This window comes from Chenopodium album, chromosome 7 (genome assembly GCF_948465745.1).
Source record: "Chenopodium album chromosome 7, dcCheAlbu1.1, whole genome shotgun sequence".
NCBI lineage: Eukaryota > Viridiplantae > Streptophyta > Magnoliopsida > Caryophyllales > Amaranthaceae > Chenopodium > Chenopodium album.
The window spans coordinates 67353835-67425335 of record NC_137840.1 but is presented as its reverse complement, the minus strand read 5'-3'; the positions used below and the strand labels follow the sequence as shown (position 1 = coordinate 67425335).

General features: G+C 33.0%; 7 protein-coding genes and 1 non-coding gene across 8 annotated transcripts; 1 reads left to right on the top strand and 7 right to left on the bottom strand.

Annotated features, from left to right (window-relative positions):
- Positions 1–12567: 12567 nt before the first annotated feature.
- Positions 12568–15346, bottom strand: LOC145639249 (uncharacterized). The gene is made up of 4 exons (XM_081690432.1): positions 14901–15346; positions 14557–14630; positions 13695–13830; positions 12568–13287 (listed from the first exon to the last, which is right to left on the bottom strand). Exons 1-4 carry the CDS (start codon positions 15027–15029, stop codon positions 12790–12792), a joined length of 837 nt encoding a protein of 278 aa, XP_081546558.1. The 5' UTR covers positions 15030–15346; the 3' UTR covers positions 12568–12789.
- A 10564-nt stretch (positions 15347–25910) lies between these two features.
- On the bottom strand, positions 25911–25983 carry TRNAK-CUU (transfer RNA lysine (anticodon CUU)). Its single transcript has one exon. It is a non-coding gene; the product is annotated as a tRNA-Lys (tRNA).
- A 9079-nt stretch (positions 25984–35062) lies between these two features.
- LOC145639247 (putative methyltransferase At1g78140, chloroplastic) lies at positions 35063–40162 on the top strand. Its single transcript, XM_081690430.1, has 8 exons — positions 35063–35325; positions 37227–37330; positions 37514–37654; positions 37755–37836; positions 38075–38268; positions 38374–38485; positions 39402–39509; positions 39719–40162. The coding sequence occupies exons 1-8, from the start codon at positions 35155–35157 to the stop codon at positions 39857–39859; spliced, it is 1053 nt and encodes a 350-aa protein (XP_081546556.1). The 5' UTR covers positions 35063–35154; the 3' UTR covers positions 39860–40162.
- Positions 40163–40476: 314 nt separating this feature from the next.
- LOC145639248 (putative xyloglucan endotransglucosylase/hydrolase protein 23) lies at positions 40477–42795 on the bottom strand. The gene is made up of 3 exons (XM_081690431.1): positions 41805–42795; positions 41235–41428; positions 40477–41066 (listed from the first exon to the last, which is right to left on the bottom strand). The coding sequence occupies exons 1-3, from the start codon at positions 42078–42080 to the stop codon at positions 40676–40678; spliced, it is 861 nt and encodes a 286-aa protein (XP_081546557.1). The 5' UTR covers positions 42081–42795; the 3' UTR covers positions 40477–40675.
- Positions 42796–48057: 5262 nt separating this feature from the next.
- On the bottom strand, positions 48058–49378 carry LOC145638154 (putative xyloglucan endotransglucosylase/hydrolase protein 23). The gene is made up of 3 exons (XM_081689115.1): positions 49046–49378; positions 48739–48932; positions 48058–48619 (listed from the first exon to the last, which is right to left on the bottom strand). The coding sequence occupies exons 1-3, from the start codon at positions 49310–49312 to the stop codon at positions 48223–48225; spliced, it is 858 nt and encodes a 285-aa protein (XP_081545241.1). The 5' UTR covers positions 49313–49378; the 3' UTR covers positions 48058–48222.
- Positions 49379–52376: 2998 nt separating this feature from the next.
- LOC145639246 (putative xyloglucan endotransglucosylase/hydrolase protein 23) lies at positions 52377–53807 on the bottom strand. The gene is made up of 3 exons (XM_081690429.1): positions 53435–53807; positions 53116–53309; positions 52377–52970 (listed from the first exon to the last, which is right to left on the bottom strand). Exons 1-3 carry the CDS (start codon positions 53699–53701, stop codon positions 52586–52588), a joined length of 846 nt encoding a protein of 281 aa, XP_081546555.1. The 5' UTR covers positions 53702–53807; the 3' UTR covers positions 52377–52585.
- A 5284-nt stretch (positions 53808–59091) lies between these two features.
- LOC145638153 (putative xyloglucan endotransglucosylase/hydrolase protein 25) lies at positions 59092–61741 on the bottom strand. Its single transcript, XM_081689114.1, has 3 exons — positions 61334–61741; positions 60857–61050; positions 59092–59723 (listed from the first exon to the last, which is right to left on the bottom strand). The coding sequence occupies exons 1-3, from the start codon at positions 61589–61591 to the stop codon at positions 59339–59341; spliced, it is 837 nt and encodes a 278-aa protein (XP_081545240.1). The 5' UTR covers positions 61592–61741; the 3' UTR covers positions 59092–59338.
- Positions 61742–65636: 3895 nt separating this feature from the next.
- Positions 65637–70685, bottom strand: LOC145638152 (uncharacterized). Its single transcript, XM_081689113.1, has 3 exons — positions 70079–70685; positions 67042–67784; positions 65637–66423 (listed from the first exon to the last, which is right to left on the bottom strand). Exons 1-3 carry the CDS (start codon positions 70370–70372, stop codon positions 65943–65945), a joined length of 1518 nt encoding a protein of 505 aa, XP_081545239.1. The 5' UTR covers positions 70373–70685; the 3' UTR covers positions 65637–65942.
- Positions 70686–71501: the final 816 nt, after the last annotated feature.

Sequence of the window (71501 nt, the reverse complement as noted above, 5' to 3'; positions counted from 1 at the left end):
ATCGAAACATTACCTCGAAAATCACCACTTCCATACACAGGCAATGGATCACAATACTTATTTCCTCCAAGAAATGGCACACCACCATTCCCATAACACTCATCTCCTATCTGACTCATCCCATCCAAAGGAAGATTAATCAAATAGTTATGATGACCATGCATAGCAGCATAACCCGAATTCGACCCGAACGAATCGGCTAGATTACCCCCTCCCTTAATCCCCCCCAATCTAAAATCCTTAACACCCTGCTCATCTCTATACACAGATGATTGAAACCCTACCCCATTACCAGAAAACCCATTACTGTTATATAAACCCTCTAAAACCCCAAAATTCTCAGTCACATTATATTCACTCCCCCTAAAAACATCTGAATCTCTATGAAATTGTCCAACAACATCAGAATTTCCAACACTCAACTTCTGAAAATCTGCTGCTAAACCAAGCTCATCCACCATTACCCCACCACCAACAACACCATCATTGTTAACCCTTCTATAGTAAGAATCTGGTAAATTAGGAGCCACATAAAATTGATCTACAAAATGGGTTTTAGGCGTTGAAAAACGTGAATGATCAAAAGGGTTTACTGATGAAGAAGATGATGATGCTGTTGATGAACCAACAACAAAATCAGGAAAACAAAACCCAGAATTTGCAGAAGGTTGAACAACACCCTCGTACATTTTTGGATGATAATAATTAGATGCTTCACCAGAATAATTATAATCAAATTCTCTTTCACTTTTCTTCATATTAAATTAACAAACACCCCCCAAAATTACGCTAATATTCAACAACAGAGTAGGAACAAAAAAAGGGAAAAATATAACAAACCCAAATAAAAAAAATTCAAAAAAAAACACACACACACACAAAAACAACAAAACCCCAGATCAAAATTTCAAACAAAAGAGACAAAGTTTATAGAAAAATACATGAACATGAAGGAAGATTGATGGAGATTTTTTTCGACGCTTTTTTTTTTCATTCTGTCAAGAAATTTTGATTGAAATTAAAAAAAAAATAAAAAAAAATAGCAATTTGAGGAAATGGGTTTTTAATTTTTGTTTTTTTTTCACGAATTTAGCCTAGAGTAGTAGTACGGTCTGTTACTTCTGTGCACGCTCACGCCATTAAAATGAAGAGTTGAGAGCGATATTTATATGTGTGTAAAATATGTGTATAATTTTTATATTATAAAGTATTTTACAAACGCTCACACACATTGAGAGAGATCACTCAGAGAAGGGTGTAGAGAGAGAGAGAGAGAGAGTGTGTGTGTGTGAAGAGGAGAGAGAAAGAAGGGTTTTAGAAGAATTTTTATAACTATTGATTTTCATTATTAAATGGGGTTTTAATTGTATTTAAGGAATTAAAATGGGTTTTATTTTATTTATAGATTTCAATTTAGGTTTTTTGTTGACCATTTTCCTATGATTTCGGTTACATATTGTACCTAAATGTGAAATAGTATTGTTTTGAATACAACAACTTTTCCTTAGTTTACTCACTTTTGATTTATCTTTTTATTTGTCCAATTTACCCTTCCTTTTTTATGTTATTTTTACCATTTTAAATGTATATATTTGGTCGCTTTGTACTTCGTATTATTTAATGATACGGAGTAATTTTTTATCCCGCAAACAAGGTATATTAATAGTCACTTTGTACTTGTATTAACTCGACTCGTGCATTAGTTCATTCAATTTCATATACTGCTAAGAATTATTGCTAAAAGGCCAAAACTACGTGCAAACTCATGTGTTATAAATATTAAAGAACTTATATTATTTTAATTAAATAAATACTCGTAATAGGTCGTGAGGGAAGCTCTAACCAATTGAGCTATCCATCGCTCTCTGAATAAGTACTAATATGGGATTGAAAGGTTTTATAATCCCATTTTATTTTCCAATCCCCATATTCCTTTTTGGGTATCTTTTATAGATGTTTGATGTCATATAAATATATAATTGTTTATTCAAGTATTAGTGTTACCATTCAAAGAAAAAATAAACTACAAGAGAAAGGAAGTGAAAACTGGAAAGTGACCTGTTCTTTTCAGCTTAAGTTCAGTTCAATACAATTACTAATCTCCATCTCTCATAAACTACTCAGTTCGGTTTAGTTCTATTCAGTAAATCAGAACAGACCCTTAATGTCTAACTTTTGAACTATCCAAATTGCCCTTAAACAAAAAGCCTTGAAAGTAAATCACAATTAGTATTATGTGCACCATGGTGCACCTAGAAATAGGTGCACCACGATTATACTTTTGAACATTTAGTAAAAAAATTTGAACATTTTACAAAAAATGAACATTTAGTAAAAATAATATGAACACGTTACAAAAATTGAACATAAACATGCAATTTTTATGTTCATATTTTATCAAGAAATGTTCATTTTGTATACATTAAATGTTCAGTTTATATTACAAAACTATTGAATTATTACGAATCAGTTCAAAATTTGTTTGACTCGTAATAATTCAAAATTTGCGATTGTTCAAATTTTTTTACTATATGTTCAAAAAATTTTATTGTTCATATTTTTTACTAAAAGTTCAAAATTATAGGCGTGGTGCATTGCGATTGTTCAGTTTTTTTACTAAATGTTCAAAATTGTGATGTTCAGATTTTTTAACTAAATGTTCAAAATTCTTGATTGTTCAGATTTCTTCTACTAAATGTTCAAAAGTATAGGCATAATGCATTGCAATTGTTCAGATTTTTTAACTAAATGTTCAAAATTTGCGATGTTCAGATGTTTTTACTACATGTTCAAAATTTGCGATTGTTCAGATTTTTTTACTGAATGTTTAAAAGTATAGGCGTGGTGCACCTAGAAATAGGTGCACCATGGTGCATCTTAAAATTTGCCGGTAAATCAAATATGAAAATAGAATTATAACCAATATGAGTATCATATTTACATTCTTCCAAAAATAAAAACCCATAGTAGAATAAAATCAAATCAAATAAAATAAAATACTAATGATATCATTACTATATAAGAATAATATATAACTCATATGCAATCAAAGATTCCATAGAATATCGTACAAAACCTGAAAAAAAATCTATTTCTATCATACTACTTTCTCTTTTTTTTTAATTGCACAAGTTGTGATTTTACGTCTCTCAATGCTTTACTTTGATGATCGATATCTATAATTATAGATTAGTCAAAACTTAAAATGCTGAAAAATAAAAATTAGAAATCAAGATAAATCTAATTAGATCCATCCCAAGTATGTTTTTCCTTACCAATAAATCGCAAAAGATGGTCCAAGAATATTGTGTGAAAAGTGCAAAAGTTCATTTTTCATTCAATTTTTCTGCATATAAAAAATAGTTCTCAAATTGTAAATTTAACCTATACATGTGTGACAAAAAAATAGTTTTTTTTTTTTTTGGTAAAGAATATGATCAGCTAACTCACAAAAACAAGAGAGCTTGTTCCGTACACCCAGGTAATTTGCTCATTATTTTTTTACTCATTTAACAAATGAGCAAATAAAATTTACTCATTTTTTAAATGAGCAAAAATTAAAGAGCAAATAATCCGGGTGTACGGTACACCCGAGTGTATATAACAAATATTACATAAACGATATCTTTCGCTACTGTCTCACAATTCAATATTTTATCTACAATCTTACTTTTGATCCTTTTGGCATCTCTCATTGCTATGGTTGTTGCTAGGGTTGTTCATTGGTCCAAGACCGGACCGAAAATTAGAATTCTAAGAACCGAAAATCGGACAGATTAAGCTTAGGACCAAACCCAAGCCTGACAGAAAAAATCGATTCAAACCCCGGACCGAACCGCTTTGGACAGATTTAAGAATTTTTTAAAAAAGAATTTTAATTTTTTAATAATTTTATGGAAAACTCGAAAAAAGTAAAGGAAAATCTACACTTTTTTTTTTTTTTTTTTGTATATTTAGTACAAAAAAGCTCATAAATTTAAAGTTTTCTAAACTTATTAAGGATAATCTTAACCATTATTTAAGGTTTCAAGCGTATTTTTAATAAAAAAAATCAGTCCGGTCCAAGACCGGTTTTTATAGGGGTTTGGATTGGACCGGAGACCGGGAAAATAAATTTCTAGACCCGAAGATCGGACTGATTAATTTGGTCCGGTCCGAGGTGGTTTGGTCCATTTTTTCGGCCTGGACCGATTTATGAACACTCCTAGTTGTTGCAGCATGAAATCGCTCTTCGTCCCTCAATCTCTTTCTATTTTATTAGATAATCAAAATCAGATTTAATAAGTTAGGTTTTTTACAAACATATATCTTTCTCATTTATTAAGTTAAGTATAAGAATAGGATAACTTTATTGTAATATTTATTAGATATAAAAAATTTCAAAATTACATATAATACAAATTGAAGGTAGTATTCTATTCCGTACTAATGTACTATGGCCTTTCAACGTACTTGTTCAAACCTAAATCAATAAAAGTGGAATTTTTTTACTACCTCCGGTCCAAATTACTCGCAACTTTAGAATATTTTATATCTCACAAATAATACCCCAAAGTTGCGAGTAATTTGTATCGGATGTAGTATTTTTTTGACAAAGAAAAGAGGTAAGAGATATATTTGGGGAATTCAAGCTGATATCATATAATCATATAACTTAACTAATATATAAAGCTAAACTTTTAGCCAGGTCACGATGTTGCGACACTTGGCGTTTCAACTTTTTGCCAAGTGTCTTCGCCGAGTTGCGCGTCACGTTGGATAAATTTAAATAGAATTCATAAGATTAAAAAAAAGGTTAATTTAGAATTCTATTTGGATAGAATTTTAGGATAAAATTTTAAGTTTAGAATTTTATTTTTGATAAAATATCAATATTTTAGAGATACAAGTTGGATTATAATGTTATTCAAAAAAATATATTAGATTATAATTCTAAAAAATTATCATATAAATTTATTTTTTATGTCATAATATTTTTTTTGGAGCGAAAGAACTAGTTTAAAGCGTAAAACATTTATTTATAATATTTACTAATCGGTTTTAAATAATATACTTCACAATTAATAGAATTTTATTACTACATAGACCTGTCAATTAGGGTCGAGTCATGAGTCATTTCGGATTGGGTCACTTTATGTTACGAGTCAAAAAATGTTCAACCCTTGCCCAAAGTTTTGGGTTCGGGTCAACCCAATGGGCTTTGAACATTTATCTTATTTAATTTATTATTTGCTTTTTTTTAATGTATTAAATCGAACATTTTCACCAACATTATGTCTACTAAATAACAAATCGTCACAAAAGCACATTAATAAACGTATTAATAGTATATTTTAAATTCAATAAACAACCCGGATATTGTACGGGCACAAAACTAGTAATATAAATAAAATTGTAAAATAGCATAATAATCAATATACGAGTATAAAGTTGTGAGAGGGGATAAACGGAAATGTGAATCTCATGTGAGCTCCTTTGTACATTTGCCGAGTAAAAGATCCCTAGTTTTACGACTGAAAAAAAGATATGGTGATACACTGGTACATCTGTACATGGGTCTACACTCTACAATACATTCCCCACAAATAGGACTTGGAAACGAACAATAACATCGCCTAGTCGCCACTTGCCACACTCCAAGCAGGCCAAGTGGCCCCACACCCACATTTTATCGTTCCGTTGTCTTGCTCACCAAGCTACTTAGTGAGACTCCACCATTGACTTTTGTGAAATTGACCATCCTTTTCATTGTTCATTTGCAAGCCAACATCCGAATGGGCTATACACCTATGGCGATACGTCGGTCTATATGATTTATTTATGTAGGTACATTGGTACATTTGACAATCGGTTGAATTATCACATTAGTATGTACTATGTAGTAAGAGTGAGGCTAAGCGTTGAACGGACAGAGGTGAGGTGATTCGCATACAAGTCAATTAAGGGTGTGTTTGGCACTAAACTGCGGAGTACTATTTATGAGAGTCTGTTATTGTTGAAACTTATTGTAGCCCACTTGTGAGTGTTCCATATTAGAAAAAGAGGAGAATTAGTTCTACTTTATAAGATAGAGGAGTTACTCCTATTATTGTCGATTGGTTTTAGTATGAAAGTTCTTAACCCTTGTTCAATAAGTTGTGAAGATGGATAATTAAAGTATGAGAATTTTGGGAGTAGTTGTTGACTAACGGTTCGTTACATACTACTTCCGTTTAATAATTGTTGTAACATTTTCTTTTTACACGTTTCATAATTGTTGTAACATTTTCTTTGGTATGTTTCATAATAATTGCAACTCTACCATATTTGAAAAGAACCTACTGTCATTTTATAATTTCTCTCTCACACTAATTCCACTTTTTTAAATATTTTATTACTAGCTTATGGTCCCGTGCAATGCACGGATTTACCAAAATTTATAAATATTTTTATTTCAACAACTTTTGTATGATTTTTTTTTGGAAAACTTTTGTATACACCCGGTTTTCAGTAATTAACTGTACATCGAGTACACTTTTGTCAGATTTAGTGTCACTTTTGTCAAATTTAGTGTCACTTTTGTCAAATTTATCAATGAAGCATAAAAAACTTTTATATATGTCAGGGTAACTTTTGTGCGTTTTAGTGTAACTTTTGCACATTTTATTGTCAATTTATAACGGATGTTCAATAATTTACTGAACATCCGTTTTATTTAAAAGTTTGTGTTTTTTTTTAATAATAAGTATGAAAAAAATTGATATTCTGCTAATTATATTTAAAATTATGCATATCTTTTTAAATAATATTATTTTGCCTAAATTTTTTATAAGTTGTTACAAAAATATTTTATTGAATTTGGGACGGAAAGATTGTGTTTAAGCAGGAAAGAAAATATTATAGTGTATTAAAATTGCCTAAGATAATCTGACAAAAAAAGTAAAAAAAAAAAAAAAAGTGGAGGAAAATTATTTAACCAGATTTTGCCACGTGTCATTTTTTATTCGCCTTTAGTATATAGTTATTGATGATTGATTGATTGATATAGTTATTGATTTCTCATTCCAACCAACTCTAGTTGCATTTATTTATTTTTTTTAATTTTATTTCTCTTTCCTATCAACAATACTTTATTATATTAAAAAATAAAAAAATTAAATAAAAAATAAAAATCTCTTTTGGCCTTCACCTTATGATTTTCCTAAAATTACGACATACTTTAGACCATCATCACTCATGGTATAAAAAGTTATACCACCCCTTCTCTCTACCACTTTCTCACTCCTCCACATCATCTATACCACAATACAATACTTCATCCGTTCTATTAATATTGCAACAATGGACTTTTTGCACTATTCATCACTCTTGTTTGACCATATAATATGATCTATTTATTAAGCAAAATATGATCAAGTGGGATCTTGTTGGATTCGTCTCATAAAATACTTTCACAATATCAACTTATTATAATTTTTACTCTTACACAATTATAGATATTTAGCATATAAAATGTGTTTTGGAATGCGTAATTTCCTCCTTGTTACAATATTAACAGAACGGAGGAAGTATACTTTCTCCAAAAATCACCCCACCATGGTATAAAAAAAGTTTACCAACACACTTTCTCTCTCCTATATGCATAAATTATACACTTAATTAAATTATAATTATATTTTGTTTTATGTTGAAAATAACTAATTACTATTTATAAAGTTAATTAAATAAAAATAAGCAATTTAGGTAGAAAAAAGAGAATTTCAAAAATATATAAAACTATATCAATATGGGTGGCTATGTGTATGTCTTGAAAAATTATGAACAATGGTAATTTTTTCATAATTTTTGACTTTATAATTTTTTCTTAAAATGCAATCGAAAAAATAAATAAATAAAAGATGTATGACAATCAGGCCACGTGACGTGACTTGGTTGGTTCATGTTTCACGTAGAACGAAGCAAAAGTTTACCATGGGATGGTATATACCATTTGATGGTATAGTTTTATGCCACCAAGGTAGTAAAAATTTGCAACTTTTGGATGAATATTTACACCGTGGTATATAATTATACCACGAGTGTTGATGCTCTTAGTGTTGCGATTATTACGAAACAGGGAGAATATGAAGTATTTATTTTATCAAGTACTCGTATTATTTTGACAAATCAAAAGCTATTCATAGCTACCTAAAAACTATTCAAAAGCTAATGTCGAACACAAACACGTATTTGACATTACGAGTTACTATCATAATTATCACTAGTCCATTTTTGGAAATATGTTGTTAACATGTACTCGTACTTGTACTCCTACTTTTATTTGGTGTTGAAGTCTTAGGTGATTTAACAATGAAGTCTACACAAGACCGCAAACACACACGTTACTATGACTCTATGATTATGACTTCCTTAATTACCTAGAAATTTCTCAAAAGTTTCCATTCACCGGTTTTAAATTACAAGTAACTTGTTTTAATTCTGAGCACCCGTAATTTTCTGTTCAAAGTCCGGTACATGGCGAACTTACATTAATTATACTACGTATTAAAAGACAACTAGTCTAAAAGTAACCTTGACATTTTTTAGAGTAACTTTAATTCTTTAAGGATAATTTTTAATTTATAATGAGTTTAATTTATTTTAATGTGTATTTTTAATAAATAAGGAGTATATGTTATCAAAGCTAATATTATTAAGCTAATACTTCACTATTGCTTTTCTAAGAGAAATTTATGTCAGGAAAATGGTAAATTTTAGTGTATAAGGATAACTTTATACGTAGTATAATTTTTAGATTAAAACTTAATGAAAGTCTGTCATAATGAAGAATTTGTGTTTTATTTTTGCTTACATTCACTACTTTGTTTAAAAGTGTTTGATTTATATATATATTTTTTTAAATTAACTTATTGAATTTGCTATACTTGTTTAAACCACAAGTTTTCATAAGTGGTTAGCCACACTGTGTGACAAACTGACAATTACGCCATTTTGGGGATATTTCGTGAGTATTATAGGGGTTATTCGGTTAGTGTTACAAAGATAACCGGTCAGTTTTATAAGGATTACTATGTTCTATTACAAGCCGACACATGGTGTGGTCAACTGTATACACTTTGTGAAAGTTTCCCCCCCCCCCCAAAAGGCTACTTATTCATAGTAAAGGGATCAAAAATCCAACATAGGAACAATACAACCAGGAAAATCCGACAACCAAACTCTACTACCCGACACCCACGGAATTACGGAAAGCAATGATCTAACTCGTGCGTGACTTTATTCCCCTCCCTACAAGTAAAACTCCACAAAACAAGCTCAAAAGACTGAACTACATGATAAATATCATCAAAAATTAAATGAATGTACTCCGCACTACGTAATTATGTATATATTGAAAATAAAAAACATTTTACATTTTTTTTTTCTTTAGAAAACTACATAAATAAAGAGCAAATTACAACCTAAGCTAAAAGAAAGAAAATAAATACAACACACAACGTAAAACCCTATTACAAACTTTGATTATACAACCTCTACACGTAAAATCCTGAAAGACGAACCCCGTTTAAAATCCTAAGAGTTTAAACAGGGTTCTGTCTCAAAATTTTACGTGTTTTTATTTCAATAGGATTGTACAATCATGAATTTAAGGTGCTAGTTGTCCTTTTATTTTCGATTAGTTTAAAGATTATTTCAATAGGATTGTACAATCATGAATTTAAGTACTTCTTTCTTGATCAAAACGTATCTAAATTAAACGTGTTGAATGATATATTTTTTTTTTTCTTTTCCTTTTTGGCAGGAGAAATTCTTAGATTATTATATTAGATCAAAGACTAGTTGATGACCATGATGCATGTAGATTAATCACAAGATTAACAACAGTCAAATATCAACACAAACACATTCCCCTAACAAATTAAACTCTGTGTGCATAGAGCCGATAGAGGGGGTATAAATGTATAATATTATTGTACTGATCAGTTTTAAGGGATCACCTTTGCGTATTAAAATGATCTAATGTAAAATAATAAGTTCCAATAACATGCATGTAAATTGGGCATCCTTCTTCTTTAGTGCTTCATGAAATCATCAAAGATGTATGATTTATATTTAACATTAATCTTAAAGCTTAAGAGTTAAACCAACAAACCAAGTTTGTATGGTAGAGATGGTGGATGACTCACTTTATGACTTTGAGGTTAATTAATGTATTTAAGTTCTACCATCTACGTATGCTTGAAAGTATAGGATTTTATAACACCCTTCCCCTCCACTCTCAAATGATGATCTAGCTAGTTGAGCTAGCTGACGTGTGAGGGGAATAGTGCTGGTTCCATAGGGTGCATAGTAGCTTAAAGCTTTTGATAGTGATAGGTGACATTCTTTGTGCCATCAACGCTATATATTAAACAACAATGGTAGATCCCTTGACCTAATTATAACATTGTTGTTGATATTAGTTCCTAGTTCGAAGTATGAGCATTAACATATTGTATTAAGTATAGTTTGCATGCCTTTATAGTAATTATGTTTGGTGAATGATTAAACAGCTACACTAACATGAAATAAATGTGAACTTTTTATACTATAAAATTCTGATAGGCTAAGTAATTAAGTGTGAATTAGATGCATAACTAGCCCATGTAAATATGTGCTTTGTAATAGATTAGATTAGTGGGTACTAAAGAACATAACCCTTGTCCTCTTATAGGCCCAATTGGCCACTGTTAATGATGGGCCCAAATGGCAGACTGCTAAGCAATACAGATGTTAGCCCATTTAGTGATATTGTGGTTTCTAATGACCATGTAAATACTGCAGTACGAGCAATGTGAAAAAAGAAAAAAAAAAAGAAAGGCAAAATACATTGCTCGTACTGCAGTATTTACCTGGTCATATTTAGAAACCACAATGTATTTTGCCTTTCTAAGGTAATTAATTATCAATGTCGGATTTTCATGTACTAGTATTAAATAAAGAAATCATGGATGATCAACTAGCTTCGTTGGTTAAAGTATTGATAAGCGCTACATCATTTGCCTTTAACTACGATATTATTAGGGTCTGTTCTATTCAGATTATTTTCACTTCAATTCAGCTCCAATAAATTCAATTCAGTTCATTCTGCTCAGTTCAGTCAATCAGAACAGGTCCTAAGGTAAACTGGTTGAAAGGGAATGATATACAACATGTGCAGTAATAATGTATAATGTATTTTTCATTTAGGTCCCCTATTCTTGTAAAAATTTTAAGAAAAAAAAAGGAGTTCCCTATTAGAAGGGTAAGTGCAAAATATCCCATGATTTGTGTAAAATAGCTGATAAGTTATATCATAAATAATCAATTTGCAGAATTAAACATGCCATTAAAATTATATTGAGTGTATGATCTACGATTTCCATAAATTTAATCGGTGAATGATCTACACGGTCCAATAAATATAATCGGTGTATGATCTACAATATCTAAAAAGTCCAATAAATAATGCACATTGCATTTATTAATTCTAATGTATTGATTAATCCAACTTGATACTATACTTAATGAATGACCAGTCCTTACTATAGAGTACAACTACTACTCTTTTGGGTCAAGCACATTGCACATTGCTATGGAGTTTGAAGTGGTTTGCTTCCCAACATCTGAATATTGAGTTAATATTGTCATAATTAAAAGACATAAAATAATGAGTACGCGTAGACATAACCGTTCATTTATCACAGCCAAAACTCCTAAAGTACCATAACTATCCATTAAGGATTTAAGATTAGATGTTACATGTTAGGAATAAAAGTAGATGACAACTGATACACACAACTCAAAATCAAATCTCATATATATCACTACCCTAGTACCCTTGTGGCTCTCTTTACAAAAAAAAAAAAAAAAAAAAAAAATAAAAAATAAAAAATTTTGAAACAAAAAAGAAACTAGAAAGAAATTTCGAGAACATATATTAGGGAACGAAAAGGATTTACCTGTATAAAAAATTTGGAATTGATGGACTTAGGGAACAAAAGGGTTAACACTAGGTAACGAAATTTCAAGATGGATTTACACTAGGTGACGAAAGGGATACCTTTGAACGAAATTTTAAGAACAACTGGTATTATGGAGCGAAAGGAGTAACTCCAAAGAAAAAATGTCCCTTGTAATGTCATTTGCTGTGATTGTTTGAGCAGTGTAACAATTCTATTAAAGTGCCAGAATTTTCAGGTTTATATACTTCGTAAAAAAAAAAAAAAAAAAAAAAAAAAAAAAAAAAATCTACTTTGCTGCAATAAAAATAAAAATAAACAGATAGGCTAGAAATAGTAGAGAACTATTTAATGGAGATGTGAAATTTAAGCAGAAACAAGTTTGCTTTAGAAGTGGGTCGGTCAGGTCAATTTTCATCACTTGTAACACAAGCTTAGCATCAACTATTACAATTTCAATTTGAGTAGGTTTTTTTTTTCTTTAATTATTGCAACCTACTTTAGCTAGTAACATGGAAAAAATTGTACGAAATTTTCGGTCTATAATTTAAATAAACTTAACAGCCCCAACCACTTCATTGAAATATGACAACGACAATTTAGAAGAAAAAAATAAACCAAAGTTTTTATAAACATTACAACCCAATTAGCAAAATATCTTTAGCTTTCTGATCAACAAGTTAAGCCTAAGAGAAATATGCGACCAAACCCGAACAGTAGCAAGGTCATGTTATACGCGAACCCTTACCCACAACGAAGAATGAGACACGCGGAATCAATAATGTGAATAAGAAGATGATGAAAAAACAATGTTAGATCTCAGGCATGATTAAACCAAGGCGATGCTGCTTTCACCGCCTGGAGGCTTTCGGACCCCTGTGTAGTAGTCTCGGGATTCTGCCTTCCCGTCTGAAAAGATGTTGTTTCCACTTATCTCTCTCAGCTTGGCATGACTCAAGGGTTTTTCTGTTGAGCTAGGAGGTGCATCTTCTGTGAATATGTTGTTTCCTGACAAGTGAGCAAATTTCTGGTCGGAAATCTTCTTTGCTGTTTTCACTACAGGTTCACTGTCAGTTTCCTGGAATGCAGGAGATCTTACAGTCGATCGTGGCTTAATTTCAGGTGGTGGGGCAAATATGTCATGTCCGCTTAGCTCCTTGCACTTGGCATCGGAGAGTTGTTTCTTCAACTTTGCTTCTGCCGCGCTATCCAGATTTCCACTCAGTTCTCGCTGTTTTGCCACTTCTGGTAAGGAGGCAGGTTTCTTTGGAGAAAGGCTCTCATCATCAGCACCAAATGAGATTTGACTCATTCCAGTAAGAGCTTGCTGGTACACCAAATCACCATAAAATATTGCAAGATTATCAGTACGTCGTTATATATAAACCAAACATGGAAGAATCTATTAATTATCAATTACCATAAAAGATAAACAAACTTTCAACAAGGCAAAGCAAAACAAGAAGCTTCTCTAAGACATTTGACCAAACATATCATGACAAAGTGGCACTTTCCTAGGAAGTACAAACACCTAAGTTTGTTTGTAATCTGGGAGCAGACTAGTAGCTCCATTTTTCATTTTCCAACAGTCAATAATTTCCAGTAATGTCATGACAAGGGAGTACTTGACCGGGGAATGGACCTCGTTTTTTTGTTGATAACTTGTTGATCATGATAGCGTTCACTCGTATTACCAATCAATACACAACTACAAGGGGATGATTCATAGTATACCTGGTACATACGTACGCCAGTTTTGTTACCCGGGGTTTGGTTGGCACCTTCAGCTTCTTGGTCATCGATTTCCTCTTCACCAGCAAATATGCCACTACCAATCATCTCTTTAGACTTGTAAGCAGAGCACGGTTTCCTGAGATTAGGCACATTACATACGCTTGTTATATACACATCCCTTTCGAAGTTGCAACAACAGTCCAACCAATCCACAAAAACATACAAGTATACAACCCCGTCTTGGAGAAGATGATCAATATTCAATCAATTATACTTCGCTCCAATTAGAAACAAACCACTCATATCAACATTGAACATCAATTAAAACAAACAAAAAAATTGACATATACATAGTATCATTAAAAAGAAGAAATTGATCATGACATCAATCTTTCGCCATCAATCCAACAGAACACCGTAAACCATCAATCCAATCAATCAAAAAGCCGAAAAATCGGAGTTCACTTAGATTGCAAACAACCATTATATCCTTACAAACACAAATTACACTTACCTATATAACACTATAACCAAATTATAAGCAAATTTATACCTTAATCCCTAAGCAATAACAATAGCATAGAACAATTCACACAAATTAATAATGACAACCCTTATTCAACACAATGAACAGACAATTGATCATACAACCAAATTTCCTTTTTTGCATCATTGCACATTATAAACAGTTTTTCTAGTCCATTCTACATGTGAAGAATGAAGATCCAATGAATTCAACTTAATTTCACAAACAAAGAATTACCAAATTAATTTTTTAAAAAGGGTACAAACAAGAAAAACGTGAGAAAAAAATTATGTTTGGTAAAAATTGAACTACAAAAAAATAAAAATCAGATCTTACCTTTTTACCAAGGATTCAAACTCTTCATCTGTAACTTGACCTCCAAACACCACCTTACTGATCCCATCCGATGGCTGCTCATTTCCCAGCAGAAATTAAAATCAATTAAAAAAAACACTCTTTTTTATTAATAATACCCAATATAGTATTTTATTAATAATTCAAAAAAATCCCAGAAAAATCCAAATTAAAATTAAAAAAATACCCAGATATTTTCTCAGTAAAAGGAATAAAACCCATAAATTAAAATTAAATAAAAACCCAGAAAATTTCTGTTACAATGAAAATCCCAAATAAAAATGAACCCATTTTTTGAATTTAAATAAAAAAAAATTAGAAATTACCTGGACGTTGCGAATAGGGCGATTAGAGGAGGAGAGAGAAGGCGAATCGGCGGGAGGATTTTCCGACCAAGTTAGCAGATCTGCTGTTGAAGTGTGAGGTTTTCTCACCGGAGTTCCTCGGTGCTCCATTTCCTTCTTTAACTCTTCAATTTCCCAAAATGTACAATTCCAAAATTATCAAAGTAAAACTCACTATCTTAAATTATAATTAATATGTATACTTATTTGTTTTACTCTACAAAAATAATTCTAAGAAATCCGAATAAAATTGTTAATGTTATTATGATAATATAGCACGCAAAGAATAATTAAATTTGAAAATTTAAAATAAAAATTAGAGGGGTTGTTTTTTTCTGACACTGAGTTTGTTTAGCTTGTGGTACTACTTGAAGTGGTATGAAATTTAGAGAGAGAATGAAATGAGAAATTAATTTTCTTCTTCAAATTCTCTCTCTTCTCGAAGGAAAAAAAGGAAGGTTGAGCGGTGAAATGACGAAATTGCCCTTTTGTGCCGTTTAAGTTTTACTATTCCAGCTTAGCTTATACGGATGCTTTAAGCTACACTCTTTTCTGACCCCACCGTATTAAACCGTAATTTAAATTTTAAAATAATTATAAATAAAAATGTATAATTCCACGTTTCACTCTTTTATTTGTCAATGTATATTTTTAAGGGGATAATAATACGAAGAATAATAAATTGGTAATTAGGTATTTTAGATTTGAATGTAAATTTGTTATTGGTGAGTGGATATGGCAAGGCAAATTGGAAAGTATTTTTGAAATTCAGTTGGTGGCAGCCTGAGCTACAGTGATGCTGCGTATATAACGGTTATTTATGATCTTATCTTGACGATTTTTTAATTTTACTTTGGGATTGAATTTTTATTTTAAATGTTTTGAAATTGGAGGAGGATTGACAAATACAATTAAATGAGTAATATCTTGATTAGTTGATTGTAATCTAAAATTTGAATTTTATTTTGGAGTTACATTTTGGCTTATTAACAACATTAATTAAGATTGACATGGTATTAAAATCAAACTGAATTAAATTATTTTATTAAAAAAAAAAAAAAAAACACTTACTACCTCCTTTTCATATTATTTGCAACGATTCTAAGTAGAGAGGAAAAATGTCTAATCGTTGCAAATAATATGGAACGGAGGTAGTATTTGTGAAGGAAAAAAAGTTTTATAGAAAATTAGGAGTTTTAAGCCTCTCATCTCCTCTTCTCTTCTAGGGTAAAAATTAGGAGTTTTAAACTAAAAAAAGTTTAAATAAAAAAAAAAAGATTAAATAAGTTTTACAGAGTAACAAAATCTAGATTTTATTCATTTCACCTTATTTTTTGTTGAACTACTGAAATAAATATTACTAAACTGAAATTATTTTTCACTAATTCTCAATGATTTCTTAGTTAAAATTTATTGATTTTGGCTGAACTAAATTAAACAAAACTTATTTACACTAAATTTAACTTATTTATACTAAAGTGAACTTATTTGTACTAATGAATAATATTTTTCTTAAGGTGAAGTTAACAGGAGCTTTAAAATTAGGTAAATATAACATATTCTTAATTAAATATTTACGGAGGATAGGAAATTAAATTATAATTAACTTATTGTCATATTGCATATTATTGGGCTTTGTATATTTAGGAAACAAGCCCCTCAAAAAAAATATATTTAGGAAACAAGATTATTGTGAATACTGTGAAAATATATCCTAGAGAATATTGTGAGCTATTTTAGGTTATTTGGTCTTGCCCTCCAAGTATATTTTGTCATGGTATCAAGAGCTTAGGTTTGATCCAATTTTTTTTTTTCCCGACGACTTGATTACACGTAATATTATTCATTATATTTTGTCACATATGTATTAATATTGATTTCTTAATGAGTGAAATTGGCATGTTTAAAAAATTGTCTTTGAATTGTGATAATTGACAAATATTACATATGTTGCCATGTTGGTGTAATCCAAGATTTGAATTAATTTTGATGTCACTTTTTGGCTTATAATGAGCAATTATTAAATTGATATGCTTTTCCTTTTTCTTTTTTTCAATAATTGGCATTTACATATGGAGTAATTATCACTGTATATTGGCATATCGCACAAGCATTAAAATTGATTTAATTTTTTTAAATAAGTTGGCATTTATTATAGTGTTTAATAAACATTCTTCAATGCAAAAAAAATAAATTTAATTACTCCGAGTTCGTTTGACATTGATGTGGTTTTCTTTTTTGGTATTTTATTTGTCAAGATTATAAAATATATGTCATATAAGGAATCAACAACTATTCAAACTTAGGGCATGTTCTCATTTATTGAACTCAGCTGAACTGAACTGAATTGAGCTGAACTGAACTGAGCTGAGCTGAACTGAACTGAACTGAACTGAAATGAATATTTTATAAGAGAAGGAAATTAGGAGCTGAACTGAACTAAACTGAATTTCAACGTAAGAGAACAGACCCTTATTAAATCTATTAACTATTACTAAAACAGAAGTTGCTAACATCACCACTAATTTTCCCGCCTAAATGAATGATGATGTCATTTTTTTTTTGGAAAACTATCATAATTAACATTTTTGAAATTTAAATATTGGAAGCTTCTACATCACAACTAAAATCTATCAATTTATCGTAAGAAATTGAAACAATTTTAAATAGTACATTAATAAATGACCTCTTACATTGAACTATGAATTGGACAACATTAAACATATACTATATCATGGAGTAATTATGATTAAAATAAAAAATTTTATAATTACAAAATATATGTAATTCTTATTTATATTCATGTATAATAGCGATTTATTTTATAATGTACAAATAAAAAATAATTAAAAATAAGTTTTATACAAACCGTGCATCGCACGGGTTCTAACCTAGTTTTTAATAATTTTAAAAACTGACAACAAAAAAGTGAAAATATTTTTTTCTTGTTTTTGTTTTTTTTTTTAATTTTATTTTTTTTATATATTGAAAACTGAAAACAAAAAACAATGTCAAATACATTGTTTAACTTTTAGTCATACGGAGTATATACATAAATAAAAATTAAACAATACCTGAAACTTTTGATTTTTGGCACTATTTAAGAATTTCACATTATTTATAATCTGTAATCAAACATATAGAAAGATTTGACTAGTTGGTTGCATTAATGGTTTTGACTAACTTGTTTGTAATATTTTTTTTATAGGTGATACGAATCTATCCCAAGATCCTCTAAGATCGAAAGGAAAGCTCTTATCACCCAAGTTATCTCTTACTCTTAGCTTACTATAAATAATTGATTATATATACAAAAAATTGTTAAGTAACAAAAAATTGTTAGTTGTTTCAATGTATATAATACCTAAAACACTAAATATTCAATAGTAATTAAAAAGTCTAAATTTCAATAAGCTATTTACCAAGTACATGAATTAACTTTTTCATATGGCTGAACATCACATAGGTATCAGTACGCTAAAAACTATTCAAAAAACTCATTACCAAATAAGTCGTAAATATCATTTGAATAGAATAAAGAGAATAAATGTCTATTCTCTTCATCTTAATTTTAGTTCAATTCAGTTCAGTTCCTAATTTCCTTCTCTCATAAAATATTCTGTTTAGTTTTAGCTCCAATCAGTTCAGTTCAGTTCAATTCCTAATTTCTATCTCTCATTAAATATTCAGTTCAGTTCAGCTTCAATCAGTTCATTTCGATTCCTAATTTCTTTCTCTCATAAAATATTCAGTTCAACTCCAATCAGCTCAGCTCAGTTTGTTCAGTAAATCAGAACATGCCATAAGTACAAACATTACTAGGTTTCCCAATGAAAATTTTCCAAGAAATAATTAATGCCATATACTTTTAGGTTCGTTTCAATCACTCCTTAGTTCGACTCAGGATTATATAATTACTAAAAATAGTCAAGAATCATCTAAGGGGTTGTTCGGTTGACAAAGTAGAATGGGGGAAGTGAAAATTCATGGGATTTTATAATTTGGGGTGTTGTTTGGTTGACATAAAAAAGTAAAAATGGGGAAAGTTGGAATACATGGGAATTTCCACTTCCCACAAAATGTAGGAAGTGAATTACCTAGCCCCCCATGGTCATTCAAAGTTAATGGGATTTTCAACTTCCCATTGCACAACCAAACAACTTAAGGAAATTCCTAGGAATTTCATTTGGGAAATGATTTCCCATGAAATACAACTTCCTACGGGAATTTATTTCCTGCGTCAACCAAACCGAGGCATTCTAAGTTTCTTATGAAATGACTCTCTTCAGATTTGGATTATAATTAGATTAAACATACGTAGTAAGTTAATTTTTTTTTTTTTTTAAAAAAAGAAGTTAATTAATTAATTTAATGACAATGTTAGTTGGCATTTGCAACATTTGTGTTGTTGTCCATTGCAGAACTTTCATAAGAATTTTTGCATATGTTTCTGACACACCATTATAAGTAGCTGTCTTAGTTGATTAGTGGATGCGTGTCACGTGCGAGAGAGACAATAAGGAATTAGACTTTTCAATCAAATCTTAATTAGGTTTAATTGAATAATCACCCAATTAGACAATTAGTTAATTGAATTTTATTTCTTAATTCTTAATCACGAAAGATGTAGACACAAAACAAGTCTAACAAACTCTTAATTCCATAATTAGTGTGTGGTGGTAAAAATGGTACTCTCAAGGAAACTCTCTAATCTCTCAAGGAATAAGTCCAAACCATTTGATTATAATTTCTAAATATGTAGAAGCAATAACTCTCAAGGAAACTCTCTAATCTCTATATTTAATTTTGCGAAGTATATGCTGCCAAGGAAAAAAGACTACAAATTAATACTAAAGCAAATATAATTAACCGTCGCTTCTCCAGCAATTTGATGAACATGATAACTTTTTAAAGTAGATCAACATTGATTTAGGTACAAAGTATTACAAATGAAAAATGATCATTAATCACTAAATTAAAAGAAAAACATTGTTATAATAAACCATAATAAGCATAAATAACTTGAGATGTTTCTTTAAAAAAAAAAAAAAATCGAGATTATATATTCTACAAGTATTATGTTAAAAGTAGGTTCAAACAATAGAAGTACATAAACCAAACTGTTAGTAAAGTTTTAACCAAATGAGTATACGTAATATTATTCTCGTGCGAATAAAGATTACCCAATAATTTAGTTAATTACTGTTGCGCGTTATAAATTTTTTCTACCAATTTTACCATAAGTTTTTATTCGAACTATTGTGAGACCGTCAAGTACAAGACTTGGCACGTTAGATTGTTTTCACATATGAACAGTATTATAAGTTGGGTATGTGTTGACCCTCCCGTAAAGAAAGGCTTTATATTGGGGTGGTGGGGAGGATGAGAAAGAGATGGTGTTGCTCTGAAGCAAAGAAGGGATGAAGGAATTCTATTCATTCACTCTACATCATGAACTAACTTGGTCATCATCATAATTGCTACGAGTAGTATTTTACATACAGCATTGCATTGCCAGCCTGCCTACACATATGATGTATCATGCACTGATTCAAGCGATCTACGAGTAATTAATTTGGTTGACATGCATTATTGCTTAACAATTGCTTCTTTTGACTAGATTTTTTTTTTTTTGAATGATTTTAATAATTAATTGTAAGTTATTTTGATTTTTGAATACGTTAGAGATGCCATATACATCTAAGTAATGATCAATTCGCTTGGCTACGTGATATTAGTAATAGACAATGAGTCAATGCTAGTAATACTTCTTCTGGTTCTAGAATAACGATAACCTATCTCGCTTAGACCTGGCAAACAGGTCATTCGGGTCGGGTTCGGGTCGGGTCAAGTTCGGGTCAACAAATGTTCGGGTCGGGTTCGGGTCGAGTCGGGTCAACTCGGGTTTCGGGTCAAATTCAGGTCAGCACTTCGGGTCAAGTTCGGGTCAGGTCAAGTTCGGGTCGGGTTAAGTTCGGGTCGGGTCAATTCGGGTCGAGTCTTTTCGGGTCGGGTCAATATTTAGGATCAATTTTCGGGTCAATTTCGGTCGAGTCAACTCGGGTCGGGTCTATTCGGGTCAAGTTTGTGTTGGGTCACCAATATAAATTCACTTTAAAAAAAATAGTTGGAAAATAAAGTAAAATCGTTAAAAAAAAAAAATCGTGAGTACCTATTACTTAGAAAATAAAGAAGTCTTAAAACAAGTAATTAACCATTTCATCCTATTCTCTTATTATTCGGGTCAATTCGGGTCGGGTTGATTGGGGTCAATCAATTCGGATTAAAATTGGGTCGGGCCACTTCGGGTTTCGGGTCATTTCGGGTCGGGTCAAGTTCGGGTTTCGGGTCAATTTCGGGTCAGGTCATTCGAGTCGGGTCACTTCGGGTCATCGGGTCATGTTCGGGTCAACTCCATTTCGGGTCGGGTTCAGGTCGGGTCGGGTTAGTTCGAGTTCGGGTCATTTTCGGGTCAATGATTTCGGGTCAACTTCAGGTTACAGGTCGGGTTATTCGGGTCGGGTCAATCGGGTCGGGTCAGGATTGCCAGGTCTAAATTCTCGCTCCACAGTTTGATTTTTTAACTATTTACAAATATTATTTTTTTTATCTATATTGTTGTAATAATGTATTATTAACACAAAAATTTTTGTACACCCAGTTTACAATAATTTAACGTACATTATCAAGCAGTGTTCAACTTTTATATTTTTTTTTACTTATGGAGAATTAAAGTTATTGATCGTTAAAGTTTTGCATTGGCAAACGTGATATAAGAAACATGTCGTTAACAACGTCAAGTGAAAAAGAATAGAAGAAGTATTAAGGTTTCCATTACATAGCCTTGAGTCTTGAGATTGTGGAATCACCGGATCAAACACCTAACTAAAGACAATTTGGGGTGGGAATTCCCTTACCCTTTCCCCCACTCCCAAAATACCTAGCCCGCTAATTCGGGACGAGAGGACCTGTTCTCCTTACCAACAAAAAAAAAAAAAGTTTACATTTACGGAGTTGTATAATTTAGTTGATGGTATAATAATGTAGTAGAAGTAATATAAGTAAAATTCCAAGTAGGTAAGTGCCTAGTTAAATGGTTGTCCTTTAGCAAGTAGGAAGGTTTTGTAGGCTCATTATTAGTGAGTACGGTACTCTATATTATTTGCATTGTTGAATCTGTAGGCATTATTAGAGGCCATTTAATTAACCTGGATCACGTACTTACTAAAGAATAGAATGAGCGATTCTCTTTTCTCTACTAGCAAGTCATCATTCTTGTTTTAAAGGAAGAATATTCGTGTTAATGTACTGAATTTATAAATATTTTAATTGTACTTAAAACAATTTTAGAAGTTATTATGAGAATTAATTATTTTTGTACCATGCAACAAGGTAGCTTTGAGCTGCTGGGACCGAAATTTTGTTAATTATTAGGTGTCAAATATAGGTAAATAAGAAGATAATATATATATATATATATATATATATATATATATATATATATATATATATATATATATATATATATATAAAATACTATTATAAGATATTTATTTTCAAAATCTTGCAGATTATATGATAATATCTTCTATATATACTACTCTACGATACTCCATACAAAGTTTAAGAAGGTTCAGATGGAATATGTCACAAGAAGGTTTTGTGTGAGATCGTTCACGTGAGTCCGATTTATAATGCACATAACCACTGCCACTACCACTACTTAGTCACGTACTTGTCGGCGACCACCCTCCCCCTTCCATCCTCCGGCGCCGGATACCCACCCCCACCCATTCCCCTACATAAACGCAGGCAGGCTTTAAAAATAAATTATAATTAGCTTCAAATTCCTCCTTTGTTATGGAGGACGACAAACTTTTGAAAATACTGATGGTTAGCTACGATGAGTTTGAGAATAATTTAAAGCTCTGTGTTGCTTTTTGTTCCTTGATTACAAAGGAATTTCATTATAGTACAGAACAAATGGTGCGTATGTGGATGGCTTTGGGATTTGTTGAGCTCGGAGATGACAAAAGCTTAGAAGATGTCGATGAAGAATATGTTCGTGAATTGCATGCTACGGCTATACTTCTTTGAGTTCCCCTATTTCAAATATTCTGATCAATATTGTCTAACTGATACTTATAAACCAAAATTTGACTATAATAATCTAATTTCTGACACTTTTAATCTAATATCTGACAATTATAATCTAATATCTGACTATTATAATCTAATTTGTGACAATTAAAACCTAATATCTGATACTTATAATCTAATATCTGACTATTATTATCTGATTCACACTTTTAATCTAGGAAAAATTGCTCCCATTAATCTGAACTTTGCCTCATCCGCCAAAAATAATCCCAACTTTCGTTTGTTATTTATCACTCCCAACTTTAATGGGTATTAATTTCTATTGCACCCAAATGACTTGCAACCGGTTAATCAGGTAAATATTGCTGACTTGTGATTAATTGCACACGTGTCGCATCATGATAGGCTTAAAAAAACAAATAAAAAAAAAAACTCCATTCACAGCCACCTCCACCACCACCACCACCCTCAATCGCCGAAACCCTAACCCCAGCCCTCAATTTCACCGGGAAACGATCGGACAACCCTCAGCTTCCACTAAAAACCACCGGCCTTCCTCCAACACCCATCCCAGACCCTGGAAACAACCTTAGCATAGTTGTTTTCGTGGCTAATTGACGGGGAAGGGGGTGAAATTGAGGGTGAGGGAAGGGAAAGGGATGGATTTCGAGGGTGAGGGAGGGATGGGCGCCGTTTTCCGGCAACGGGGGAGGGGTTTTCGGGGTGGGGGGAGGAAAGGGGTGAATTTCGAGGGAAGGGGGAGTGTTGAGCGGCGAATCTGGGGTTTTTGGGGTGGTGTTCGATGCAAGGGAGGGGTTTTTGGGGGTGGGGGAGGGGTTTTCGGGGGTGGGGGAAGGGGTGGGGTGGCTGGGCGGCAGTTTCCGATGGCGGGGGAGGGGTTTTCGGGGAGGGGGCCGAAATTTCGGCGGGGTGGGGGTGGGGGTGGGGGTGTGGTGTTTTCCGAGAAAGGGTAGGGGCTGGGTTTGGTAGTTTTTTTTTTAATTTTTTTTCCTTTTTTTTAAAATTTTTTTTGAACCTATCACGTGTTGACACGTGTCTAGGTAACCTGCTACATCAGGTTGACTGACCTGTTGGGTGCAATAGAAATTAATACCCCCTAAAGTTGGGAGTGATAGATAATAAACGAAAGTTTGGATTAATTTCGGCGGATGAGGCAAAGTTCAGATTAATGGGAGCAATTTTTGCTTTAATCTAATATTTGATATTTATAACCTAATATTTGACAATTAAGATTTTTTTTTTCTGCTTCTATGACCGGACCCACGTAAGTCCGTTCTACACAATACTAAAAATCCATCTCCTCTCTACTACCAAACATTGTAGGTAAATAATATGAATTTAAGCCGACAAGACCCAAACGTATCAAAACCCACCCTAAGAGTTCCTCTCGTGAATAACATACATTTTGTTGGATCCTCTTTTGATTACCTAAAAGAGAAAACAAAACAAGTCGTATACATGACAATGTGAGCTGTGATGATGAATACTCCAATGCAAAGAGATAAAAAGAAAGTAAGGAATGGAGAAAAGAAAGTAAGGGAATGGGGTTAAAAGGGAGGAATTGAAGTAGAAGACGAAGAAGATGGATATGATGGGCTCTGACAAATTAGCATTTGGGGCACACGTTTTTTACATAAGAGGTTAATCATTACACTAAGTAAGTGGGATTCTAATGCACATGTAAGTAGCAATTAAAGGCATGTTCTTTTACTCTAGGGCGTACAAAAAAGTCATTTTAACGATAACTTCAACTGCTGTTTTGATCTGTCCCACATTGCTTTGCATCATCCTATTCTCTCTCGAACATTCACGATAATTCTTATTTTCGGTCATGCATGTTACAAATCTACAATTGCATAACTAAAGGTCTGTTCTGATTGACTGAACTGAACTGAACTGAAATAAATATTTTATAAGAGAAGGAAATTAGAAGCTGAACTAAATTGAAATGAAAATAAACGTAAGAGTCTGTTTACATTTACTTAATTTCAGTTCAGTTCAGCTCTAATTAGTCCAGATAAGTTCAGTCAGTTAAGTTCAGCTCTTAATTTCCCTCTCTCATAAAATATTCATTTCAGCTCAGCTCAGCTCAGTTTAGTTCAGTTCAGCTCCAATCAGTTCAATTCAGTAAATGTGAACATGCCCTAAGGCCTAAGCACATAATCTTTAATTAGCTTCTAATTATTATTAGTTGTTAATTTAGGGCATGTTCTCATTGACTGAGCTGAGCTGAATTGAACTGAGCTGAATTGAACTGAGCTGAGCTGAACTGAATATTTTATAAGAGAAGGAAATTAGGAGCTGAACTGAACTGAACAGAGCTGAACTGAACTGAACTGAACTGAGCTGAACTGAACTGAACAATCGCGTATAAGAGAATATTTTATAAGAGAATATTTTATAGGAGCTGAACTGAACTGAACTGAGCTGAATATTTTATAAGAGAATCGCGTATTCAATCCCACACAAAAACAATCGGGAAGAAACTGGTCTGAATTAGTCCAAAGGATAAATCGGGTGGAATAAAAAAAACTAAAAAAAAATAATTCTTAGCTTCAATAGTTTCTTTGGATTAGTATTATATGAAGTATTCATTTGAAGATGAAAATGGACTGTTTTGTGTTGAATAAGGCAAATAAAGTGCGTGATATGTCTATTTAGAAATAGGTTCAAATGATCTGTTTTCATTTAATTATCTCTATTGTACAAAGTACTTGTATAAGTTTAGGGGTAGTGCTAAAAATGATCTTGATTTTATATACTCATTTCAAATGGTTGGTGTATATAACGCATTAGAAAAGAAAAAAAAAAGTAAAGAACATCGACCAAAAAATAAAGAATAATATTAGAAAAAAAAAAAGTGAAGAACAACGCCCACCGTGGGGCTCGAACCCACGACCACAAGGTTAAGAGCCTTGCGCTCTACCAACTGAGCTAGACGGGCTTGCTTGTTAATGTGACATGTATTTTATATTTATATTTATCTATTGTACTATTACGAAGTTATTCCACTAGATTTTATATCTTCTAAACCAGAAATCCGTTAAAAATGTTTTGTAGATTACCTTTGGAGGATGAGGGTTTGAAACCCCATATCCTTAGCCTTTAACTATATATATATATATATATATATATATATATATATATATATATATATATATATATATTTGATTCAAATGAAGATGCGTACATCCAAAATAAGAAAAAACACAAAGGAAGAAAAAATAACACACGCACACAACAAAGCAAAAAACAAACCAACTACCTACGGAGGGATTAGGCGTGGCAAAGCCACTCCTCGAATGTCCTCCTCTAAAATACGACTAAGTTCCATTGGAACATTATTATGAAAATATTCTAATTGAGAGTCAAGAATGACACCGCGGTTGGCCAACCAATCCGCCGCCCTATTGCCTTCTCTAAAAATATGTACCACTTTTACTTGCCATCGACCATCATTGAGTAGCTCGAAGCATTGCCTTATGTCATGTATATTCTCTCCAAAGGCAACCTTCTGGGTATGTAACGCGTGGACACAAGCTTGATTATCAAGTTGAACTTCGATCTTCTCAATCCGCAAATTTCGAGCTATCTCCAACCCTCTCATAAGAGCTAAGACTTCAGCTCTAAAAGCCGTACTATGACCAAAGTTAGCAGCAAAGGAAGCGATTTGGTTACCTGCATAATCTCGAATGATACCACCAGCTGGCCCAGGACATCCCTTTGCTGCACCATCGCAGTTCAAAACGTACCAGCCATGCGGAGGAGCATGCCAAGTGATGTTGGCTGGGATTTTGTAGTGCTTCTTTTTGCTCGTGTCATCTAAAATATCCCAGATTGCACGACGAGCCTCATCATAGCGCACTTGAAGGAACGCCCCAACATCTATTGGTAACTCATCTCGTCTATTATAAACCCAGCAGTTCCTCCATCTCCATATCCACCACACCGCAATACCAAAGAAAGTTGGCCATGACTCCTTGCCTTCAAAGTTATCATCCCTTGCATTTTCAGTTATCCACTCTTTAATATTCCCTTGGAAAAATATGTTCATAATAGACTCATCCACTACTTTTCTCTACACTAATTTTGCAGCGGGACAATCCCTTATTATATGCAGTGTACTCTCTTCAGCCGCACCACAAATAAAACACTTAGGGTCATCAGTCATCTTTCGTTTGAAAAGATTTAAATTGCCCAACACTCGATCATGGCAAGCTAGCCACAAGAAGGCCCTAACCCTATGGTGAACTGGAGCGTGCCAGACAGTATCCCAACAGTCTTCATCGAGGACATCTGTTTGATGCTTCAAAATTTGAACCGCTGACTTGATAGTAAATCTGCCTTTTTCCCCATTATTCCAATAAACAAGATCTCCAATCGAAGGGTCCGGTCTAACCTCATAATTATGTATCTTTTTCAAAATGCTTTGATCTAGGAATGGAGCAAAGATATTCCAACGCCAACCATGCCCTTCCTCCCACATTTCCCCTACTGTTGAACCCGCAAGTTCAATAGGGAGAGATTGAATGACCAAGTTGCTAAGTGGCTCATCTGTTGCCCACTTATGATCCCAAAAGAGGGTTTTCTCACCATTGTCGACTGCCACTCGTAATCCTTCACTAAGGGTTTTAGCATTTTCCGTAATCCCACTCCATACATTCAAGCTACCAACTTTTGGTTCAAACATATCCATATCACAACGGCCTTTACAGTATTTGGCACGCAAAACTCTCGACCATAAAGCATTAGGTTCCGAGAGCATTCTCCACCCAAGCTTTGTAAGGAAGGCCGCATTAGCTTGTTTTGCCGAGAAAATACCTATCCCACCTTTCTCGAAAGGGCGTTGTAAAACTTCCCAAGAAATCAAGTGAATTTTTTGCTTGTCTTCATTACCTCCCCAAATAAACCTTCGGGTTTTCCTGTCAATCTCTTCACATATCGACTTTGGAATTTTAGCCGATTGCATAGAGTAAAGTGCCATAGTCGAGAGGGAAGACTTGGCAAGGGTGATGCGTCCGGCTAAAGAAAGGTATTTTGTCTTCCATCCCGATAGTCTCCTATCGATTTTCTCACAAAGATGACTGAAAGTTTCTTTGGTAACACGACTCGTAAGGGTCGGCATACCCAAGTACATCCCGAGGTCCGGGGTTGCTTCCATTTTTAAAGTTTCACTGATTAATTGCTGCTGCCCTTCCTCTACATTAGCAGAGAAGTACACCCTTGATTTAGGAAGGCTTATTTTTTGACCTGATGCTTTACAAAATCTACTTAAGCACGCATGTATATTTTCTGCTTGATCGACAGTGGCCTCAACAAAGAGTATTATGTCGTCTGCAAAAAACAAATTTGAGAGAGCAGGACCATCACGGCTTGCATGAATAGGCTTCCATTTTTTCAAAATAATCGACTATTCAATTATTTGGCAAAAACGTTCCATGCACATCACAAATAGATATGGAGATAGCGGATCCCCTTGGCGAATTCCTCTACTTGGTTTAAAACTTTTAGAGGGTTCACCATTCCAAAGAACTTGCAAAGAGGCCGTTGAGATGCACTCCATAATTACTTCAATCATGAAAATCGGGAGATTCATTTGTACCATTGTATCTCTAATGAATGACCATCTCAATCTGTCGTAAGCCTTTTCAAAATCAATTTTGATTGCCATGTATCCTTTTTTTCCTTGTTTCCTTCTCATGGTATGAATCACCTCTTGGACTATCACTATATTATCCGTGATTTGTCGGCCAGGAACAATACTAGCTTGGGTATTGGAGATTAGATGGGGGAGCACCGGCTTTAACCTGTTGACAATGACCTTTGTAACTGCTTTGTAAGCAACGTTACAAAGCCCTATTGGACGAAAGTGGGATGCTAGTTCAGGATTTTCAATTTTCGGAAGCAAAGCAATGAAAGTCTCATTAAACCCTTCTGGAATTCCTTTTCCCTCGAGAATAGGCATTATGGTATCATACACAGTCGATGCCACTACCTCCCAATTCTTCTGATAGAAAAGAGCTTGGAATCCGTCCGGCCCTGGAGCTTTCAATGAACCCATCTCTTTGAAGACTTCATCAATTTCTAACTTCGAATAGGGTCTGAGCAGACTACTCTAATCAGAAGTAGATAGCTCTGGAAAGATATCTTGCGGCATATCGAAAGCAGTAGGTTCATTCTCTTCCGTGAATAACTTGGAGAAATATTGAACGATGTGGTTTTGGATTTCCAGTTTATCAACTAACCATTCATCATTATCATTTTTAATTGCTCCCACTTTATTTTTCCATCTTTTTATTATGGTACTAAGATGGAAAAACGTGGTATTTCTATCTCCATTTTTTATCCAGTCTACACGGGACTTTTGATACCAGATTATTTCTTCACGATCTAGCACTTCATCCAATTCTTTACGCAGCCTTGCCTCTAATTTGATTAGACCTCTGTCTGTTTTTTCAACAAGTTTCTTTTGTACTCCTGCTATCCGTGCTAGTAATGTTCTTTTTTGTTTAAAAACATTACCGAACACATCTCGATTCCAATTTTGGAGTTCAGTTGAAAGCTTCGAAAGAGAGGACATGAGAGCATCATTCGAATCCCATTTCTCAGCAACAAAGGTTTTAAAATTTTCATGTGTCAACCAAGTGGCTTGGAAGCGGAATGGTCTATGCAAACTTTGGAGAGGAACAAAGCCATTGGGTGAGATGATAATTGGACAATGATCCGAATGCACTGCTGGCAGATGTTTTACTTTTGCCTTGTCAAATCTTAGAGCCCAGTGATCGTTACATAGAGCTCTATCTAGACGGCCACTTCTCCTAGTTTCTTCACTTTTACCTCTACTCCAAGTGTGAGCCGCTCCCATGAATTTGATTTCGATTAGATCCATCTCTTCAACCCAATCATTGAAAATTTTAGATCTTCTAGTAGTTTCGCGGCAAGAAGAATTCCTCTCCGAGGGAAACCTTGTATCATTGAAATCGCCGGCTATGAGCCATGGTCTATCGTGCGTTAGAGCAAAATTCTTGAGTTCTTGCCATAGCTCTAAACGCTGAGAAGGATCCGGGCTAGCATAAACCGCCGTAAAATACCATGGAATAGCTCCAACTCGAGAGATATCCATTGTGATGAATTGTTTGTGTTGATTGATAGGGTTTACAGTAACATCATCAGGGCGCCAATACACCCAAATTCCCCCACTAAACCCCACATCATCAATCCTTGTGTGGCCAGAATAGCCCACGACATTAGCAATTTTCATGGCTTGCTCACCTCCCATATGTGTCTCCACCAGAACAAAGACATTGGGTTTATTATCACGAATTAAATCCTTTAGAACAGTGATGAAGTTGCGGTTTCCCGCGCCTTGAACATTCCACACCAAACATGAGATTGGTAAGGTATCCGGAGCTAAATTAGGCAAAGTATCATCCATAGAAACCGGGATGGAAGGAAGAGTAGTCAAATAAGCTTGGCTTATTAATCGCAGCACACGCTGAACTTCAATGGGAATTCCCATCATCATCACCAACTCTGGTGGATTCGACACCGGCGGCATCCAAGACTCGATCCTGATTTCCAATATATGGATCAGGGGGTTTCCCACTACTATGTAAGGCTGTTCCATTATTTGCCCTACACATATAGTTTTGTCCGGAGGAATCCTCAATAGGATCGGGGAAAGTTGTTGAGACATGAGTGTCGAGAGTATTAAGGCTTAAGTTAGCTTCAACTTGCTCCTTAGTGGCTTCGATGGACACAAAGTTGGCTTTTGAAGGTCCTGTTGAAATAGCTTGAGGGGCAAGATTGAGATTTTCTTTTTCTGGAAGCACATTTTTTTTAGTCGTTGAAAAAGATTTGGGAATATTGGGATCAATATCCGAAAGAGGAGTAGAAAAATCTTGGGAAAATTTTTTATCTTTTCTTTGGTTTTCCTTTGAGACTATCTTTTGAACATTGGTTTTTTTTTTATTTGATTTGATCACTTTAGCCTTATTGTTTCCAACTTGTTCCCTTTTGTTAAGAGATAATTGATTTGCACAGCCAATTTCAAAAGTTACCTCTTTATTCCCTTGTTTTACTTGTGAAGAATCACCTAAATCAACAACTTCCTTATTCACTTCCTTATTTTGCTCAACTTCCATATCTTCTTGGATGTCAAGAATAGAAAATCTCGAACTAACTCCTTTATTCCCACTGGATTCTTTAATTCTTTCCCCATCACTGACTGCCTTCTGACCTCCACGCGCCACTCCATTCAAGCCTGTAGAGGTTTTTTCTGTGGTTGCAACACCTTTCCCCTGGCGTGGAGCATACTTTCGTACAGGTTTCTTGACTAACATCCAAGACCCAAAATCTTCCGCTTCCTCTGGTTTTTCCTTTTGGTTGAACAGGGGATTGTCTTCTACCTGCATCGCAATGTTCTCCTCCATTGCTTCTTGTGGCTTACAATCATCTGCAACATGGCCAAGGGTTCCACATTTAAAACAAACCATTCGAATCCCTTCATATTGGACTCTCCAGATCTTTCCCTTCAACCAAAATTTCGACAGAAGAGGCTTGGACAAATCAATTTCAACACTAATCCGTGTAAATTGACCTCTCTATGCTTGAGCCGTGGTTTTATCCACCCTCAAAACCTTACCAATTTTCGAACTAATCTTATTAAGAAAATTGATATCGAAATATTCCACTGGAAGATTGGGAATTCTCACCCAAACTGTCAGCACCTTGATGGGTTCATCATCCGGGACAAAATTTGGAATCCATTTCCTGATCGTGAGGTAATTATCATCCAACAACCACGGCCCTTGAGTAAGCACATAATTGTAGTCCGCTTGATTAGTGAATCTTGCAATATAGTAATTGCAACCAATGTCTGTCAGCGTTAAATCACCTCGAATGTTCCATTTCTTTTTCAGTCTCCTCATTAATCCCATGTAGCCTAACTTTCCACTAAACATCTTAATAATTAAGGATGTTTTCCATGGCATTCGTAACCTTCTTTTTTCCTCTTTTGATAGACTAATTATCGGGCATCTATCATCATCCAGGATTTCATCAGGAGGAGCTTCATCATCCGATATCTCTTCATCATCCAAGTCCTCCAAATTAACTATCGAATGATGAATAGCTTGTGAATTTCCATCTCCTTTCAGAAAGTCTCGAAAGGATGTCTGACTCTTTGGAAATTCTTGAGCCTTAGGTGCCCTAGAAGGGTTTTCAATCCCAGCATGAACAGGTCCATTTCGAATGGAAGGGTCAACCTCCATCATTTCCTCCCCAGATCCTTGATTACGCCCAAGCATCTGATCAGTACTCTTTCTTTTATGTGCATTTTCATTTAACTATATATGATTGCATTTTCATGCATACTTAAAAATGTTAAACGCAATTTTTATCTTTTGGGAATAAGATTTATGGGACTTAATTTATCAACCTCCTAACAAAAAGTGGCTTCGTGTAGGAAAAGTGTGTAAATTTTATGAATTAGTTGACGAATATAGTTAATTTCCTCGGTTTTAATTTGGTGAAATTTCGTTTTCAATTAAGTAATCTCTTATTTATTACGAAGTATTTTTTATTTTCATTACCCAAAATTAATATTTTTATTACGAAACAAATTGAACACCAAATCCAAATTCAATATTAATTACGAAGTATTTTTATTTTCATTGCCCAAAATTAGAATATTTGCACATTTGCACGTAATATCTAAGCACCTCTAGACTCCAGCGAGTCCCTATTACAAAGTGAACATTGATGCAAGACTGCTAGGAGCCGTGGGGTATGGCGTACGGGGGTGGTGTTGTTATTAAGGACAGTGGGAGTGGTGCGCTAGACAAAAGAAGCGAAAGCAATACTTTGGGGCATGAAGCTAAGATGGCTTTGGGCGAGGGCTTTGGTAGGATCATGGTGGAGATGGAGAGTGATTGAGGTCTTGCAGGAAAGTTTACAAGAATCAAGTTCTTTCCATCTAATCGTTGAAGATATTTTAGAATTAAGTAAAACGGGAATAGAGTAGCTCATGAGTTGGCTCATTTTCAATGTTTATTTTCAACATTTCAACATTGAAAATGTTGGTTAACAAGTGTGAAATTATGCTTCTTTTTTTCTTTTTTTTGGTATTGCCTCTAATGATATATTAATCTAGTTTAATTTCCCTTAGAGGGTTACTTAAAAAAAAGGTTGATTGTTTTGGAAATGGATCTAGGGTTCATAATTAGTATATGTACAAGGTGTTTGTTTTTTTGGTCACCTAACTAGCACTAGTGTACTTCGTTCAACTTGTATATTTTGACACAAAGTAGATAGCAACAAATCATCACAATCATCAAAAAAATTTATCAAGAGAATATTACTACACAATTCAAATGTAAACTGTCATAAATTGAGTTTTCGGTGAAATTGTCTCACACTAATTTATCAAGAGACATTAAAAGTTGAAATTAAGTCATGTACTCAGTACACTTCACTTATAAAAATAATATCTAATGAATAAAAGTTGTTTTTAATTTCAATTTAGTATAAATATTTTTTAATTAGTTAAATTTAGTAAGGGCTTGTTCACATTTACTGAACTGAACTGATTGGAGCTCAACTGAACTGAACTGATTGGAGCTGAACTGAACTAAACTAAGCTGAAATGAATATTTATGAGAGAGGGAAATTAGGAGCTGAACTGAACTGATCTGATTGGAGCTAAACTGAACTGAAATTAAGTAAATGTACGTGAATAGGCCCTAATTCTAAAGAACAAATATAATAGTAAAATATTAGTAAAACTAACTTTAATCTATCTATCAATACCTATGTACTAAAGTAATCCCCAACATTATCCCCTAATACATGTGTCTCCCTCTGAGTAAAAATTTTCCCGCCCAATTTTTTTTTTCTTTTAAAAAAGTTTGTTACAAGAGACAAATTCAAAAAAAAAAATTTCCTACTATATATCTTATATTATTTTTTGTTATCTTCTAATATCTCTTTGTTAATTTCCTAGCTAATAGCCATTGGTGATTCAAGCACACTATTTGCAACTAAACATTTTTTTTTTTGGCAACATGTGTATGTTTATTGAGATACATTTTATGGTATATCACGTACATGAATATGTTTTTATTTTTATATTTTGTATGTAATATTTTTAATAAATGAATAACTGAATACTACTGTAAAAATCGTGTAGGGCACGAGGTTTGAACTAGTATATACTAAAATAACACCTGCTGATGTCATCATTGCTTACGTATCACTTTTTTATTTGATTTTTTCCCTCCAAAATGCAAGGATGATGTCTTCCTTTACAAGCTACTTGCTACCCTATTTAACATAGCTTTGAAATATATTCCATCTTGAATTTTAAAATTTTAAAATTTGTGTTTTCTACACCTATTAAGCTATTTAGTTATTTACGAGTTGTTAATAACAATTGTTTATAATATAATTTAATTGAAATTTCTTAATTAAAAATGAAAATCATGCACTTTCGAAAATTGTATATTCATATTTAATTAGAAATTAGTTAGGATAAATGAGGAAGTTATTTTCTTTTAGTACGAGTTGTTAAAAGTCTATAATTCAATTCTTAGTTTAAAACTGTGCATCGCATATTCGCATGGGGTTAATCTAGTAAAGTGAAAAAAAGGCCGAAGTCAATAACAACGAATATGGATTTTGCTTTTTTTATTTTTTATTTTTTTTATTATTTATTTATTTTAAAAGGAAATATGGGTTTTTATTTTTTTTTTTTTTTTTGAGGAAAAGGAAATATGGGTTTTGCTCATTGTATCAATTTTTTTTCCTCTTTAAGTTCTCTTAAATAAACTAAAGATTTTCAATTTTTCATCCATGTTCCAAAATTTTTGAAACACTACTGTATATAGCCAAGAAAGTTGAAACAAAAAAAAAAAAAAAAAGAAAAAAAAAAGAAAAAAAGACATTCTAGTGTATTTCAATAACAGGTACTTAATCATACACGTCAAAATTATAAATTATGAGATGAAAAATAAAAAAAAAACCCTGTTATATTTTAAATTGAAAATGAACATTTTCATCTGAAATTGAAATTGAATCACTTTCCTCACAAAAATAGCAGAAAAAAAAAAATAAAAAAATGTCGAGCATTACAAACAGTTTGGCTCCTAATTTTAGCAGAAGTCAACTGCAAAATTACCGCCGTAACTATCTCAATTTTATCTCCAATTCACCTGTCCGGTTAACTTTCCCGAGAATCCCGACGCTTAAGCTTCAAGCTTCTTCTGCTGCTGTCATCGAAACGACGCCGGTTTGAATCCCTCATTTTCTTAATTAATTTCAGTTTCTGGATTTTTTGGTTAATTATAATCGTAATTCTGAATATTATTGCTTTATGTCTGTCGTTTTGAGTGTAAATTCACTGAATTATTGTTGTTGTTGGTGTTTTTTTTTTTCTTTTTTTTTTTTCGAATAATTAAGTTTTTGAGTGTGTAAATTAGGTTTTGTTTATTATAGTGAATATATGTAAATAAAATGTGGAGATGGAGTATTTTTAATTTTGGAGTATATAGCTGTACTGGGTATTGTTGATTAAAAGAAAATGTACTGTACTGTTTCTAGTTAATTGCAGAAATTGAAATTTTTTAGCTGTAAATTGAAATGGGTTGCCTTATTTTTCATAAATTTATCTTTTTTGAATTTCTGAACTCTCATTTGGACTCATTTTTCCAGAAATTGGTGGAAATAAGGTGAAGAGAACAAATAATTTAGTCATGATTAATTTGGGAAGCTTAAAACGAATGGTTATTAGTAGATACTCCCTCGTGTAGGTAGGGTGGTTTGTTGGAGAATTAGATACGAGTATTAGGATGTGAGATAGGAAATTTATACTCCGGAGCGCTAAAAAAGTACTCCCTCTGTCCGTTATTGATAGTCGCAAATGGACAATTTTCACATAAATTAATAAACATAAATAAAAACTAGTAAAAGTACATTGAAAAGGGACTATTAATAAGGGACAGAGGGAGTAGGAGTGGGAACCATGAAGAGAGAGAAATAATTTAAAATGTAGTAGTGCCATAGCGGGAACAAAAGAGAGACATACGAATGTTTCCAAAAAATAAAGTGTCATTAATTAAACAAAATGAGGTTTAGGGGAAGTTTGTTAATTAAATAGAGCGAAGGAGTTCCCTTAAATAAATAAAGCGAAGGAGTAGTGATTGAAATGCGATTCTAGACTTCAAATGAGCCACAATTAGTATTTGTCTTTATGAAGGCTTTTCCAATAACATATCATTAAAGACGGAGGGAGTGGCTAGGAAGTTCCTTTCCATCCTAATTAATGTTATGGGACTGAAATTTGCACTTCGACACAACCAAGGGGGTGTTGGGTATGAATAATAGAAATGGAGAAAAAAGGAAACAAATAAGAAAGAGGAAAAGAATCATTTAACTCTTACCTTTTCATTTGTTTGGTTTAATCATAGAAAGGAATTACTTAAACCTATTTCCCTTTACTTTTGTTTGAGGAGAGTAAGGGTAATTGTTAGCTTAGGTTTTAGAGAGGTAATAAATGGGTGGAAACCATTACCTATTGTTACCCTGGCTTTCCAACCAAAAATTTAGAAACAGTAATGTTTTAATCGAATCCATTTCCAATTCTAAAAAAACTTTTACCAAACATGCTCTAAATGTGTTTTTTGTAAATATGTTTTAGCTACTCCCTAATACTAGTATTTTTTCTGTTCTAATTAATGTTATAGGAGTGGAATTTGATATGGAAAATAATTTAGTTACTCCCTAATAATTAAGTTCTTGGAAAATAACCTACGTGTGAGATGGGTAGGACCAGTTGTCCCGCATTGATAGAGGCATTATTACTAACATATGATAATGAATTAATGAGTGGTTACTTACGTATCATCAATTGGTTTTAGGATGTAGCCATGCTAGGCTTATATGTGGGCAAACTCTCCTTCGACATGGGCTTATCTATGAAGAAATAGAGTGAGTGACTAAAATATAGGATTGGTGATTGAAGTAGGAGTTGAGAGATACAAGTATTTGTGCAAAATTGAATTACACTTACACATTCGTAGTGTAGATTTTAAGAATTTTTGATTAATTTCTCAGGATTTCCGGCCCTTTATGGGATTTGTGAATTATGATCCTCATTTTATTGTGCCTTTCTATTTTGTGGATTACTTTCAGGAACTTGTCACAACTGACCAGAAATCTGATACTAACGAAAGTATTTTAGGTTGCCCAATCTGTTATGAACCCTTAACATGGAGTGGTGATTCTACTTTGTCAGTGTAAGTTATATACTTATATTCTTGCTTATTATAGCTATGTAACCCTATCTCTGAAGAACATGGTCTTACTTATATTCTTGCTTATTATAGCTATGTAACCCTATCTCTGAAGAACATGGTCTGGACTCTGGTGTACTTATAGCTAATTTATGGTTTGACTTAGATGAGTTAAATATATTGCAGAGACACTGTTCAAGGCACTACCTTATATTGTAACACCAGTAAGAAGACTTACTATGCAAATGGTCCCATTTTTAATCTCACTGCATCAAGCGGGGCTAAGGACTATGTTGAATCAATGCCTCTAGTGACAGAGTTTTTCAGGTGCTGCAAATGTTGAAAAACTTGAAATTGTGCTTAGTACAACTTTGAGGTTTTGTTTTTAGATGCAGGCATCATATAAACGAATTATTTCTTTGTACAGTACCCCTGCCATGTCATTTCTGTATGAGAGAGGCTGGCGCCAAAATTTTGGGCTTGGTGGTTACCCCGGCCCTGATAGAGAGGTGATCTTATCAATTTTCTGTTTTTTATTTTCCGTTCTTTGTCTTCATCTCACACAACTAGATGTATTTATTTTTTTCCATCCATATTATTAGCTTTGCAAGTTTTTGATATAGGCAACACTTGCCATGCCATAGTGTCTTATTTATTTCTTTTCTCTACAAAGTAGTCTGTTATACTCTTGGTGAAAGCATAATGAATGCCTTATTTATGGATTCAGTATATTGTTCTTGATTGCAGTTTGAAATGGCAAAAGAATACTTTAAACCTGTTTTTGGTGGAAACATTGTTGACGCTAGCTGTGGAAGTGGATTGTTTTCAAGGCTTTTTGCGAAGAGTGGACTGTTTTCTCGAGTTGTTGCTCTTGACTATTCAGAAGCAATGTTACAGCAATGCTATGAATTTGTTAAAGAGGATCCAGGCTTCCCCAAAGAGTAGGATTTCCCATATTTGAGATCAGTTGAAGTTCAAACTTGATAGCAAATTCTTTTGACGACTTATTTTGACATGATCTGATTCATAATTCTGTTTCTCAACAGGAAGTTAATTTTGGTCAGAGCTGATATCTCCAGGCTTCCATTTGTTTCTGGCTCCATTGATGCTGTGCACGCTGGTGCTGCATTACATTGTTGGCCCTCACCTTCCTCTGCTGTAAGTGTATTTTTTTTTTACTGAGGATCTTTATCCTGCATGTAACAGCTTACCGCGCGACTTGTTATGTAATTTTGTTCTTTTTATCCTGCATGTTTTGGTTTATAGTACACAGACTTAGATACCATCAATATTACATAAATACGTATGCAGGTGTAAAAAAATTACATAAATACGTATTCAGGAGTTTTTGATGAACATATAATTGATCAGAGATCCTCTGTTATATCATCATTGTAATCCTTCAAACTCTATTCTGATGTTGATATAGCAGATTAGAGATCCTCTGTAATATCATCATTGTTACCATCTAACTCTATTCTGATGCTGAGATAACTTGAATTTCCTAATGTAGCTTAGTTTTGTAAAGGCTTGATTCTTTATATATACCTTTTATAATTATTTACTTGGCCTTTAAGCTCTGTAAATCAATTACATCTTTTCTAAGTTTATCCTTTATGGTGCTAGGATACTTGCTACAAATATTGCTGTACAAGGGGATCTGAATTCATTTGATTTGACTCGTGTTGCTTAATATCTTACACCGCTGCTGATATTCAGCTAGTTCTATAAAGTGCGGATTACGTCAAGTCATTTTAGCTGTTTATTCTATCTATTTCCTTCATTTTCTTCTCTGGTAGAGTGCGGTCCATTAACTTGTCCCATTTTTCATTTTTTTTTTCTCACTCTTTTGTAAAATAAAAAAAAAAATAAAATAAAAAGAGGGGGGGGGGGGGGGGGGCGATGCATGTGGAGTAATTTCACTACCTTCACCAACTTGCTTATGTTTTCTTGTCTTTGCTTAGATTGTACCATGCATTGATGGATATGCAATTTGTTACTTATGCAGACAAGTAGTCTCTTAATTCCTTTACTTACAATCAAATTATCACCTTTTGTGTTAACTAATGTCTAGGTTGCTGAAATAAGTCGAATATTAAGACCTGGGGGTGTATTTGTTGCCACGACTACCATAGCAGATGGCCCTTTTTCGCTGGTGCCGTTTAGAAGTAATTTTCGTGAGGTAAATGACTTATCTTTGCAGTGATAAATTCTAGAATTAATCCTACTCAGCTACTAGTATTCCATACTTTTTATAGATTAGGGTAATATTGGTCCACTCTCATACTTTTGTGATTTATGTGGTATTATTGTAGTATTCCATACTTTTTATAGATTAGGGTAATGTTGGTCCACTCTCATACTTTTGTGATTTATGTGGTATTATTGTAGTATCTGCAGCAAATATCAGGGTCACGTGTTTTCCTCTCTGAACGTGAGCTTGAAGATCTCTGCACAACCTGTGGCCTAGTGGACTTTAGGTGCACACGGAATGGGCTATTCATTATGATATCTGCTACAAAACCCAATTAAGCTTGTTGATTTCTGCAATTGTCTGTAATTCTGCATGTCCAAGGTGTCAATGCACAAAATACATTACAAGTACTGCATTGCTATCAGTAATGGTATCCATGCATGGCTATATGATTAATATGCAGGAAGTTTTCCTGTATCATCCTGAATTTTCATTATCTTGTACATCTTTTTATCATTTTTTTTTGCTTGTATAGAAATATTAATACCATCAGTATAAATTGTAATAACATCAAACTTCTATTTTTTGGCCAACTCGGAGTTTGAATAAAAAAAAAAAAAAAAGCAGTTCTAGATTGTCAAGCTTATTGTGGTGGATTGGTGGTAAATTTAATTCATTTCAGTTTATTTGGCTCACGTATAGTATTAGCCTGTCAGCTTGCAGTGAGTTCAATAATTCTGGGAGAAATCTTCATTGAACAGCCAATCAACTCTCTCATTATGGATGACTCTGTTTGCTGCTCCAGCAACGTTGTATTGTAAATTTGTAAGTGCTCATAAGTTGTGCTTTTCCTTGGGCATCATATACTTGCAAAGTTGATTTTTGCCCACTAATATGCAGACATCAAGTTACTTTTTGAGTTTTTTGCTCTTAAAAATTCTGACATTTGAGATACTTTGTTTGAAAATAATCTAATTTCTTATACAGAGCTGTTACAACATTCATTATTGTATGTTACAAAATAGTATTACCCATCAGTATATATATAAAAACCTATTTCTTATGTGTGAGACATTTTGTACAAAAACAAACACACAGAAAAACTACACCAGCTAAATGTGCAAAGTACCGAGTATTTTACCAAGCTGTGAACTTTAATTGGTAACTGTGCATTCCTTGGGAAGACCCTGAGGGAACCTTTGTGTATCAGTGCAGTAATTGTAAATCCTGAAGTTTTTCTGCACCCATTGCAGCCTCTGCTGACCTGTGGTATCTAACTCTTGGTTCATCCAAGCAAATGTTGAGCCGGATCCATGGCATGAAGATCTGCCGTTGGACCAAACGCATGCATTGGCATTGAAGTTTCTGTAATAAGCTGTAAACGGAGCCTTGGTCCAGTCTGTCTTGATCCGGCCACCTTGTGTTGCCCAGTCTTCGGCATCCCAGAGGCTTGAGTATATCCTCATGGCCTGGTTCTTTGGAAACGGGACTCCAATAGATTCCATGTTCTTAAATTCTCTGATGGGTGTACCATCCACAGAAAATCTGAGGCCAAACAATAGAAAGGTAAGCAACCTAAACTATTATGGTCCTTTATTACTGTATATACCTCTTCCCATTTCTGTACATGTTATTTTACGCGTCCTTAAATTTCAGAACTACAAATAGTCTTAGGAATTTTATGTGTATAAATTAGATATATTGTTGACTTACATGATTCTTTGGGGATTCCAGAGGATGGAATAGGTGTGGAAGTCGGTAGTTGGGTCAAACCAGAGACGGAATTGTTGCTCTCGACCACCTTTCCCTTGAGTGAAAACGTTTGTGTGGAGTGTATAAGGCTGACCGGTGACGTTGCCTAGAAATTCAAGGTCTACCTCATCATGGGTAGGTCCTTGGGAAGATAACTGTAAAAATACAAATAGAAGTACGTGAACAAATTTGATAGATTGTAGGGGGTAGAGGTGGCTAGTGGGCCAATTCAAGTACATGGGATGTGGGTTAATTCTCAACTAGCAGCCCAGTTGAATTTGCCCAAACCAGTTGGCCCGTTTAAGTTAAAGCCATTTTTTTTATTTTGGTTTTGGCAAAGTTCTAGCCCTCTCATTCAACTGGAACCAGCCCAGTTTGATTGCTTCGTGGGCTGGTTCTAGTTCCCAAAACTGCAGCCTGGCCTGTCTCAGTGGTCAATAGCCAGCACTGGCAGGGCAATAATAACTTCGTTTTAGTATGAGATGGTAATCATTTTATCAAGGGATGATGAATGACATGAGTGAGACTTACGTAATAGGCAGTCACAGTGCCAGCAGAGTTCCCTGGGACAAGCTTGATTTTCATGTCAATCTTCCCAAAGAGATATTGGTTCTTAGATTGGAAACCAGAGCCAGAGGCTTTGTCAAGGGAGAGCTTGAGGAGCTGGCCGTTGTTTAGAATTTTGGCACGACCATCACCCCAAGTGAGGTCAAAGTTCTGGTAGAAATTGCTAGCAGTAGAAGCCAGTGCAGTTAAATACACAAACATGAGGACTTTGATGAGAAAAATAGTAGTGGCAGCAGCCATTGTGAGCTAATGATAGTAAGCAATATATTTTTTAGATGAAGATACTTGCTTGATGGGTTTGTGGTGTGCATGAGGCAAGGATATTTATATGCAGGAGATGGCAAACGATGATTAGGGCGGCTGGTGAAGTTGGTAGAAAGACAATGACTTGTTAATTACTATTATTACTGATAGGTATTGGGATTATAGTTAGTAAGGTTGAAATTATAACGATGAAACAGCTGTTATCTTTTATGAAGCACTAATGCTACTGTAACTTATGAAATAGATAAAACAAAAGAAGAGGTTGTGGTGGTCGTCAGTCAAATTGTCTTCTTGATGTAACGGATTTGAAAAAGGTGCTGCCAGGTGGCACCCTGGTGGATATTCTGTTATTGCACATAGCTAGTGAACCTAAGGTGAAAAGGACGGTGTCTTTTGAGGAATAAGCTTGCTACAAACCCATTGGTAGTATATTTTTTCATACTTAAGCTAAGTAGTGTATTCTTGCTAGTGCTCTATGGTATGAGCTTAAGCCTTTAAATGATCTATTGGTAGGCGGCAATTATAATGAATTTATATTTAATTTTACAAGAAAAACCCTATGATAATGTTCTCCACCTCTAACTATGTGTATTTCTTCATAAATTTCATTACCTCTATATTTTATTCTTTTAAAGGGTAATGAATAGTAATGAAGATTTATAGGTAGTAAAAAAACATATTGAGGAGAGGATTGCAACATTAAACATACAACTTCTCTTGCAAAATTACATGCAAGTTTATTATCTTTACTATCGTTTATTATCATCTACTAAACAGGCTGTTGGAGAGTAGAGATTAGTGGTTTAACTTTGTCAAACAACGGACATAGATCCTCTATTATGTTTGATATATTAACTTTTTGCTAGGAGCCAAAGAGGTTGGCAATTTGATTAGTTATCCGAAAGTAACTTTTTGGTGGTTAGAACTAAGTATAGTATTCTTAATTCCTTCCACTTGAACCAAACAGCCCCTTATTATGGATTAATTGTTTATGTCTGTTAATTGTTTATTTGTTTAGAACTACTATTGCAGCAAATTGCAAGCAATTTGCTACACTTAAATTTAAATGAGTAAAATAAACCTTGAACTTCTATTGGTTAATGTACAACCACTAACTTCTAGTAAAATTGTTAACTACTTGCTATATCATGCTGCTTCTCTGTCCTACTAACATGTTGCTTAATATATTTCATATGAAAATATATTTTACATTTACAATTGAAATCCTAATCTGAATTATATTGACCCTTAATCTAAAGTTGTGTATGCTTGGCTTTTATGTTTACTTGTACTAATTTTTTAAGGTATGGAAAGAAGGTAAGTTTAGGATGCGTTGATGCGACAAGGTTATCTTGTCCACTAGCAGGCAGATTGGTTGCTAGAGAAAAACATGTTAGCTGCTCATGAAGGTTGAATTGATGAAACCACATCTGACTTCAGTTAGCAAATTGAATAAGTTGAGACAGAGTATAGCTTTTAAGAAGTCAGTGTGGGATTTCTCTTATTGTCAATTGGTTTAGTTTAAAGCTCGAATTGGACTAAAGTTGTATGTGTAGGCCCGTTGAAGATTAAAAAATGGTTTCAAAGCCACTAAAGATTTGTTGTCCTTGGGAGAGAAATGTCCCATTGGTTAGCAAAAGGAAAAGGATTTGAAGATTTGTTTAGCTGCCTAATACTATTGGCTACATTAAAAACCTCAGGCGGAAGGAAGTCTATTTCTGAACTCTTCGAGTTGCAAGTATGTAATGATTCTCTTCAGTCACAAGTGAGGAGTGATGAGAGTAAATCCATGTGTGTTGTCGCTCATGGAAGGAGAATAAATTGGAGCTGCTTTAATTGGTTTTAGGATAGAACTTTGAGTAGTCGTGTATGTGGTCAATTCGGTGTCCAATACGATTTTATATGTAGGTTTCAATATAGAAAATTGTGTGGTAGCCGGTAGTCGCGAATGAATGATTGTTGGCATTTTTTCCATCAACTGTTGATGGTGTGAAAGGCTTTACTATAGTGGTGCATTTTAAGGTTCATTTGTTTTAGTTTTGTTGGTGGTTGTAGTAGCATGATCCTTTTTTAATTTTAGTGATTAGGAATTACAATGTAAGAGTAATGATTAAGAAATAAAAAATAAAAAAAATGTTAATTAGTCCTCCACTTATGTCCTCGCATCTCAGTGTCTTTAGTGTTGAGTGTAATTAGTGCACCATCATCACTCCCATAATATTGTTGCTACCTTCAAATCTTCTTCCATGAACTTATCAATGTCAATTCTAAACTGATTAAGTTTATAGTCTACTATTCTGGGGGGGTCATATTTGTTTTTTGAATTAAACAAAAGTAATAAATTATTTTTAAGTATACAATGATGCAATTGCAAAAATTGTTAAAATAGTAAGATATTGATTAGGAACTTGGTTAAGTTGCTCCACACGCGTACTTTCTTGATTATGTGTTACTATTGTAGTGTGTATTGTCTGCATCAAGTATCAGGATCGCATTTTTTGACTTTTCCCTATCTGAACTCGAACTTGAAGATCCCTGTTCAATCTGTGGCCTGGTAGACTTTAGTTGAACAAGGGATGCACATTTTTCATTATGATTTCTTGCAAAACCCAGTTAAGCTGGTGGAGTATATTGTGTTACTTTGGATTGTGTACGATATTAGTCTTTCACTCTTTCAGCTTGCTAGAGTTCAGGACTTCAGGATGACTATTTGTTCTGGCAGAAGTATCAATACAGTATGAATACAAAACATTACAATTATACCTACTTTTTTACTTATGTGTGTGTGATTAGTACAAAAATGAATACATTACACTAGCTAAACAACACAATGTCACAAAGTATCTCAAAAAGCTCAGAACTGTAATTGGTAATTGTCAATCCTTAAGAAGATTCTGAGAGAATATGTGTGTATCGGTGATTCGGTGCAGTAACTGCAAATCATAAAAAATTTTGTTCACTGTGGCGGCCTTTTGGCTGACTTGTGATATTGAGCTGTTGTTCATCCAGGCAGATGTTGAGCCAGACCCATGGCATGGAGATCTGCCGTTGGACCGAACACATGCATTGGCATTAAAGTGTCTAAGAAGCTGTAAATAGAACCTTAGCTTGGTCCAGGGATTGAGTATATCCTCGTTGCCTAGCTCGGGAAAGGGAACCTGTTAGATTCTGAGAGTTCTTAAATCCTCTGATGAATTCACCCCATCACCCATCAGAGTAAGAACTCGGAATCTAACAAATTCCCTTTCCCAAAGAGAACAACAACCCAACAGCAAGGCAAGAATCCTAAACAATTATGATCATATATAATGTATTCCCATTTCATGACACCTGATTTTCTTGTCTTTGTAATTTATACTAAAAATAAGGCTGTATTGTGTGATTTGTGATTATGAATGGTATACAAAGTATATTGGTTACATGAATTAAATTAGTGAGGATTCCGAGAACAGAATAGGTTTGGAATCCATGAGTAGGGTCGAACTAGAGATCGATTGTTCATTGGGACAAGCTTGATTTGAATGTCAATCTTTACTTAAGAGTAATTAGTCCTTAGATGGGAAACCGTAGCCGGAGTCCTTGTCAAGGGGGAGTGGAGAAAATGGCATACTATTTAGAGTCTAAGGCATGACCATCATGCCAAGTGAGGTCGAACTTTTGGAAGAAATTGTCGGTGACAATAAGAAATTGAATATCTTATGCATCTGTTGTATATCTTATATGCGCAACTGACTTTCCATTAACCAATCACAACAGCTCTAGAAGCCGCTGCAGTCAAAGGTTTATTAACTATAATAATTAGTCGAAGCAGCAGCCATAGAGAGCTAATGATGTCAAGTAATATGTTAATTAACTATAATAATTAGATACCTGTTTGATGGGTTTGCATCAAAAAAAAAAAAAAGATACCTGTTTGATGGGTTGTAGTAAGCATGGGACAAGTAATGATCAGGGCGACTGGTGAAGTTGGTAGTTTGACAAAGACTTGTTAATTACTTCTTCACTACAGTATTATGGATATGCATTAGGATTAGGATTAGGATTAGGATTTAGGAAGGTTCAAATTATGATGAAACAGCTGTTTTCTTTCAATGAAGCACTAATGTTATAATGACTTTTGAAATTGAATGAAATAGGAGCTGAAATTATGATGAATTTTTATTTCCCAAGAGAATAATATTCATGATATTATTGATTATTATCATGCTTCTCCACCTCTAAAAATGAGCATTTCTTCATACATTTTCATTACTAGTTTACCACTTAATATCATTCTTCTAGTTTGTCTCCAAAAAATAAAAATAAAAAATAAAATAAAAATCATTAAGGATTGGGTAATGAGTAGTAAAGGAGCTTAAAAATAATATTGAGAAAACACAATATACTTCATAAATTAATTGAAAAAGATTGCATATCATGAATTTTATCGATTTAACTTAAAATCTCCGTTGCAATGTTACACATAAGTTCTTTATTTTTAACACTAGGAATGTATTGTGATATAATATTATAATTTAACAAACACAAATATTTATATCACTTGCTAAACAGGTCAAATTATTAGTGATATGTGATCGAGTAGATAGTAGGTATTATGTTAAAGTTTGAGAAATAACTAATATGGACCCACTATTGCATTTGTGCACAAAATAAGGAATCCTCCCCCCTCTCACAAACTCCACTTTGCATGCATGTATATTATATTATTATGGTATTATTAAAATTTTGCAAAGAGGTTGGCAATTTAAAATACAAGTAATGTTTTTGAAAAGCTACCAAAAGTAAGTTTGAGTGCTTCTTAATTCCTTCCACTTAATCCAAATAGCGCCGTATTATGGATTACAGTACTTGTTTATGTCTGCTAATTAGCAGCTACTTGTTTTGCCATTTGCTGCACTTTAATTTTGTCAAGTTAATTAAATAAACCGTGAACGGCTAATTGGTTAATATACAACCACTAATTTTTTAGTAAAATCGTTAACAACTTGCTTATCTTACTTTTTGTTCAACAATCAACTTATTGAAACGCAAAGTAGTTGTCTATGCATTGTATAGTTGTATACATGTTTCTTCGAACGCATTTCTTTAGGAAAGGATATAAGGTAAGAAAAAAAAACATAAGCTACCCGTGAAGGTTTTATATAAAGTTAATATGAGATTTCGCGTACTTAATTGTCAATTGGTTTTAGTTAAAGCTTGGATGAGACTTATCGACTTATCGTGTAACTCTAGAAAAAAATACAAAGTCAATAAAGGTTGCCAATAATTTGGAGTTTAGTTTGGCTGCCTAATCTTATTAATTGTCTTAGTTAGGAGACCTCGGTTGGAAGAAGTCTAGTCTTGATCTCTTCAAATTGTAACACTCACGTCATTCATGTGAGAGATGTGATTAGTTGACGCACATTTGAGAATAACTTGTACTCATTTGCTGCTATTATTGTAGATTTAAATTTGTAGCTATTCACAATTAATTTTGGGATAAAATTTTTAATTAGTCTTGACTGTATGTGGCCAAATCTTTCGCTAATATGAGTTTTGTACGTAGGTTCGTTGAATAGTCTGTTACATACCTAAATACTGAAAGCGGTTTGCTATCTAGATAGTCGCTAGTCCTCAATGAGATTATTTACAAAGTACACAGTACATAACAATAGGTAATTTCATATTTCTCTTCTTGATAAACGTGGAATGTATCTTATGGGGTTAATTTCGTACTTTCTCACAGACAACTAAGAGTAAAAGCGTCTTTTTGAGATATCTGTCTAACTTCAATTTCACAGGTGTTAAGTTGAAATAATGACTTATGTTTGACGGAGTATGTTACCCTCCTTCACTCCCATAGTCTCCTATAACAACGGCAATAGATAATTTCTAAAATACAAACACTTAATATACAACAGCGAAAAATGCAATAAAAATTTAGAAAAGTTAAAATTTGAAAATTTACTAGAGATAAAATAATTTAATTTCAATTTCTATTGCATGAAATCTGCTTCATTACATTAATATATAAATGAATATTGATGAATTTTACACATGAAATTTCTTACAAAAACAAATCATTATAGATAAATTACACTTTTAAAAAGAATTACTACGTATTAAGTACGAGTACAACTTATTTGGTGGAGGTACATTCTTTAGGAAGACCTTGAGGAAACCTTTGAAAATCGGTGCAATAGTTGTAAATCATGTAATTCTTTTGCACCCATCGTAGCCTTTGCTGGCTCGTGGAATCGAGTTGTTGGTTCATCCAGGAAGAAGAGGAACCACGGTTCGAGCCACTACAAGAAGATCTACCATTGGACATAACACAAGCATTAGCATTGAAGTTTCTGTAGGAAGCTGTAAATGGTGCCTTGGACCAATCTGTCTTAACACGTCCACCTTGTGTAGCCCAATCCTCAGCGTCCCATAGACTCGAGTACACCCTCATTGGTTGGCTCTTAGGGAATGGGACTCCAATGGATTCCCAGTTTCTAAACTCTCTGACTGGTGTATTATCGACTGTAAATCTGAAATTAAATGTAACGCATAATGTTAAAAAAAATGTTAAAATAATATTGTCACGTGGTGTTACTGTTACAAAGAATGGAATAGGTAACAAATTAAAAGTATTTTTTTTTGAACTTACATGATCCTTTGGGGGTTCCAAAGAATGGAATAGGTGTGAAAGTCGGCGGTAGGATCAAACCAAAGGCGGAATTGTTGTTCCCGGCCACCTTTCCCTTGGGCGAAAACGTTGGTGTGGAGAGTGTAAGGTTGACCGGTGACATTACCCAAAAACTCGAAATCTATCTCATCGTGGTTAGGTCCTTCGGATGATAACTGTAAATACATACAAGAAATACACAACGTCAATAACTCAATAAGCTAAGTAATTGTTGGGTGGAGATACAATTGTTACAAAAGGGACTATTGGAGTATGGAAAGAAACTTACGTAATATGTAGTAACAGTACCAGCAGAGTTCCCAGGGACGAGTTTAATTTTCAAATCGATTTTACCAAAGAGGTATTCGTTCTTAGACCGGAATCCAGAGCCAGAGGATTTATCAAGAGAAAGTGTAAGGAGTTGACCATTGTTTACGATTTTAGCACGACCATCACCAAAAGTGATGTCGAAATCCTGGTTAAAATTACCAGCACACAAAGCTGTTGCAACGAATGAGGCAACTACGAGAACATTAACAAGAGCAACAACACCCATACTTAAAGTAATAACTAGTACAATATTTTTGTAACTTGCTTTATATTTGATGGTAAAAGGAATGAATGAAAGATGTTTGAGTGATGAGTAGAATGGAAGAAGTAGGGAATTTATAGGCGTAGTAGTAAGAGGGGCGGCTGGTGAAGTTGTTAGAGAGAGTGTATGGTTGACTACGTACAAGTCTAGTGGCGAGGTTGCGCCTTGGAAGTTTCGTTGTGTGAAATTGAGGTGAAACAGCTGGATATCAAATTACCATACTAGTACATCTAATGCATGGGGGTATTGCTTAATTTAGTATTTTATCCGTCTCTTTTTTATGGTTACACTTTGATTTTCTCGGTTTTACATTACACATCTGTAACCATGTATATATTCAATGTAAATTGAGTAAAATTTCTTAAAAAATGAAGACGAATTTAATAACATTCCACATTATTTGTTGATGATCATTATTATATTATATTATATTTTCATAGTCAAAGTTTTCAAACGTTGACCATTAAAGTCAAAATGTAACCATAAAAGTGACTGGGGGAGTTGGAGTAGTACTATATAAAATTTTGAAAAAAAAACTTTCTCATTCATTTTAGTTGATATAATTTGACTTTAATACTATTTACACACTTTTCTTTAACTGTGTTTTGTAATAAATGTAATGCAAAATATAATCATAAAAGTCTTGTTAGATATTTATCTCAAAAATTAAATTATTTTTGCTTATTAGAATGATAATTAATTAAAAATACTAATGATAAAATTTACGGAGTATATATTAGTTTACATGAATTAAAAAAAAACGTGTCAACTAAATAAACATCAAAGGTATACGGTATAAGGGAAGGTTGTGTCGTGGGCATTAGTCAACAACCCAAAAATGTGGCAAGGGAGGTGATCAAAGATGCCGCCTCATAGCGGATAATGTGCGTCACACACGCTAAGTGAGCCCAAACATTAAAGGACGGTGCCTTTTGAAGAGGGTTCAACAAATCAAATTATGTTTAATTAGTTGTATGTTATAAATTAGTAACTAGTGGGGTGGGTTTTACTTAGATTTTAAATAGTAATTTTATTTGATTGGTGGTTATATTAGTACCAAGTGTTATATATGACTATATCAAAAAGGCAAAAAATGATTTCAATTTGTAACTTTTAGTATTGGGTGAGACCGTGTGGGGAATATGGACATAACAAATAAATTTACAAATTGTTTTGTAGGGCTCAAATTTTTTTTTTTTTGGTAGTTTTTTTTGTTGAAATGTAGGGCTCAACAATTTTTTTTTTATATTTTTTTTATTAGCTGATTTTACACATGGCAATGAATTAGTGGGAATCAGAGCGGATTATTAGTGAAGTCTAAAGTGAGTATAAGAATAATTCGAGATTATTTTAATTTAGTAATTAGTCTATATTTGGAATGAAATGTAATGTGTTGGACTTATTTCTTTTGTATGAAAACATGAGAAGCAAGCTAAGCTTTTTTTTTTTTTTTTTTTCATTTATATATATTTTTTTTATTGATTGGTGATTAGTACCAAATATGGTTTTTTAGAAAAAAAAAATTGAAAAATAAATTCAATTTCTTACCCGATTGGATGTAACCGTGTGGGGTATACGGGCATAATGGAGAAATTGCAAATTATATTTTGTAGGGATCATTGCCTCATTTTACACATGGCAATGAATTAGTGGAAATTGGAATGAGTAGAAATGATGTAAAGGCAACGAGTATAATCTATACTTGTATATGGGAATGAATTAGGTTGAATACTTGAATGTATTGGGTATGAAAACTTGGGAAGCAAGCAATATTTCACTTCTCAAAACCCCCTATTATTTAATATAGACATGCAAATGTGGATTAATGAATTATTAGGATACTTGTCATTAGTGAGATTTGAATATCTCTATGCAGATGTCGTATGACGTGTTTTAATGAATCAAATTATTTCTTAGAAAGGAAAAAATACAATTAAAAAGCTAAGAGTATATTCACTTCCGTTTAATCATGTCTAATGAATCATAAGTGTCACACATTCTCTACAAGTTCTATAAATTAGATGCAACACACACATGCATGCACCGTATAATTGCTACGCAATACTCGATTAATAGTTGTAAAGAGACAACAAAATGATAAGATGTACACACAATATATACGTGGAAAATTCCAGAAATTAGCTGTAAAGAGACAAAAATAGTAATAATTAGAACATATGTTTATATTTTTGATAATAAGAAGTTTTAGAAACCATATAATTTAAGATTTCAAATGAAAACTCCTACCAAAACTAGGTAAAAGCAACACGTGGATTTAGTATTTCATATAGGAGACATTCTCATTACCTTATTCTTTTTTATATGAATTATTTAAGCATTTTTTTTTAATAATTAAAAGAGCAGTAGCATGAATGATGATTAAATACCATTGAATGCTCAATAGTTCTAGAGACACGCATAATAATATTGATTGTCCGTATTAAAGAATATAAGTATGCTTTGAAATTTGGAATAATTGTACTTGTATAAAATAGGAAAATCTAGAGTAAGAATAATTAGCTCTTTTTAGGAGTTGAATTTGGTAGCATTATAACTGGGTCCTGTGTATATGAACAAGAATTGTTCCTTAGACAGCTGGACGCCGTGAAGAACCTTCAAGGATCTTCTATTTGCTCACTATTGCTTTTTTAGGTGTCTCTTTCGTCCACAATTATTTGATCTCCTAATACGACTACTTTTTATTTTGATCGATTCGATTCTCTGAATATTATATTTAAGCCAAAAGGGTGTTGAGTATCGTCACGTTCACCCAGTCACTATAAAGAAATAATAGTCGCACATACATTTTTGATACAATAATTCCTTATTGTACCAAAAGCGAATAATGGTTAAAAGTTGAAAGTATAACAACAATTCAACTATTTGTTAACATCTTTTAGTAAATTTTTTTGAAGACACATCTTTTAGTAAATTTGTCTATATTTGATCACTTGATCACAACCTTATGTACGAGGGTCTAATATCAAGTATTGTGATTATTAATTTCAAAATTAAGTAATAAATCAACTGAAAGTCTAAAAGCATATTATTCGATTCAAAATCATTAAATTAAAAGTAATACAACTTCCTTATTACAACTTGACTAGAATGAAATATGTGACTTTGTACAACAAACGAATCACTACTACATAAAAAGAACCCAAAACTCAACATATAAAAAATTTACTACAGCAAAACTTGCAAAGCAAAACAGAACATATATTTTTTTTCTGAAGCTTAAGACAGTGTGACAGTACACTCCTTAGGCAAACCCTGAGGAAACCTTTGTAAATCAGTGCAGTAATTGTAAATCATGTAGTTCTTCTGCACCCATCGCATTCTACTCTGACCGGTGGCGTCGAGCTGCTGGTTCATCCAGGGAGAGGCAGAGGTGCAGGAAGATTGACCGTTCCTCGAAACACATGCATCAGCATTGAAGTTTCTATATGATGCCCTGAACGGAGCCTTGCTCCAGTCTGTCTTGATCCTTCCTCCTTGTGTTGCCCAATCTTCGGCGTCCCATAGACTCGAGTATATCTTCATTGGTTGGTTCTTAGGGAATGGGATTCCCATTGATTCTAAGTTCCTGAATTCTCTGATAGGTGTACCATCTACGGAAAATCTGTAACAAAAAAAATTAACTATAAAGTTCAGTACGTCTGAATTTAGCTGTCACGTTACTAGTTTAAAATAACAGTACGTGTCTAATGTGACAGAATTGACAATTATTAATTTTGGACGGAGGGAGTATGGATTAGTGTACTTACACAATCCTTTGGGGGTTCCAGAGGATGGAATAAGTGTGGAAATCGGTAGTAGGATCGAACCAAAGGCGGAATTGTTGTTCACGTTCGCCTTTGCCTTGGCTAAAAACATTGGTATGAAGAGTGTAAGGCTGACCAGTGACATTACCCAAGAATTCAAAGTCTATCTCATCATGGGTAGGTCCTTCAGATGATAACTGCAAATTCAACATTTAAGGAATCGTCAATAAATTTTATCTTCATAATATATGCATGATGGTAATTAATTCATTAATTGTAAGGGATTGAAAATATGAATTTAAAATATGTAACATGTACTTACATAATAAGCAGTCACAGTACCAGCAGAATTACCCGCAACAAGTTTAATTTGCATATCGATTTTTCCAAATAGGTACTCGTTCTTAGATTGAAAACCCGAGCCAGAGGTTTTGTCAAGGGTGAGGGTAAGAAGTTGGCCATTGTTTAGAAATTGGGCACGGCCGTCACCCCAAGTGATGTCGAAATTCTCGTTCAAACTACCAGCCGAGGCCACGACAATCAAAGAAGCAACTAGAAGAACACTAGTAAAAATGGAGTGGGAAGCCATAGTTAGCTAGGAAGTGTAAACAAGTATAATAGTGATATGTTTGGTAGAATTAAATGAAGAAGGTTATATTATAAGAGTTTAATATGATTTGATGATGCTATAAAAATGTGCATGGAAAGAAGGATATTTATAGGGCAAATATGAAAGGTCAAAAGATAAGGGCGGGCGATTAATTGACTAGTAAAGAACGTAGCAAAGAAGGTTCAAATTACTGAAAAACAGCTGTTGCCTTTGCATGGGGCATTAAGTATTAATACGAGTGATGATATTATATTTGAAAATTGGGAGGAAAAAAAAAAAAAAGCATGAAAAAGGGGAGAAAATATAAATAGAAATGTTGGTGAGCTTTGAATTTTTAAAAATTTTATTAATGGTATGGCGTCTAGAGAAGGAGACGAGAGTTGACAAGTATTGGCTATTAGATTAGGCGAGCTGAGACGACGCGGTGTTGGTGTTTGTCCCACGGGACTAGACACACAAGTGCCTTTCTGAGGACAGGCCCGTTTCTGAGACTTTGGTGGCCTAGGGGCGGATAAAAAAAATGGGGCCCTTGGTACCAAAAAAAATTTATTTTGGGTATGCACAAAAAAAATTTACAAAAGACTTTATTTAATGATAAGAAATTTTATTAATGATAGTTTCTAGTAGCTAAAAATTATACTGATAAGAATTATATTCATAATTGATAAAAATTATACTGATAAAAATTATATTGATAATTGATAAAAAATTATACTGATAAAATCAATATGTCATTATTATCAGTAAAAAATTCAGTATTAAAAGTTTATCATTTGACATAATGACATACTGATAATTTTTAACTAAAAATTAATCAATTATCATTCTACATTCCTACATTCGACATACTGATAAATTTGATAATTCATAATTAAAAAAACAATCAAATTATTAATTCGAAATACTGACAATTGTGACAATTTGATAATTCATAAATCATAATCAATTAATTATTAATCTGTAATCAAATATGAAATATCATAATTCAAACAAAATTAGAAATTAGAATGAACTGGGAAAAATATAAATTTGACATACTATCTACTGATAATTCATAAATCAGAAATTAAAATTCGTATGATATAAAATTAAAATGAGTATTTCAGATTTTCTCTTGTAAAATCGAATAATCAATAAATTAAAATAAATTAATCAATTGTAATTTCTGGGAAAAAAAATTAAAGTATAGAACTTACCAATGACTTAATAGCAGGTCCGTACCGATTCTTAGTTCATCTTTGAACATCGAAGCCAAAATCCACAATAATGGTGAAAAATTAATAGAAACAAATAGAAAAAATTGATTAAGTAGATTGATATGTGAAGAACAACTTAAATACTCAATTACTCATGCATTAATTTGGGAAGGAAGATGAAAAATCAGAAAAATAGAGGTAAAGATACAAATAATTGATTTCATGGATGAGAATAGAAGATTATACGGATGAATTGATAGATTATGGGATTAATTTGTCAAATTAACTTCCCAAAATGAAGGAGTTAATTTCAAGGAGAAATTTTAATGATTTACAATGAGGAGTTATTAAGGGATGATTGACTGATTACCAAGATTGCCGCTTCGTCATTAGTAATATTATAATTTTAATTTTTTTTTTTTTTTTTTTAATAACTAATTTGATGTTCAGATTTTGGGGCCCTGGGCGGGTGCCCCGGCTGCCCCGGCCCAGATACGGCCCTGTCTGAGGAAGGTTTATGCTTGCTTGCTTGCATGACATCATGTAAGGGTATTTTGGTCATTTCTCACCTTTGACTTTTGAGTGTATTTATTACTTGTAAGAATTTAATATTTGTAAACACACCTATAAAGAAAGCATAAACCGAGCTAGGAAGACATGAGAGAGATTCCGGTTTGATATAGGGCTCTTCTCCTTACTAACAACAACAACAACAACAAAAAATAAAAAAATAAAATAAAATAAAAAAGTAAATCGCACGCTCGGTTTGGTTTATTTAAATTATGTTGTCTGAAATTATCTAAAACCTTAGCTCCATCAATTAGTTAATTAATTTGAAATCGTCTAGACTAAATAATACGGAAATTATTAGGTCAGAAGAGAAAACTTATTTTGTTTGCAATTATCTAAATTGATTTTCTCTAAACTTATATGAAATTCTCTTCGGTTATAATATGAAACTAGTGTATAGAACTTATATGAAATTCTCTTCGGTTATAATATGAAATTCTTTACCTCATTAAAACATAGCTTAACCTATATGAACTAATTTATGTAAAATAAATCGGAACGAAATTAACAGGACCTTAGATCAACATAAAGTGTTTAATTCTCTTTCCAAATGGTAACTATTACTCTATATATAAGTAATAAATTATGATATATATGTGACAATTGATTAGTTGGCAAATTAGCAAAGCATGCTTGGAAAGGTAGTAATGGAGTTTTTCCAAGTTTGTTGATAGAGATAACCTATCTCATTGAAATTCTTATGCCGATCACTACTAGTAGTAGTAGTTCAAGGACAAGATTACGTTGTAACGTTGAGAATAAAATGGCGTGTAAGAAATCCATCCTAATAAGTGTTCTACAAACTTAAATTTGACAATTTTAAATATTCCAATAAAAAGTTGTTCTTGGTTTTTATTCTTTTTAAATTGAGACTCAAATATAAAACTAGTCATGCGTGGTTGGTGCTAAAGCGATTGATGATGCAACAAGTATCGATCATATAATGGTTAGTTCAAACAATGACACTTAGGAATTTAGTGACTATATATATGTCTATCTCATGTATATATATGTGTAATTAATTTATGTGATGATAATCTTTGTTGAAGGAAATTTAAAATTAGTGGAAGGCACCTAGCTTGACAACATTGAAAATTCTAGGACAATAACCTTGCTTTTCTTTCCCTATATATATATATTTTTTTTTTTAAATAACTAAAAAAAATTAACTAAAGAGATGAATTAGTTGCTAAAGCTTTAATTAATATGATACTCATACTATCTTTAAATAGTTTAATAATTTTTATAATTATATTTATCTTAAATTACTTTTTTCCGCATCACAATTATAAAGGTGATTTTTTTCCCAATATTCCATTTACAGTCTTGACTCATTTCCTTTGTTTGCAAAAATAATGACTTAAAAGTATAGTTTACTCAAAGCACTTTTAAGATGGCTACAATTCACAAAGCTTGATATCAAGATAGGCAATTTTATTTTTATTAATTTCATATCATTGTTGTTAATGTGAATGCATGTCATGCTAATTTAATCAAATCTGTTCTTGTTACTCGTTCAAGTTTAGTACAATAGTTTAATTTTTTTTTTAACTTAAATTTGAAGGGTTTATTTGGCTATTATGCACCTACTAAAATACTCCTATGCTCACGAAATAATGGCTTGTTTTAATTGACTGAATTGAGCTGAGCTGAAATGAACTGAATATATTATGAGAGAAAGAAATTAAGATAAGAACTGAACAACACTAAACTTATTGAAGCTGAACTGAACTGATAATAAGCTGAAGAGAACAGACCCTAACTCTAAATTCATGCATGGATGTAGCGGCATACCGTGTGATCTTGTCTATTTAGCATATTTATTTCGTATAAACTAAAAAGAAAAATAGGATAATCTTTAAGACACGGACCTATTCCGCTTTGGGTTTGACTTCTAATAGCATTATGTTTATTTATGTCTTTCAGACGTAGATATCAGAAACTATAGACAGTGCAGAGCATAATTATGAAGGGTAAAGCAATTGAGTTTCTATGAATGGACCTTTTTTTTATGATTCTAGAAAGTAGGAAGCCCGTTTTCTTTTCTTACACTGAACTTCATTCTTAACATCCTTTTAAATGCCGTGTATTCGTGTTATATGTATGCTCAAAGTTTATCCATTACATTAGGTAAGAAGTCATTACGACTAGACAGCTAGTTAAATGTTAAATTAACTACTCCTATTTATGGGGGGAATGACTATGGTTGATTTGACCCTTTTTTTTTTTTTTTTTTTTTTTTTTTTTTTTTTTTTTTTTAAGGCTGATCTCTAAGATTAAAATCTCACACGAATCAACTTTTTTTTTTTTTTTTTGAAACATCACACGGATCAACTTAGTTTGAATTAGCCTATACTAATTTTTAATGTCAAAATTAATTATAAACCATTTATCTAAATTTTGAAATAATTTTTGATTTTTTTTTTTTTATAATTTCCTAATTTTTAAAATTCAGTTTTTTTTTTATTACTGAAATTAAAAAATAATTCATAAGTTAATTATAATAAAAATATAAAAATATGAATTTTAATAATATGAAAAAAAAAACATCTATAATTAATTTTGACATTAAAAAATAACCAATAAAAATTAGGATGACTACTATAAAATTATTATGAATTAGCCAGCAAGACCTCTTATTGAGTGTAGGAGGGAATAGAATTTGTATGAAAAAACCTACTCTTTTATAATCCTTATCACTAGACTTTTTGTCATAACGTGTATTGTAATTACTCGTACTTCTTTAATTTCTTGAGGAACATTGTAATGCACCTTCATGAGCTTCATCTATAAGACTATAATACTTACTGAGTACTAAGTAAGTAAGTATTTTATAAAGTTATGTTACCACCTAATTTAACCGTATTAACTACTAAGCATAGTTGTTTGTCGTGTACGTACTCGTGTTAAAAAGGAATTTGAGATTGGACATATACTTCCGTATTTATAAAACAATTTTACAAACATTAAATACAATTAGTTACGTTGATTAAACCTAGCAAAATACGAAGTATCAAATATCAATAACTAACAGTAATTAACAAGTTTACTCATAATAAATATCAATTTTTTTTATTATTTTTATTTTATTTTATTTTATTTTATTTTTTTTACTTTAACCACATAAATTGCAAAAGAAAAAAAATACATCGTCTCTTCGTTTTTAAATACTTGCTGCAATTTTCTATGCGCGGAGTTTTAGGAGAAATTAGCAAAAGTTATAAAATATGGAGGTAGTGGAGTAGGAGAAAGAAAATAATTGTAAAAAACAAAAGTAGTTGAGTGCTAAGAATTGGAGGAGAGAAAATATAACATTAATAAAATATGATTTATGTTAATTAAGTCCATTAGGTGAGATAAATGAATTAAATATTGTAAAAATTTTCCAAATAAGAAAATAGAGCAAGTATTTAAAAACGACCGGGGAAAAAAGCGGAGCAAGTATTTAAAAACGGAGGGAATACTCCGTATTATTTATGAGTAGAATTGAAGTGCACTCGATATACCTTACTCTATGTTCATATTCATGTTAGTGATGTTTAAATAAAATTTGCTATTGTTGCAATTCTTGCAAGTTGAAATTTACCGAAGATGGTAGCTTAATTAGATACCCAATTATGTCTTCATTGATCATCACTAAATACAAACTAAAATTGCAAAAGGGTTAAACTTATTACTGTACATGTTAACCCTTTACAACAACGATGAACCAAATCTACCATATATACTAAACAACATACGTAGTATTTATTTTAACCTTAGCTTAAAATTAAAGAGAAACACAAGAAAATGAAATTAACATAGGATATACTAAACCGATATACTATTATATGGTATTGGTTTTATTTACTTAGTCGATGGCGTTACATTCCTTAGGAAGGCCTTGAGGGAACCTCTTGTTATCAATGCAATAGTTATAAATCATGAAGTTCTTCCTCACCCAATTAAGCCGATCTATGCTCGAACCATCTAGCTTCCGAGTCATCCAGTTAACGGTTTGAGGGTGGCAAGATGTTGTTCCACCGAACCTAACACAAGCTTCGGCCTTGAAATTCTTGTAGGTTGAACTAAACGGAGCTTGACTCCAATCGGTTTTGATCCGGCCTCCTTGAGTTGCCCATTGATCAGCATTCCATATGCTTGAGTAGAGTCTCATTGCATGAGCCTTAGGGAATGGGATGCCCATGTGTTCTCTATTCTTGAATTCTCTTATGGGAATCTCATCTATGGCAAATCTACAATTATTTTTGGAATAACAAAAATCAAAAATACAGTTTCAATCTAATGTTACCTTTAAGTGATTTTTATTTGTGATGTATTGTAATATTCTTTTCCGTGTTAAAAGAGTCATAAAAAGCAGTGATGAATTTAGTCTTAGAGTCCACCCAAAACTTTTACAAAATCTACCTTCTCACAATTGTCTAAAATGTAAACTTTACATCAAATTTGTATGAGGACACAGTTATGTTGAGACCCCCCACACAATCAAAGACAGGAACTTAAGCTAAGGCCCAAAAATCTGTCTCAATTTGGCCTGGCCCAAGAAAGTATAGTCAATATTTGTACAGTAATAACTTGTGCTACCTATAGTACTTTACTTCCTACTTCCTACTTCCTCTGTTCTTTTTTACTTGACCTGTTTCTTTTATCACGTTTGCCAATGCAAAACTTTAACGATCAATAACTTAAATTCTCCATAAGTTAAAATTATAAAAGTTATATATTATGATAGTACTTATTGAGACAAATCCAAAAAGATCATACATGAATATATTTTTCCTTATATATTATTCACAAAAGACGGTCAAAGGAGGAGTGGTGAATAATGTAAAAGTCAAAGCGGGTCAAGTAATAAAGAACGGAGGAAGTATATAATTTCTGTAATGACCAATGACCATATTTTCATTTTTGGCTTAAAATTGGATCCTATCAACTTGTAGTGCTCCATATATTATTTTGATAGGTATGATAAACCGCCTTATCAGATTGGAATCTCTTATAGGTCAATTCGGCTGAGTTTGCAGACTAGACACTTTGAGAGTAGGAGAAATATTAAGTGAAATTCCTACCCTCAATTAAACCTCCAACCTAAAAGGCTCGATCCTTACCATTAGACACAACTTTCAAGGGGCCTATCAACTTAATAATATCAAGTAGTTTCAACACACATGAATAATACGATTATACGAAGTATTAACTTAAAATGAGAATTATTCACAGCCTACAAATAACAACTTTATCTACAACTCTACCAAGACTCTACAACTAAACTCACAAAACATTTATCCTATTGATATAAACTCCCAAATATATGTAACTAACATGAAAAGGAACGAGTATATATAATAAAGAGAAATGAACTTCTTACATGATAGTTTGGGGATTCCAAAGGATGGAGTAAGTATGAAAATCTTTAGTTGGATCAAACCAAAGGTGAAATTGCTGCTCTCTTTCTCCTTTCCCTTCAGCATACACATTGGTGTGCACTGTGTAAGGTTCACCCGTCACGTTCCCAAGAAATTCATAATCAATCTCATCATGAGTATCACCTTGAGACGATAGCTAAGAAACAAAACACACATAACTATAATTAAATATCGCTAAGACTTTAAGCAGTGATAGTTTAGTTGACATAAAAATACAGACACAGTTAATTCATGAAGGGTCTATTCTAATTTACTGAACTGAGCACAATTGACTGAATTGTTTATGAGAGAAGGAAATTAGCAACTGAACTGAAATTAAGCTGAAGAGAACAGGTTCTAAGCGTTAATATGAAAAAAATGTACTATTTTCGTTATTTGTTGTAAAGGAATATTATATATAGATAGGAAGTAAGTAGTACATAATACGCGGTGACAGTGCCAGCAGAGTTGCCAGGGACGAGCTTGATTTGCATATCAATCTTACCAAAGTGAAACTCCTTATTAGATTCAAAACCAGAACCTGAAAGATTATCAAGAGTAAGAGTTAAAAGTTGTCCATTATTGATAATCTTTCCTCTATCATTTCCCCATGTTATCTTAAAATCTTGATCAAAGCTTTCTCCATTACAAACACTAATCAAAAACTGCACTAGTAGCACTAATACAGTCATCATCATCTTGGTTGAAATAAAGCAAATTGAAAGGAGTTCTTATAGTAGGAGTTGATTTTATTTGTTGTAGTGTTAGTTGTAGGAGTTCTTATAGTAGGAGTAGTGAAGACAAAGTTAAAAGCATGTGAATGTATGGTTGGGAGTGATGTATGGGAAAAGGCCCAGGTAGTATTTATATAGGTGAAGACAGGGGTTTAATTAGTATGTGGAGAATAAAATTGGAATATATGGAAGTTTATGTTTAGGTCTCTTTAGTTCAACTTTTTTGACGTATTTCAAATAAAGTAATATAAGTATTTTAGACAACATGAGGCGAATAGAACAAAACTTAAGACCCAACCTTATTAGATAAATTATATCTTTAGTCGATTTTGAATAGAACAATTTCTTCTTGGCATTAAAGTTGGTTTGTTTTAGTACCAATGTGTAGATTATACAAAGTATATAATTCCGACACTGTGTACAGTGTACTTCAATATGTACCAGATACAAATGCGAGCATAATTGACCCACTTAATCAAAAGGGTATAGAATTAAATATGAATCTTAGAGAATTATGTTACTTTTAAGTGTCTAACTCGCAAATCGCTAAACAAGACCCAAAGGGTAACAAAGATATGAGAGTATGGGACCAAAGTAAAGATAGAATTGCATGGCAAAAGAAAGGAAGAGATGAAAGTGAAAGAGGCGGTAGAAGAAAGGGAAAGCAAAGGTCGGTAAAGTTTGTCATGACGTATGTAAACACAGAAAGAAGAAGACAAGTAGCAGCTGCCTCACTGGCTCCCTCTCACCAAGCATAAGGACCAAAACTCCTAACAAAATCAGGAAAATTCACCACTTCATTAAAGGATTTACATAACATACCAAAAGGAAGATTTAACGTACTTATAAATATAGGACAAACTAGGTTAGATCCCGTGCCATGCACGGTAATCTTTATATATAGTTTTTTTTTTTTTTTTTTTTTTTTTTTTTTTTTTTTTTTTCTGGCGGAGATCTTTATATATAGTTATGTATTATTGATTGAGAAATATTATACTTATAAATTAGTCAAGAAACAATAAAAGTATATGTGATATGTTAATTTGATATTTGCAATTTTAATTGTAGCTTCCAATACACAACTAAAACAAAGTAGGCAAAAAATCCGAGCAATATTTTTTTCATTGTAAAATAGGCCACTAATTATTTAAAAATATTTATTTTTGGTATATATTGCCCAATTTTTTTTTAGAAAGATTTGTGCATAAATCTTTTATTTTAAATATAATAATTATTACATGTCAATAGGGAATATGTACAAAAAAAAAAAAAAATTATGCGATTTTTGTAAATGATTTGTTTCCTTAATTAAAATATTTTTTTAAAAAAATGAAAAAAAAAAAGTAAGGACACACCAGAAGATGACACGTGTCATCGCTGGTGTGTCTTTTAGTATATAGTATAGTATATAGTATTGATTGATTGATGATTTATGCCATAGTAGGGTGGTGACTGGTGATCATATCATGTTCTTCGTAATATAAAACAAAGCTACATATCAATATTAATATCAACTTGTCTTATATACGGCTGGTTACACCGTATAACCAGTTTAAAAAAATAAACTAAGTAATACTAATTGAATAATAACTCTTATAAAATTGTCCGAGTAATCCCTGTAACACTGACGATTAGTAACACATGTAACACTAACCGAGTAACCCCTATAACACTGAATGTAGCCAGCCACATATAAGAAATTGTGTAGCAATATACCATGCATGCTTACTTGAAGAATAACTATATATACTCTTCTTTCATTTTATAATCATTATTCAAAAATGGATTTTGTCATTCATAGCCTGGTAGATAAAGTTTAATAGATATATAGAATGTTATATTACAGTTTTTTTCATTATTTTTGTGGACACATTTTGACTTCTACGCTATCTAGTACATCAAACTTGCATTACAAATGAATTAGTTAATGATATCTTATGTCTAATATTTAGATATATATTGCATTATTGCAACAAGAAAAACAAATGTTGGAGTAAATTTTAAATAAACAAATCTAGCTTAAAAATAGTGTATGATACATATAAATAACATATATGTAAAAAGTTAGAAAACAAATCAAGACAGGCAACTATGATTTTTTTTTTTTTTTTTACAACTATCTTAGTTCGAGCCCACCACTATAGAATGAAACAAATTCAACAATATCATACATATCATGACTATATTATCTCTTATATGGTTATTGACCTATATTTTTGCAATGAGGCAAAATATTGAGGGAGAGAGTATTCTTTTAGCTTAGGATACCACCTCCCTAATTTGTTAGGTAAATCCATTTATGCTAATCAATTCATACATCATACATTTAAATGAACCATTTTATTCAATGATGTATATCATATATATGTGCCTCTTTTTTGGTGATGCTCTTGTGTTTCTTTCACTTGTTTAGACATGTATTTACCAAATGTCATCTCACTTGCCTATTTGTAAAACAGTGTGTTAAATTCTCTTAAAGCAGTCCGTAATGCACATGCAAGTCACGTAGGGTATAATTGAAATGGTAACTAACGTGTCTAGTTTTTGCAAAATGATTAAGAACATCTTTGAAAATAGGGAGGATTATAATCTTTAATAATCTAGGTGACTTCATACTTAACTAACAGACAATATCACTGATTTCACCGCTACTAAGATCATGCTCCTACTAACACGAACTAACACTCTAATTCAAGCATCATTCATGTAATTAAGGCAAAGTTCTTTCAGGCTAGCTTGTTCTTCTCACCTTAAATTATTTACACATATTCAGGTCTAATAAGTTTAGATGATTTCAATAGTATAAAGATATAATTCAAAAGTTCGGATAAATTCAAAGCTTATAATTTTATATAAGATTAGGACTAATAAGTTTAGACCTGTTAATTTTGATGAAGTGAACACTACCTTAATGTATGATCTAGTTTGGGTTGGTTTAAATGTTTAATCTCTTAGTTTAGCTAAAGTCTAATTCACCGTCTTGTTAAATAATCTCTATCTTTGTAAAAGAGGAACGTTTCAAGAGTATATAGATCGACAAATAAACGCGAGAAAAAGTTACATCAACTAAGTATTATAAATAATCTATAATTATGTAATTTCACACAATTCAAATCTAACTATCTATGTGAAAGAGGAATATTTCAAGAGTGTAAAGAGTGTCATAAGGTTGAGAGTTAAGAACAAAGGATTTGATTTTCAAGAAACAATTGCAAATGATTAAGCTTTGTAAACTAAATACAAAGTATAATTTTTTACGCACAATTACCATTGGAAAAGTGGGAAAATAGTTTAAACAAGATCCACTTATGATGTATTTATAAGCCTATAAAATTGCACCTATGTTTAGATCTAACTTATGCATGTTTGATATTTTAAGTTTCATTCTATTTATCCATGTATAAGGGGAACTTTTCTGGAGCATAGAGAGTGTCAAATACAAAGTACAATTTAATCAATTTTCCACATACTATGGTAAAAGATATCTGAGGAACACTAGATGATGAAGAAACCCCTAAATATGACAGTTAACAAATTATCACCATAGCCCTTAACGCTCCTAAGAATGCCTCCTACTCTTCACAGGATACCCAAAACAGTCGAGCAGAAAACGATCATTACAGTTAGATCACTTCGATATCGAGAAATTAGCAGGCATGCAGATTGCAGATTATAGGGTTTTTCCTCAAAAAAAAAACAAAGTTGCAAAAAACTCTAAACAACATGATCTTTCCTTACCTTTTTCCTGTTTCCGTAATTCTGTTGAACGTTTAATAAGATACATCCAACTTGAAAGCTGATCCTGTCAATACTTGAAATAGAGGTTAGATAACTTATAAGAACTGATGGATGGTAAAGCATGTATACAGCACTACGTAAAAATCTAATGAAAAAAATACTACATCATAGACTTAGACATCATACAATGCTGTTCTGCTGTTCCTGCAGAAGTTTTGACGCAGCAGATATAGCATATAGGTACATTATAGGCTTAGACAAGAGTGACCCATATCCAATCAACCGATCTAAATTAGCAGACACGAATCTGAATTGTTATCGATATTACATGACCTAAATTTACAAGAACAGAAAATTGATGCAAATAAGGTAACAAATCCTATTCTGTACATTGACAAAAATACAGTTTGTTCTTTACATGTTTTCCTTTTGCATTGCAACTCAAAATATCCTAACCTTTCATGGAAAAATTTTGCAGCTACCATGAGAGTTGAGTGTAAACTTCAAAAATATCAGACATTTTTGTCGCCTAAAGTTACATTATATTATAAAGCATCATCATCCTAGATGGCATCAACTATCGATGGTGAAGCAACACTCTTGCATCACCGTCTCCCACTTTGTAATCCATCTCAATGCTTCCATCCTCGAAAAGCAACTCTTCAGATTTTGATATTTCTGCCAAAGTGTATTGCCCTTCAATCAGGTTATCAGCCTCCAGTTGCTGCATCTCAGACTCTACTAAAGCCTGCATTTGGGCACGCTCCTTATCTCTTGGGTATGTGCAATACAAGAATGAGTAGATGATGCAGCATAAGGATATTGGAATAGCTATTGCAACATAAAGAGCGTTGGCTAATGATGCAGCATTTGCTCGATCTGTTGCTATTTCTTCTGTGATAGTGGATCCTTTAGATACGGGCTTGTAACCATAGACATGCTGAGCCAATATGCCAACAACAGGCGGTGCAAAAGATGAAAGTATTGACTCAAATGATCGATCCAATGCATAGATACTTGTTCTTGATTTTTCAGGAACAATCTCTGCAAATATTGGACTGCGCACAGCATTTAAAATCTTGAACAAAAACATTCTCTTTTTGGAGAGATAATATAACACAGATAAGTCTAAATATTTAAATCCAAACAAAAAAATAAAACCACAAAGAAAACATAAAATCCAATGGTCAAATTGGTTAACAAAGATGCATGATACCAGGCAACAATAACACACCATAAATATAAACAAAGATGAACCAGATTATGAAGGTTTAAGAAACCAACAGTCTTTGAGGCTACAGTTGATAGTCATTCCTGCCCAAAAAATCTACCATTAATCTCACTTGATCACCTCGGAAATGACAATCCCCTATATAGGCTGTTGAGCTAGCTCTTAAAATTATCTACGTATATTTCTGTAGATTGTTAGTAAAACACTTGGGACCATCAATCATGAGTTTATATGTGTTAAATTTTCTTTGTTCCAATTCTTTGACAAATTAATTGACGATAAGTGCACTTATTAGAGACTGTTCTATTGCAATCAACCTATAATGTAGTTCATGACACATCAACATCCTCCATCAAGAGGCCTTTTTTACTATATGAACTGTATGTTATGTGGCACGCAAAATAACAAACCATATTGTATTATAATAACATTCTCCAATACTTACTTGTTAGTGGCAGGAGCATTCCAGGATATGAAAAACCCGGTGATAAACATGAGAAAGCCATGCGCCACAGCAGTAGAAGGATCATCAGGTAAAACCAACAGAAGCAGACCCGTAAGAGGGATTGCTGACCCAGAGCTTATCTGTGCTAATATAATCCTTCCAGCATTAGGTAAACGCCTTGACAATTTGTCCCCCAGCCAACCACCAAACAGCCCCCCTATTGAACTAGCAATAGTGAATAGCCCAATAAGAATTGCCGTCTCTGTGTGAGAAAAACCAGTGAGTTCCAACCACATGGCTGCAAATGACAAAGCTGACCAAGGGAAAGAGCCCATGACACCCTGGGACACGATAATCTGGAAAGATGGAATTTTAATAACCGATTTTGCTTCATCAACTAATTCTTTCACCTGTGAAGAAAATGATCCATTGGCCTTCACTGAAGTATTATCATCAGAGAAATGTGGATCTTTGGCAAATACACGAACTAAAATTCCCACGATTACACTGATTAATCCAACAAGATGGAATGATATTCTCCAACCTGGAATTCCCATCACTGTTATTGGAGCAATCAAAACTGAACACAGCCCACCCACAACTGAGCCAAGGTTGGATGTCAGCTGCAGCCACCCAAAGGCTGTTCCTCGATTACTGTCATCTGTTGAATCAGCTACAAGGGACTGAATAGCAGGAGCAACAATCGCAAGTCCTATCCCATTTAGAGCTCTTGAAACTGCCACCTATGTATAAAATTCATTTCACATATTTCTGAATAGTTAATAAGTTAATCTCCTCCAACCTGAAATGCACATTCAAATTTACTAGAGGTATGAAGCAGCTGCACAAAGACTACAATAAGGTCACAATTTATGAGTAAGAACTGTAAATCCACATTCTTCTTGACAACAGATTAGACATTTCATACAAGCATTAGGTGTACACTATGACAGAAATGCTAAGACTAAAGGCCAACAGCTATTCTTAAGCAACAGCCAACAATACCGAAACTAATTGTGAACAGGGTAATGGTGAATGTCAAAGTTGTAAATGCGGCCATTAATTGAATATCTACTAGAAAATCTACGCTTTTCTCTAGCTCCATTTTGTCAATCCTACCATTGCAAATCTTACCATTGCAAATCTTCTTTCACTCTATATTATGTACCCAGTAAGATTGCTGCTTTTACTAACCCAATTTTCAATCCACTCCTTCAATATTCCAGCAGTCTTCTTACATTTTTGAGGACAAACATCTCTTAACGGTTTCATTGCCCTCTACCCCTTTCATTTCACAATAGGCATATCTCTTTCATCTAGGTTATATGCCAAAGATCATTGCTTTTTAGCTATTCAGTTGAAATTTTTTACATACCTTCCTAGATTACCAATATTTCTACTCCACCCAGGACTCCAGGAGTAAAGGGATGAAGTTGTCATTTAAAAAAACCTAAAATGTTCCTTTTATTAGCTTAACCAATGCTACGCTGAATGTCGAGTCATTTAAGGGAAAATAGCACATGACCCCAGCACCCCATTTCACATTCATACAAATTCTACCCCCTAAACTATAAGTGGTTAGAAAGCTTAGAATATTGGAATCAACTCCCCCCCCCCCCCCCACACACACCCACCCACCCACACACACACAACCACCCGCCAAAGTGAAAACTTTGTACAAACAAATGGAATTGTTACGCATAAACTTCAGCCCACTTACTTCCCAGCTTCAGAATGAAAGCATGACACCAATGCATTAGATTCTTGATGCTACTGCAGCTTTGGTTCTCATTTAAGAGTATTTACTTAATAAAATAACAGGACAGTTATGTTCAACAAAACTTGCCATATGAGATTTAGAATAAATAACTGCCTAAAGTTCTCTAGCTAGTTCTCAAAATAGTAAGAAATTTATTCATACTTGTATCCACATGGCCTGTTTGATAGGTGATAGGTAATAAATGGTGGTAATGGTAGAGTAAATTTGTGAACACGTTAGGTCATGCTAATCCCACATCATTTTCTTCATAAACTTTCACTATCATCCATTACCACTTCAACAGTGATGTTGTGGGGAAATGGAGATTTATAAATGAAAACACATGTTTGGAGATGAATTTCACTGATATGGTAAACAACACGGAATTTCCTTGTAAATCACATACAAATTTATTACCAGTTTTGCAATTTATGACTGCTTAGAGCTTACCGAATGGGCTGACAATTTTAAGTTCAGAGTAATGGCACAAAAAGAATCATTTGAGCAACCCTCTCACATAAATAACTATTGAAGCCCCTAGAGAAATACCATCTCTTAGCTTAATATAGTTCTAGCTCTTCCGTAGCTACCTCTATTCTTGTTTGCTATTTAGGTTGACAGTTGTTCAAACGCCCACACACACAGTCTACTGCATAGTGTCAAACAATAATACTATGTGGAGAACAACAAACACTAACAGCCAAACAGCCTAATTCTGTTCCACAAATCCAAGACGAATGAATACAACACCATTAGAAAAGAGACTCCAACAAGACTCTCACCTACAACGGGGTAAGGAACCGATACCCCTAATTCCTAAACCTAGACTTCTAATAATATGCTACTTCCATACTCAATCTAGAAGGCCAGTGAAAGCAGTGATCAACTGATCATTCCAATTTTCCTCTCCACAATAACAACAAAGTAAAAATCAGTTCATCAAGACATTTAATTGAGTCCATAATCCGAAGACGAAAATTTCCCTAATGTGAAGTTGATCAATAACTATTTCATTTTTGTTCCAGAATCGGATTAACCTACACATGCAAGGCCAAATTCCATACAACAAAATCAAACATGGGTGTAAAATTTGCAAAATTCACCTAATTTAATCCCCAATTGCAGTCCAATTCTTCAAAACCAGCTCAAACATACTACAATCATAAAATCAACAAATGATCAAACTCAAAACAAGTACAAGAACAACTACAACAAATTAGGCTAACAATCTACTAAAACAAACAAAACCCAATTAAGATCAAAGATTAGAAATACTACCTGAAAGAAAGTGGAAGAGATGGCAACAAGAAAAGTAGCGGCAGCCCAAAGAAAAGCACCAAGAGCAATAACATGGGCACGGTTATGCCGTGCAGAAAGATAAACAGCAAGTGGGTAACAAGCAGATTGAACAATGGATCTAAGAAGAGTGAGTGACCCTAATTTAGTGGGGTCAGCATGAAGAGCTTCACCAACTTCTTTGTAAACCCCAGGTAAAATTGATTCGTCTGCTTTCTCCATTATTCCTGCTAAATTTACCAGTATTAATGTTAGGCTTTCTGGTTTGATCACCATTGTTATTGTTCTGAGATTTTGACAGTTTTTCTGGGTTTGTTGTGTTTGTTTTTTCAGGTGATTTTTTAAAAGGGAGAAGGAATGAAATGTGGGAATTTTTTGCCCATTTTTTTTACATCTGATTTCAAAGTTTAGACTTTTACACCCTTTTTTCTCGGGGAAGATGGGAGGAAAGAAACAAGAGCGGTGAGGAAGATGAGATCACAATGCTGACTGACTCTGCCACTCTGCTCATCTGCTCCCACTAATGTCAATTGTGGAGAATTTTGAAGTTTCTTTACTCCGTAATTGATCTCGGGCGTGTTCGATAATAGTTTTTTAGGTACTCCATTTATCGGTATAGATTTTTGTCTATTTTATTTATTTAAAAGAAACTAATACCGTAAAATAAATTTTGTTTTAAAAATAACATCTAGATGATGGATTTGGGCCAAACAATCAAATTTTTGGCATTTGAAATTTATTATCTCTCCATCTTTTTGTGCATGTCATTAGGATGCATTTACTTAAGGTTTATAAATCTAACTAGTCTTTTGCCCCATTCAACAAACGAATTGTAGCTCATTTTATTTTCCTTGATATGTGTTGTTTATTTGTATTGCATGTGTCGGTGATTTTTTTTGTAATAATTTGCTTAATTTTCTTACTTATAATTTGTAAGTTAGGAATACATAAAGATTTTAACATTAAATAATTTGTTATTTTAACTTTTACATTAAAAGGGGTATAGAGAGGAGTACAACTTTTTTTTTATAGTGAAAATGGAACACTCCTTTTTCTTACTCAAATTTGCAAGTTAGGAATGCATAAAGACTTTAGCATTCAATAATATTTTATTTTATCTTTTACTTTAAAAGGGAATATAAAGAGAAAATATTATTAATGGATGTATTATGTAGCATATGGGTGAATTAGGATGACATGTGTCATATAAGTGATTGTGGTTTGTCTTTTTAAATACTAAGTATAGATAGAAGTATAGATTTGATGAATCTACCATTGCCTCCCCAATTGAAAGCAGAATCTTTTGGATTTCAACATATGGAACTTCAACAACAATGAAAGTATGCATAAATAAAACCTTTAACATATAATTGGATAAATGAATGAGGAGAGGGAAGAATGTAGG

Bases quoted from the DNA above. Each gene is read 5' to 3' on its own strand.
- LOC145638154 (XM_081689115.1), bottom strand. From the start codon at position 49,312: ATGGGTGTTGTTGCTCTTGTTAATGTTCTCGTAGTTGCCTCATTCGTT. The intron at 48,933-49,045 runs GTAAGTTTCTTT...ATGTATTTACAG, and splicing joins GTACTGTTACTACATATTAC to TTATCATCCGAAGGACCTAA. The intron at 48,620-48,738 runs GTAAGTTCAAAA...ATTTAATTTCAG, and splicing joins TGGAACCCCCAAAGGATCAT to ATTTACAGTCGATAATACAC.
- LOC145639248 (XM_081690431.1), bottom strand. From the start codon at position 42,080: ATGGCTGCTGCCACTACTATTTTTCTCATCAAAGTCCTCATGTTTGTG. The intron at 41,429-41,804 runs GTAAGTCTCACT...GTATTTTTACAG, and splicing joins GCACTGTGACTGCCTATTAC to TTATCTTCCCAAGGACCTAC. The intron at 41,067-41,234 runs GTAAGTCAACAA...GTTTGGCCTCAG, and splicing joins TGGAATCCCCAAAGAATCAT to ATTTTCTGTGGATGGTACAC.
- LOC145639246 (XM_081690429.1), bottom strand. From the start codon at position 53,701: ATGGCTTCCCACTCCATTTTTACTAGTGTTCTTCTAGTTGCTTCTTTG. The intron at 53,310-53,434 runs GTAAGTACATGT...TTGAATTTGCAG, and splicing joins GTACTGTGACTGCTTATTAT to TTATCATCTGAAGGACCTAC. The intron at 52,971-53,115 runs GTAAGTACACTA...TTTTTGTTACAG, and splicing joins TGGAACCCCCAAAGGATTGT to ATTTTCCGTAGATGGTACAC.
- LOC145639249 (XM_081690432.1), bottom strand. From the start codon at position 15,029: ATGGAGCACCGAGGAACTCCGGTGAGAAAACCTCACACTTCAACAGCA. The intron at 14,631-14,900 runs GTAATTTCTAAT...GGAAATGAGCAG, and splicing joins GCCCTATTCGCAACGTCCAG to CCATCGGATGGGATCAGTAA. The intron at 13,831-14,556 runs GTAAGATCTGAT...GCCTAATCTCAG, and splicing joins TTTGAATCCTTGGTAAAAAG to GAAACCGTGCTCTGCTTACA.
- LOC145638152 (XM_081689113.1), bottom strand. From the start codon at position 70,372: ATGGTGATCAAACCAGAAAGCCTAACATTAATACTGGTAAATTTAGCA. The intron at 67,785-70,078 runs GTAGTATTTCTA...TTTTATACATAG, and splicing joins TCTCTTCCACTTTCTTTCAG to GTGGCAGTTTCAAGAGCTCT. The intron at 66,424-67,041 runs GTAAGTATTGGA...TGCTGTGCGCAG, and splicing joins AATGCTCCTGCCACTAACAA to TCCAATATTTGCAGAGATTG.
- LOC145639247 (XM_081690430.1), top strand. From the start codon at position 35,155: ATGTCGAGCATTACAAACAGTTTGGCTCCTAATTTTAGCAGAAGTCAA. The intron at 35,326-37,226 runs GTTTGAATCCCT...GATTACTTTCAG, and splicing joins CTGTCATCGAAACGACGCCG to GAACTTGTCACAACTGACCA. The intron at 38,269-38,373 runs GTAGGATTTCCC...GTTTCTCAACAG, and splicing joins GATCCAGGCTTCCCCAAAGA to GAAGTTAATTTTGGTCAGAG.
- LOC145638153 (XM_081689114.1), bottom strand. From the start codon at position 61,591: ATGATGATGACTGTATTAGTGCTACTAGTGCAGTTTTTGATTAGTGTT. The intron at 61,051-61,333 runs GTACTACTTACT...TTTGTTTCTTAG, and splicing joins GCACTGTCACCGCGTATTAT to CTATCGTCTCAAGGTGATAC. The intron at 59,724-60,856 runs GTAAGAAGTTCA...AAATAATTGTAG, and splicing joins TGGAATCCCCAAACTATCAT to ATTTGCCATAGATGAGATTC.